The sequence below is a fragment of the Equus przewalskii genome, chromosome 1 (genome assembly GCF_037783145.1).
Source record: "Equus przewalskii isolate Varuska chromosome 1, EquPr2, whole genome shotgun sequence".
NCBI lineage: Eukaryota > Metazoa > Chordata > Mammalia > Perissodactyla > Equidae > Equus > Equus przewalskii.
This window is the reverse complement of record NC_091831.1, coordinates 43,307,216-43,379,304: the sequence shown is the minus strand read 5'-3', so window position 1 is coordinate 43,379,304 and position 72,089 is coordinate 43,307,216. Positions and strand designations below refer to the sequence as shown.

Below are 72,089 nucleotides of genomic sequence, written 5' to 3'. Positions count from 1 at the left end.
TTCCTTGGGAAAAAAAAAAAAAAAGCTGTTGTTGTTATTCTTAGCCATGTCTTAAAAAAACAGAAAAACCTTTTACATTAAATTTCTCAGTAAGCTACAAATGTTGCAATCAATGTGTCCTTAAGGACTGAATATTTTTTCTCTGCCAGTTTTGTTACTGTTTTGCCCTCTGTCTTCACGGTTTCTTTGGAATTGGTTCCAGATACATCTTGTATGGCCTAGGGCACTTTGGCCCCAGGTCAATTGTTTGTTCCTCTGGGCTAGGTGGTTTGGAGAGGAGGCAGAAGGCAGACTGGTTGTGGTTGAGTGTAGAAGAGGCTGCATCAATTATTACAACAGCCAACACTGAGCTAAAAGAGCAACGAAGTATGTAACTACTAAATAATTACTATTGCTTTCATTTCAACACTTTACATTTTAGCTCATTTAATCCTTAAAACAAAAGGAAATATTGTTCTTCGTAGCCTGAAGATGAGATATTAACGACACAAAGAGGATAAAGAACTTGTCCAGGGTCCCACAAAAAGAAGTGGCCATACTAGGACAGTCTGTGGTCCAGAGTAGAGTCTGGGCTCTAATCACACATCACTCACACCTGACTGCCCTACTTCTCCCTTGTCTGTTTGCTCAGCTCAGCCCGAAAGGAAGTAAAAAATAAATAAATGGAAACATCTTTTCAGGATACCATTTAAACTTGAAAGAAAATCAAATGTTATCTCTGAAAAAGTCATTTTAGAAATGTCTGACCCATTCTCGGTGGTGGCATAAATGCCCCTGACAGCTGGTTTCTGAAAGCATAGCTCACTGCCATGATGGGGAAAAAAATCCCCAAACCATTTCTGGGTCACTGCTGACATCAGCAAGCCTGGGACAGTCATGGTGGCTCTAAAAATGTGTATAGACTATTGTCTCCCAGCCTCAATCCTTTTCCTGGTTTCCAGGTATGATCATCGTACAGTAACTGCTGTTCTTTTCTACTGGTTTGGACAATATTTGTAATAATACATCTGGAGGCTGACTGCAAGATTTGTAAACATTTATAGCTTTCCAAGCAATTTAATGCTAAAGTTTAAAAGACAATATGTAGCAACAGCTTAATGCAACCTTTTCTTTGGTTTCAATTTATTTACACTGTACTTTTTACCCATGTGAGTTGGATGATTTCTTCCTGCAGACAGGACACATTCCTGCTATCTAGGGCCCTTGATAGAGCTTTATGATGACTGAGGAGCTCCCAGGGTTTAGGTAAGGGGCTCCCAAACCTGCGTGATCCTCAGCATCAGCTGGCCAGAGTTCCACAAATACAAGTTCCCACGCTCTGCCCTGGAGCTCTGATTCTGGTTCTGATGAGGCTCCAAAATCTCCATTTGAATCTCTCCAAATGATTGTAATGGTTTGCCTGCACAAAGATTTCACCAGTTTGCACATCTTGAGAGGCTGGGAACCTCCAATTGGCTCGACAGAAAAATATCTGTTTTTATAACAATTTCAACATCAGATCATTACAAGACTTCACAGACTATATTTACCACTTACCTAAGACTTAATAAAAGCAAAGGATACCATGCAGGAGGAGCAAAGGAGGGCAGGCAAGTATCAGGGCCCTCAGATCCTCTGGGCACAGATCCAGTAAAGTCTTTCTCACTGGAGAGTGGAGCTTTGATAGAGAGAACAAACTGCATATTTCACATTTCAACATGGTTGCTTTCTCTGCCCTGCTTTCCCTCCCCACAAAGACAGGAGTTGATTTTTCTTGGCTATTTACCAAGAGAACTTGGGAGGGTTCCTTGAGGTAAAACCTCTGAATACTCAGAGGCCCTCCTAAAACTGTAGCTCTCAGGATTTTCTTATTCTCGAACTAACCCCCATGCAGCCTCCAGCAATTCATCAAAATCACCATGTAAGTGTTCCTCCCAGTTTGTGGCTTCAGGGTTTCTACTCCCTGTAAACTGCTGTAAACTGTGTTTCTCTCTATTCATCTGACCCTCTTGATTTTGAAGTGGCAGTTTGCCCTATGGTTTCAATTCTCTAATGAGTTCAAATAAAGTTGTTGATTTTTGGGTGCATTTAGCTTTTTTCTTGTTGTAAGGATGGCGTTAGTGACTTCCAAGCTCTTTTCATGGCAGAGTTGAAACCTGATGTCCAAGGATGTTTTGATAAAGAACTTGTGAGTCTATTTTGGAGCATAAATGACAGGAAATAAACAACAAAATATTACACCAGGAATGACGTGCAATCCCTTGCAGGTAAGATGTACAAAACTGAGTTTACTATTTTCCTGTCTATACAAAGGCAGGTTTAAGAAAAAAATCAATAGTGTTGCCAAGCTTATATGAAAATATTTTCTTAATTTAAAAAGTAACCTAAAATCAAGTCCATTTTAGAACATTTTTATAAAAATAAAAACTTTACATAAGAAGCAAAAACTACTAATTTATTACTACACACAAATCTTCATATTCTGTCATTTTGTAGAGGACAAGAACAAACTGACATGTCATCAAAGGAATGTCTCCAGCCAGAGCGATTGTGTCCTCATCCATTCTTGTGTTCTTTCTAGGAACCTTCTAAGGAGCAGCATCGCGCATCTGTAAAGGCTAAATGAATGGTTCAGAGACAAAATTGATCATGATCTGATTGGCAGAGAGTACCGTTCTACAGTAAAGCAAAGTTCTAAAATCTGCCACCTCTTACTGGTTTCCAAGGTATTCACTTACGTACAGAGTGCAAATAAGGCTCATATTTTCACGAACTTGCCAAGTCCTTAAATGTAAGCCATCTAGGCAGCTTTGACTGTAAGCAAGCACTAGAAAGCACTCATCTTATTCTCTTTTGCCAGTAATTTACATTGGTTATCCCGTTCAGTTCATCTACATCATCTTAATTAATGGCATGAAGCTGTCGTTGAAATCTGACAGCTGCGTCTAATATGTATTCCATAGAAGTTTTTTAAAAATGTTTTTATGAATTGTAACAGAGTTCTCATATTTTCTTTTGAATAAGAGTGATGATACATTCTCTACCCTACTCCTAACTTTTGAAAATAAGTTACTATAATGCATTTGGGAATACATATGTACACACAGACACATACAAATAATATTTATTTAGGGTCACAAAAGATTTTACGCTGCTATTTTCCATATGCCTCACAAAAAGATATTGATATTTCTAAGTTTTCTGGCATGATGATATATCAAACAAGGAATGATTTAATTAGGTATTCAGAAACCATTCAGTTTTATGTATATGTAATTGAGAATATAGATTAATTGCAAAAAAATACATTGTTACCAAAAGGAATATTGATTTTATTGTACGGATGGAAGGTGATTGCTATGGTTATTGAAAACAGCATTTTTGGCCTCTTAGGGTTTATTTTGTACTGTAATTTCAAGTATTTGAAAGTCATATTCTTTCTGCAAGTACAAAATTATTCTTTCTCACATCAAAAAGTGATTCCTTTATGTGCCTTTCCCACTTCAGCACAAATTATTTACTACTGAATGGCTCCATAAGACTACAGGAAATATGCTTACCTGTTTAATATCCTTTTAATCAAAAGGGGAATGAAATTCACAGGGAATATTTAGTTATATCATGAGGTTGGAAATTTGACTAACTTCTTATTTTCTTATCAAAGTGTCGATAAAGACAATTTTCTACATTAGTTTTGATCTTTATTATTTTTATTTGATGTTTCTGTTTTCCTAGAAAGAAAGCAAATACCTGACTAAAGGTGATAAGGCAGATGTAACCTCTATTTGTACTTTCTCTGCACAAAGGTAGAAAAAAGACAAAAAGGAAAGGTTGAATTTTTTTCTGTCATCATACAAACTATATTGTGATCAGCCTGTAGTGTTGTATTGTGTGCAGAGAGATCTCTCCAGAAATTTGATTTGTTGAAATAAGTAAATAATCATCCTCATCTGTTACTAGATGATGTTCCATCCTAATTTTGGTAAGGTACTTTCCAAAACAATGTAAAAAGAATTGTGAAGCATGTGCTATCTTAAATTGCAGATATGTTAATATTTGTTATAAGCCTGAAGTGGGCCTTGGAAATTTCCTTTCTAAATCACCTGCAATTTCACAGGTCTGGTACTGTCTCTGGAGGGATCACAGAAATGATGAAGTAGTGATGGTAAGTCTCTGTTTCCTGCCTTTCAACCCCAGTGATCTTTCCAAGTCCAATATCTATTAGCTCATCTAGCTGGCCTGGAGCACAGGATGCAACCCAGCTAATAGTTGAGGGCTTGATGTATGCAAGAAAGAGAGGAACATTGTCACAAGGAGGGGGCCTCTGCCCAGACAAGCTAAGAAACATAGCACCAAGGATCAAAAACAGCAAAGAACTTCCTTTGCAGAGGTAGAGGGATTCGCTGACTCTCCACAAGGTGCCGGCTTTGAGAACAACAGATTGGCACAATTTGAGCGGTTTCAGTTTTTCTGAGTGGAGTGCTCATATGGTAAGAGATAAGACAATTAGGCCCCTGGAGGCCATTCTGATAGTCTTTGAGAGGGAATAATATAGAGAAAATGAAAAATAAGTTGTCTAGGGATACAAAAACAGTGTTCTAATGATATAGCCAATGAACTGTTAGCTGAATTGTGACTTGTGAATCTTTATCCACAAATCCTTGATCAGTTATTCATTTCTCATTAATTGGGGAGGAATTTGGATCTATTTAGGGGCTACACAAAACTGAACCTTGCTTCAAAGTGGGCACCAGGCTAGAAAAATCTGTGCCCATTGGAGCCCTGCCACTCCCACCAAATGCAAATCAGGATTTCCCAGTCTCTGGGCAGAGACATACTGGGTCACAGATGTCCTGGTATCAATCCCTGTCCCCTTGGGGAAGCTGAATGGAGCCCAAAACAGTCAGAGCCCCAGACCAGCAAACCAGAAATATGCTCTCATGGATGGAGAATAAAATAGGAGGTAAGATGAAGAACTAAAGGGAGAATAAGGCAAACACATATTCAAATTCTGTAGTCACCTCAGGAAGCCACACATGTACTGGAGAGGGACAAACCCTTTGTAAATCCTTTGGCCTTTGTTTCAACTCTCCTTCTACTCTTGAGATGACTCAGCTGAAGGGCAGCAAATGGACTAGAGGGCACTGGTGCTGATTTGCAAATGCTCTAAGTAATGACATCTGAGCTCTGGTCACCGGCTTTTTCAAACATTTCTCATAATCAGAAATCTCCCGTTGTCACATGCTCAGTGAGGGTACTCCTACTCCCTCCCAATCAATATGAAAAGTTGCACAGTGAGAAAGGTGGCTTCCTCTGCTGGAGCACTTCCCAAGGGGCATCCAGTTGCACCCAGCTCCCCTTCCTGTGATAAGAGCCTGGGAACCACATGCATTCTGCTAATTTTTTGCTTTCCCAATAAACCTGGCATTACTCAGGAGAAAAGAAGCCTCCTTATTCTGTGGTTAGACTCTGGCTTAAAAACTAAAATTAATTGCAGAGACACAGAATGGTGGAAAGGTAAACCTCAGTCTTTGGAGTCACAGTCAGCCTTGATTTTGACCGGTGCCTCTGGCACATAATGATTGTGAGGCCACAGGAAATATGTGTAATTTAGGATATGGATGTGGATGATACTAATGTCTACTTGCTAGATTTTTATACTGAATCTGGGCCAAAGCAGGTGCTCAATAAATATTAGCAGGTGTGTAAGCATAGTGTACATCAGAGGATGCAGCAGCACATAGTAGGTACTTTGTAAAAGGTAATCTCATCTACTCCTTTTCTCCCAACTCAGCCTATCAGCCTTTTTCCTTCATTACCAAACTTTGTCCCATTAATTTTGGCTATTTATATAGATTAATTTATCCTTCATAAGATGAAGGTTAATCATGACTGAGTATAAAACAGGAACCACAGTAACAACACCAACGACAAAGCTGCAGTCTGTGAAGACAATTCCCAAGAAGCATCCTCAGAGTGAACGGAGCAATGGCAGCACTTACAGGAATTTATAGGAATGCTCCAAAGGAGACATGAGATGTCACTTTAAAAGTTCTGGTCGGCCTGAATAAAATCTGTTCATTTTTTGTGGTAGCCAATCACTTCCTTTATTCTACCTCATTTTAGCAGACATTTTTTTTTTCTTCAAGACACCTGCTTTCTTCAAGAGATTGTGCTAAGCATTGCTAGAAGGAAAAATTCAATAAAACACAGTCATTATACTACCTAAATCATGAGATTGTTTTGAGAATTAAAATAAGAGATTATATATATGATACAGTTTGTAAAGACCTATGTTCCAGGAATCTTGCTGTTATAAATGACTAAATGAACTTGATTAAACAGACACACTTGATAAGCAGAGAGTGGGGCTTAGTGGATCTGGTAATCAAAGTCCAGGACTACCCAGATTCAGGCATGGCTAGATTCAGGCTCAGGTAAGCAACAAATAATCTGTTCCTGTCTCTCCAACAGCTCTGCTCCAACTCTGCTTCCCGTGTGTTGAATTCATTTTCAGATTTTGCATTGCCAAGGTGCCTACCAGTAGCCCTAGGCTCACATTCACACAGTTTAACAACCCAACTAGAAAGAGAAGTTCTCCTTCCCATGCATCCAGCAAAAGTCCTGCATTGTGTCTCATTAGGTGACTCTGTTCAGGTGACCCTCTGCGAATCAATCAAGGAAGTAGATGGAATGCTTGAATTGGCATGGTCTGGTTCAGTTATTTGTTCCTACTTCTGTGGGTTAGACTGAAAATAGGAGAGTAAAATTAAGTGTTTCGTGCTGAAAGTAAAATGCATATTGTACAAACAACAACAAAAAAACACATCCCTTAAAATAGACTACAAGGTTATTAGAATTATATTAAGAACAAATTACAGAACTCAACATAAGTTTGTTTCTCTTTCACATTCAAGCTGCTAAAGGTAGTCAGTTTACAATACATTCTATGCTGTAAGGCAGAGGTCAGCAAACTACAGCCTGGAGGCCAAATCTGGCCAGCCACCTGCAATGTGGGTAAAGTTTTATCGAAACACAACAATGTTCATTCACTGATGTGTTTGCTAAAACAGAAAAGCTGAGTTAGTTGGAAGAGAAACCATCTTGCCCACAAAGCCTAAAACATGTACTATTTGGTCCTTACAGAAAAATAAAAATGCCAAACCTTACTCTAGGCCATAAAGCAAGCCCCGATATATTCTGAATGATGGAAGTCACATAAACATGTTCTATGGCTGCAATTGTATTAAAGTAAAAATCTACATCAAAAATCGAATGAAAAAACTATTAAAAATCTGGAAAATAAAAATAAATTTTTAAATAACTCATGGATCAAAGGCGATATCACAATCAAAATGATAATGAAAACCTAAAATATAATTTGGGGGATATAGCTAAGGAAGTGGTTAGCAGAAAATTTCTATTTTCAAATACACATATAAGAAAAGTTAAAAGATTAAAATTAAGTATATAAGCTTCCTTCTTTGCAATCTAAAAAAAAGAGAAAATTAACCCAAAATATATAGAAGGAAGGAAATAATACAGTTAAGATTGAAAATTAATAAAAGAGAAAATGGATGAAGAATAGTGAATATCAATCAAAAAAGGTGAAACTTGGTCTTTTAAAAATATTAATATAATTAATAACACTCTATCAGAACAAGGCCGAACAAAACAGAGAAAGACATCAGAGAGAGAGAGAAAGGGAGAGAGAACATGAAAAAATGAAAGGGGAACATCATAACAAATACTGTAGCTAGTCAAAGGGGAAGAGATGCTATGAGCAATTTTAGGACAGTAAATTTGATAACTTAGATGAAATGGACAAATTGCTTCTCAATTCTTTTGAAAAGCATAGCTTACCAATTTGGACACATGAGGAACTAGAAAATCTATATAGTTCAATATCTGTTAAAGAAATTGAATCTGTCATTAAAGGCCATGATATAAAGGGATCTTCTGGCACACATGACTTTCCTGGTGAAATGCAGCATTTAGGGAAGAAATCATACCAACCTTACATAGCCTCTTTTAGTGAGTAAAATATAGTGGGGGAGGGATATTTCCCAACTTGCTTTATGAGGTATGCATATCATTGATACCAACACCTTAGTGGAAATACAGACTAATTCTCCTGAGGAGTCTATGTGCAAAACACCCCTTAAAATACTGGCAAATAGAATCCAGTAGTTCTTTCAAACTTATCAATATTTGCTTAGGATAAGAAACACACCAAAGAGAAAATCTCTGCTCTGGGTATCTTGAGAACATTATTGCTTCCGGGCCTCAGTGAAGTAAAGAACGGTCCGTTCTCATTTCTTCAACGTTGAGCGTAAACGAGTCCCGGTCTCTGCACACGTCCCTGGGAATGAGAAATACGGTCTGTGACTTCCAGGGGTTTAAGACTCCGTTGCTAGGTACGCGGTTTCCTGGAGGCTCTGGCTCCTCTTCCCTGCCCTTGCAGGATTCTCTCCTGGCAAAGGGTCACCGGGGCGCCCGGGCAGGGGTCCTCTCCCTCCTGCCCCACCTGATCTCCAGCCGGGGCTACACTGTGGGCCGGGGTGCCACTTTAGGCGCAGCTAGGACGCATGGCCGAGATGGCGCTGGGTAGAAGTACAGGTGAGAGAGGAAATGAAATAGCGTATTTTTTTTTCCTAGGAGCGAAGTACTTTTCCCCGGGAGGGAATAAACTTTGGTGTTGAAACGGCGCACGTAAGCCTGCGCCGAAACAGAGCAGATTTAGTGGACACAGCGGGTCCTGGAGAGGGCACTGTCCCCAGCAGTGAGAAACAACTACCCAGCCACCCCTCCCGCTAAAATCTGGGAGAAGAGTCTCCCGCTCCTCCAGCAAGCCTGGAGCTCACCTCGCAGTCTCTGGCCTCCGAATCCGGAAAAGCACAGCGCTTGGGGCAACCTGTGGGCTCACGCACGAAATACGAGCACCAAAGTGGCCTTCCGCTGGAGAGGTTGATGAGCACTTGGAGCAAGGGGCACAGACACGAACGCAGCGCCAGGAAGAGCGAGCGAAGCCCAATCTGCTGCCTGCGAGCGTAGACCCTTCCCTCTTTGGGCAAAGGGACTGCTATAAAGTCGGTTCCCTCAGGCGCAAGGACAGACTCAGGTCAGCAACTTTGGTGCCTGCAGAGTGGGCGCCAGGGCGCCCTGCCCAGTGGATTTGCAGTGCGCACTGAGTTAGGGTGATGAACCCCGGAGATAAAAACAGCCCTGGCGGTGCTGTGGAGAGTCAACCTCCAGAATCCATCATCGGCTCAGCTGTGATGGTCACTTTTCTACCGTGGGTATTCTCCGCGTAGACCAGAGCCAGAGCTGGGTGGAGAGGGGTCTGACCCCGCTGCAGTAAAATGCCACTTAGAGTACACAGCACTGTCATAAACATTACACCATTGTGCTAGAACCCTTCAGCTTCTGATGGGTAACAGATATGCAAAGGAACTGAGAAAAAGAGCAAGGGGCGTTTGAGGACGTGGCATATTGCATTTCTGTGTGAATCCGATTTAGGGAGTAGGCACATGGGGTGAATAATAACATGGCTGGATTTCACATTCTGAGTTCTTTCTTGTAAAAAGTATCTCAGTGGATTTCCATTTACATCGTGAAAATTATTCAGGAGGATGCTAGAACAGAAGCAAATATCAGAACTCTTCCTAAGCCAGCATTGTTTGCTACCCATTGGAAACAAAATAGTACCAAGGTTGAAAGTCAGGCAGAAATTTATAGAGCAACTTGACATTGGTAGGACAGCCAAGTGTGACCAATGGACTCCTCTGATTGAGCAGGGCAAAGATCTGTTCTCGTGTTCTCTTCTGAGAGGCAAGGGTCTTCTAGGCCTGGCTACAGCACCAGTTGTGTACAATAGGACCATGTTAGTGTGGTATTTTTTGTTTGTTTCTATTTATGCTTTTTTTTTGGTGAAGAAGATTGGCCCTAAGCTAATATCTGTTGCTGATCTTCCTCTTCCCCCCCCACCCCCAAAGTTCCAATACATAGCTTTTTATCCTAGCTGTAAGTCCTTCTAGTTCTATGTGGGATGCCACCACAGCATGGTTTGATGAGCAGTGTGTAGGTCTGCACCCAGGATCTGAACTGGCTAACCCCAGCCACTGAAGGGGAGCACAAGAACTTACCCACTGGAGCACAGTCCACCTCAAGTGTGGCATTTTTGAAGGTTGGTTCTATAATCGTAATCTCAAAGTGTATTAAACCAAGAATCCATTCTTTCTTTGAAAGATCATCTTAATGTAATTATAATTTAAGAGGATAAATTGTTGGAACTGATACTGAGGAAGGAGTGAATGTAATTTTGAAAACATCACACAATTTGCTTTGTTTTTTAATAAAAGTTGAAAAAACATTAATATCCAGAGCTGGCTAAAATTGCTTTAAAATCTTCTTCCTTCCCAGTCAACATTTCTCTGAGAGAGAGTTTTATTATGAGTGTTGAGACAAATCATATAAACAGATTGCATATGTCCTGTGAATAGTGTTGTCATCCTCCAACTGAGATCAAAAAAGTCAATAAACAAGAGGCAATCTTTTGACACATTAAAACTTTAAGTATTAACATTAATATTAGTATTTCTTCTGGATATTTTAATACGGGAATTTGCCATTTCACTCATGAGTTTTAAAATTATAATTGCAGAATGACAAAAAGTGAAGAATTTACTAGAAATTCTCTATATTAATTGCATACAGACTTATTTCAATGAATAATGCGTTCAGCTTGAGTCATTCTTTCCTTTCTGTTATGCTATTTTGACTATATCTATTCAAATGCAATTTTAGGCTGTTGAATAAATAATGTAATTGGGGCTTGCCTTTTTATTTCTTCTATTTTTTTATTTGTCAAATAATGCATTTTTTATTGTATTTTACAAAAGCAGCCGTCTGGAAATGAAAAAAATAAAAGGCTCTTCCCCACCGAGGGTATGAGGACCCCTGACCTAGATCTTGTTTTTCCTTCATCCTTTGCTCTGAACTCTTGAGATTCTGACCAAACTTTATGGAGAAGGAATTGAAGTAAAGCCATTGAAAACTTTGCAACCATGTGGTAACAGCATAAGTTCCATTTAATTTTCTTCAAGTAAGTATTTTCCTGGGAAGCTTCATAATGAATCAAGTCAGAGTTACTGGTCTTTTTGTTTGTTTGTTGTCTGGGTTTGTCTTTGTTTTCTGCCTTCAGACGACTCGCCATCCATCTGCTTGGCTCCTGATGTCCTGGGGGAAGGGTTCTGTCCGCTGGGAGGATGGACCCTTGCTGCTTGCTCCGAGCCTCGGGGTGGGAGGGCTCAAGAGGAGTTGATGCTGAAGTAGGATCATTTGCTCATCAGGGAGGAAGGGTGCTCCCAAACTGTGGGGACCAGATCCACGCAGCGTCCTCTCCGATGTGAGTGGAGAAGGGTTCTCTGAAGAGTTGAGCCCACCCCTTTCTGACCTGACACAGCTAGGTGTCAGGAATTAAGCCGCTAATGGTTGATGGGAGATTTTCCAGCCCAAAATGCTGTCCCCCAAGGTAGCTCTGACTAAGAACAACGCGGACAAGGCCTCGTCCTCTGAGGTCGCAGCCTCTGGTGGGCAGGAGACCGTGCGAACTCCCCCAGCCCCTGCATCCCTGTGCCTGCTGCATCCCTGGTCCCCCACTTGGAGGCAGAGACGCGCGCGGCCTGCGGGGGCGGAGACTGTCGCCTTTGAGACCCGAAATAAGAGTCCCTCTCGGTCAGGGGCAGCTCCCAAGGATGGACCTAGCAAGCCAGCGCGGGGAAACCCCAGAACTGTCCCGAGAGGGAGAGGGCGAGCCTGCTGGGGCAGGTCGGGTGCTGAAGCCACACGCCAGAGAAGGGCGGCTGGAGCGCTACAGCCCTTCCACGGGCACATCCGCAAACCTCCCAGCAAATATCTCCCTGAAACCGACTCAAGAAACAAGCCCAGAGAAGCCTTGAGGATAAGATAATGTTTTAGGCAAATAGGAGGTGATTTGCTATGCAGCAATAGCGACAAGGACTTACGTGCTTGTGCATTAAGTCAAAAGAGCTTCCTAAAATCTTCAAACACTATTGGAGAAGATGCATATTTAGCAATTTAAAGTAAATTTTTGTACACATATGTAGATCCTTGCACGTTTTACTAAAACATCATCTATGATAACTTTCACTTTTTTGAAATGTACTGTCATTAGTGACACATTTCATAATATGTGAATGTTGCTGAAGAGAGTGGAGCTTTTGCTGACCTACTTTAATTAGTTAAAGAAAGTAGTTCTGGTAAATTTACTGCACAGTTCAAAACAGTTTTATTGTTTATTACCAACTTACTAATGGTAATAATTGCATACGGTTTACTTTTTAAAAATGTAATATGTTTTATTCATTAGGTAAAAGCAATCAGTTTGAGTAAGTGTAGTGGGAAATCTATGGTTTAAAACATTAATTTGAATTACTATAATATATCCTAACTACATGTGAAAATAGTTCTATTTAATTATTTCATCTGCAATGAAAGAACGTCTACTAATGCAGCTTAAAAATGAGTAAAAGTATACTTGCCAATAGAAAGCAAAGATAATTGATGTGCATTGTATTTCAGACCTAAATGCACATTAGAAGTATGTTGCATATATGTATATACATACCAAAATGACATTTTCCCCAGCTTTAGTGAGGTATAATTGACAAATAAAATTGTAATATATTTAAAATGTACAATGTAATAATTTATATACATTGTGAAAAGTTTCCCCCATCAAGTTAATTAATATGTCCATCACCTCACATATTTACCTCTCTTTTTTCGGCCAGGAAGATTGGCCCTGAGCTAACATCTGTTGCCAATCTTCCTCTTTTTGCTTGAGGAAGATTGTCACTGAGCTAACATCTGTGTCAATCTTCCTTTATTTTATGTGGGATGCCACCACAGCGTGGCTTAATGAGCAGTGCTAGGTCTGCGCTTGGAAACTGGGCCTCCAAACCCCTGGCCATAGAAGCAGAGCGTGCGAACTTTACCACTACGTCACTGGTTGGACCCTACCTTTTAAAAACTTGTTTTCAGATTAGATTCTCAGACTTTATTCATCTTATAACTGAACATTTGTACCCTTTTACCAAATTTTTTCCTATTTCCCTCCCTCAGAGCCCAGTTCCAGGGCAACCACTTTTCTACTCTCTGCTTCTGAATTTGACTTATTTTTTTTTTTTTTAGATTCCAAATATACGTGATACTATGCAGTCTTTGTCTTTCTCTGTCTGGCTTATTTCGCTTAGCAGAAAACCCTCCAGGCTCATCCTAGTTGTCGCAAATGACAGGATTTCCTTCTTTTTTAAGACTGAATAATACTCCATTGTATATATATACCACATTTTCTTTCTTTTTTTTTTCCCAAATCCCCCTGGTACATAGTTGTATGTCTTAGTTGCAGGTCCTTCTAGCTGTGGCATGTGGGATGCCACCTCAATGTGGCCTGACGAGCAGTGCCATGTCCACGCCCAGGATCCAAACTGGCAAAACCCTGGGCCGCCACAGCAGAGCATGCAAACTTAACCACTCGGCCACAGGCCCAGACCCTATACCACATTTTCTTGATCCATTTCATCTGCTGATGGATGCTTAGGTTTTTTTCATAACTTGGCTACTGTGAATAATGCTGCAATGAACAAGAGAGTGCAGATAACTCTTTGAGATAATGATTCTGTTTCCTTTGAATATTATATCCAGAAGTGGGATTGCTAGATGATATGGTAGCTCTATTTTTTATTTTCTGAGGAATTTCCATACTATTTTCCATGGTGGCTATGCCAGTTTACATTCCTACAGACTGTGTACAAGAGTTCCCTTTTCTCCACATCCTTGACAGCGCTTATCTCTTTTTGATAATAGCCATTCTAACAGGTGTGAGGTGATATCTCATTGTGATTTTGATTTGCATTTCTCTGATAAATAGTGATGTTGAGCATCCTTAGATGTACTTCTTGACCATCTCTATGTCTTCTTTGGAAAAATGTCTATTCAGATACTTTGCCCATTTTTTAAATGGGCTATTTGTGTTTTTTTCCTATTCAGTTGCATGAGTTCTTTGTATATTCTGGCTCTACAACCCCTTATTGGATTTTCATTTGCAAATATTCTTTTACCATTCCATAGCTTGCCATTTTGTTTTGTTGATAGTTTCCTTTGCTTAGTGGAAAGTTTTTGGTTTGATGCAGGCCCACTTGTTTAGTTTTGTTTTTATTGCCCCTAAATAACATTTTAAACCTTTAATATCTAAGTGGAATAGAAAGGTTTTTGATCTGGCAACTTTGCCTTCTATCCAAAGTAATGATTTTAATCTTTGATTATTTTTCCTTTAAAAATTGGTAGATGGTGGGGCTGGCCCAGTGGCGTAGTGGTTAAGTTCACATGCTCTGCTTTGGTGGCCTGGGGTTTGCAGGTTTGGATCCCGGGTGCAGACCTACTACAGATCATGAAGCCATGCTGTCGTGGCATCCCACATAAAATAGAGGAAGATTGGCACAGATGTTAGCTCAGCCACAATCCTCCTCAAGTAAAAAGAGGGAGATTGGCAACAGGTGTTAGCTCAGGGCTAATCTGCCACACACACACACACACAAATTGGTAGATAAACACTCCAGGGTAAATGAATGCGGGTAAAGTTATACCATCATATTAGTTAAACTATGTCACATAATTAAATACATTTTATAATACTGATAACTATATATAAGTATATGTGTATATGAGAAGATATTTCATCTTAACACAAACATACACATATATATGTGTATCTATATGAAAGATTTATTAATTATACCACTTCACAATAAATACCAAACAGTTTATTTGGGTTACTATTTCCATTTAAGAGATCCAGGAAAATTCTGTTTTTGATATTAATCTATATTTTTTATGTTTAAAATTATCAAGTGGGAATTATATATATTAATGTCAAGAAGACATTGCATTCATTCATTTAAACATAAAAATAATTTTGCAGATATCCTCAGCTTTTCAACTAAAACCCACTCTTACAGTGAAATCTTTAGATTATGACCAATCTAATCTGAATTCTTTAAGTGAGTAGTTGAACAAGAATATCTCTGAGTGACTATTGCGTGGGTAAAGTATTTTGTAAATGTCACTTAGGAAAACCATGTTGTCTGTTTTTCTGTCCAATGGGATACATTTTTCTACTGTGAACACCGATAAGAAAGTTGTATTTCTCAACAAAACTCAAATTGGTGCATACAAGTGGGAGAGAAGCTAGTGTTGTCATAGGTAAATGAGCTTTAGCCACTTAAATTATCCAGAAGCTGAGGAAGTTTGGTTATTTTGGGGGCTGCATGGTGTCTTTCTTTCAATGTTCAGACGTGATTACATGGTGGTCTTGTTTACACCCTGTTTGACCACAGTCACTGGTGGCCTCTGATTATTGATAATATTCTGTGAAAAGTGCTTATGTCCCGTGGGAAGCAGTATAATATGCTGTCAGCAACCAGGACATTTTCTTCAACTTTCTAGAGGGCCATAATTCCAAGAACGTAGGACTTCGCTGGTATTCAAGTGTTACACATTCTTTCCCCACCCCACTGTCGGTGTCGCAATCCAATGTACACATCAGGATAGATGCAGAGAGGGCTGATGGCCACTCTGAGTTTATTATAACCAGCGTTTCAATATATACATAGCTTACATCTGTTAAACATACACAGCTGTTCTGGATGAAGTAATTAGCGAATGCCAAGAATTCTTAGTGATTTCTCAAGGAGCCCTCCCTCGGCCTCTGTTTTGATATTATCATGTTTTTGCTGTGCTCGTATATTTTTATCTCGGAGCAGGCAAGGCCTCCTAAGCAACGGCTCCTCCTGCTCCGATATCGATATTGTGTCTCCATCTGTGCCCCCGGGCGACCAATGCCTGGCTTAGGTTGCCTCCCCCTGGAGGTCTTACCCATCATTGGCTAACTGGCCTTCTCGCCTCCGGCTCACAGTTTGTTGGCAAGCCTTTTCCAGTGATTATTAACCCTTCCTGCGTCAGGGGCAGCTACACCCACCTCCAGCCCACTGGTTCTTATTAAGGATTATTAGTCAGAGAGTTTCATCAAAATTAATCTTCTGTAATTTCCCATGTCAATCTCCGAAATAAAAGCAATTATAGCTGGAAAGTTGAAAGCACAGAAGCAGTCAAGATTTATTCGCAAGCTTCATTTACAGTAGAATGTGATGAACCAGATGAGATTTCTTTGTAAGACACTGAACCACGCATCACTTCTTTATCAGCAAATTTACCTGACTAGTTGTAACAACTTCTGCAAATCTAAAGAGGTAAATAAATAGTTCAGCTAGTATTCTGATATACACTAAGCAATTATCAAGTGAAATCTGACGACCTAAAAGCTAGAAAGTTGAGTTAGTTCTTAGATAATGAGATAATGAGAAATACTAATTTATAAGCCATTTAAAAATATACCTACGTATTTTTCTCAGAATTTGATGCCCTTAATTTATGCTGGTTGCATATATTTTGTGACATTAGCTTTTTACCTTTTAAGATACTTTCACATGCACATTTTTCACTTAATTTGCTTCTCTAATATAATCATAAGGTCCTATAGTTGTTGAGTACTTATAATTTGTTAATAATTATGCAAATTTTATTTAATTTAATCTTCACCAATAGTATGCAGAGGGTACATTTACTATAGTCATTTTGCTGATGAGGAAACCAAGGGATAGAAAAAAATTGGTCAAGGTGGTGCAAACAGCAGGAAGTGGAGACCAGAAACTTGTGAATTTGCCACGTGTTTTATGACCATGTTGCACTCTCCACCAGAAGGCAGGAATTTGTATGAGATTATATATGTAAAAGGGGTTGGTAAACTGGGACACACATATAATTTTAAAGCATTATTAAGTTAAGATGAGTGCAGAGAGATCTCAAGGTCCCACAGATCATTTCTGGTTGTTACTCAGATTTTGTGATATAAGCACAGTGTGATTTCCAAGTACCTATCTCTATATATTTTTGTATTTTGGTGAGGAAGATTGGCCTGAGCTAACATCCATTGCCAATCTTCCTCTTTTTACTTGAGGAGGATTCACCCTGAGCTAACCTGTGTCAATCTTTCTCTATTTTCCATATGTGGGATGCCACCACAGCGTGGCTTGATGAGAGGTGTATAAGTCTGTTCCCAGGATCTGAACCCCCAAACCTAACCACTACAACCCTGGGCTGACCCCAGGTATTTATATATTATCTTGGTCATGTCTCAAAGAATTAAACGGGATTCAGAGGTGTAGTAAAAGCTTTTTAAAATGACTTCCATTTGACTGACTACCTGATTAAGCAGTACTTTCCATTCTTCCATAAAACATACTGACTGATGCTCTTAGCATGCTCAATACTTCGAGCTAGAAAAATCCTCTCATGCACGTCTGCAAACTCTGCTCTGCTACACAACCATCTTCCAGTCCATGTTTTGTCTGAGACTAGGGTTTCTACTTATTGTTAAATAAGTAGACAAATCTACGCAGATTCAGACTCAGTTAAACATAATGCATTTTAATTACAATTCTTCTTCCCTTGCTTAAACTTCAAATAATAGAATATGCTGCTTGGTGAAACAATTTGATGAATTGGAAGAAATTCTGTAATGTCTTTTAAGATCTACACTTGAAGATCACTGTCTTGTTGAGAACTCAGACTTTCAATGACAATCATGGTTGATTTTCCACTATAAGTATTTGAAAAGTTTTATAAGATGAATTTCTCTCTGAAATGCAAATTCCATTAGAAAGAATTCTTGTCTTGTCTGTTCACTGTTGGCTCCCTTGTAGGTATCATAAAGCAGGCGTGCAATAAGGATTTGTTGAATGAATAAATTCCAAATATCCCTCACTATCATCATGCGTTTCTTTGGTAGGGATGAGCCTCTAAAAGCAATAAAAACTCCAGAGAAGCTCTATAGCCACAGAAATATTCATCTTCTCATTACATTCATGTTTTTAATTTTGAAAATATGTACAAAAGTATGTACAGTAGCATAGGACAGAAAATGATTCTTATGGTTTAATCCATTAGATTCTTATAGTTTTAAGTAAATCTTCCTGGTTAACTTATCTTATTGTGAAGAACTAAGAAGATAATAGGAATATTGGGTTTTTTTGACTGCTAGTTTGTTTGTTTGTTTCTTGTGCATTTGCTATGATCTCAGGAGAAAATAAGGAATTTTTCTTTTATAACAGTAATAGATTCTATTTCCAGATAAATTTTAGACCCTCTTTGAGAAAAGATGCTATTACTCTATAAGAATATTAAAAAAGAGGATTTCTGGAAGCAGAAAACTGATTTAATTTCCATTTAGATATCTTAGTATCTTTAGACAAATCTCCCATTAGGGTTATCATAGTTTTTCAGTCCCTATTCTGCACCTTTCTGTTATGTAGGATCTAAACAGATTTTGACCTTTCATTTTTATTTAGAATATTAAAAACAGCAAAACCACAACTTTGACCAGAAAGATTTTAATTGTTAAAGTAATGCTAGCTCCTGGAATAAACCCCAAAATGGTTTTATTTGGGGGAAATTATACATATAAGTTTATTTTTCACAAATAAACTTGCAAACTGACAGTTTTCCTGCTCTCAAACTTATTCTCCTCTAAGAAGGGATTCAGGGAGCTCAGCTCCTTTTGTCAAGTGACTTTCAAAATGGTTATCTGTTCCTAGTTTGTCAAGTATTTTTATCATGAAAACGTGTTGGATTTTGTCAAATGCATTTTCTTCATGTGGTTTTGTCCTTTATTATATTAATCCTTTGCATTGTATTGATAGACTTTCATATGTTGAACCAGCCTTGCATTCCTGGGATAAATCCCACTTCATCATGATGTATAATCCTTTTTGTATGTTGCTGGATTTATGTTGAGATTTTTGCATCTCTATTTATAAGAGATATTGGCCTAAACTTTTCTTGTGATGACTTTGTCTGATTTTAGTATCAGGATAATACTGGTCTCATAGAATCTATTGGGAAGCACTCTCTCCTCCTCTATGTTTTGGAGGAGTTTGTGAAGAATTAATAATTCTTCTTTAAGTGTTTGATAGAATTCACCACTGAAGACTTCAGGGTCCAGACTTTTCCTTGTGGAAAGTTTTATTATAAGTAAATCAATTCCTTTACTTATTAGAGGTTAATTCAGATTTTCTATTTCTTCTTGAGTCAGTTTGAGTAGTTGGTGTCTTTCTAGGATTTTTTTTCTACTTAATCTAAATTTCCTAATTTGTTGACAAATACTTCTGTCATGTATTACCCCTTAAAATTCATTTTTTTTATTTCTGTAAGTTCAGTTCTAATGTCCTGTCTTTTATTTCTGATTTTAGTAATTTGAGACTTCTTTCCTTTTTGTTCAGTCTAGCTAAAGGTTTATCAATTTTGTTGATCTTTTCAGAGAACCAACTTTGGCTTTGATGATTTTCTCTATTTTTTCTGCTTGCTTGGATTTTGTTTTTTCTTCTTTCTCTAGTTTCTTAAGGTAAATAGTTAAATTATTAGTTTGAGAGCTTTCTCTTTTTTAAAAACATGTGGTCATGTTAAGCTGTAAATATCCCTATAAGCACTACTTTAGCTGCAATCCATAAGGTTTGACATGTTGTGTTTTCATCATTTTCATTTATATCAAAGTATTTTTCAAAATTTTTCTTGAGATGTTACTTCACGTCCACTAAGATGGCTGTGATAAAAAATATATACATTAACAATTGTTGCTGTGGATGTGGAGAAACTAGAACACTCGTACGCTGCCAGTGGAAACGTAAAATGGTGACATCACTTTGGAAAACAGTTTGGCAATTCCTCCAAAAGTTAAACATAAAATTACCATGTGACCCAGCAACTCAACTCATAGGTATATACCAAAGGGTACTAGAAACGTAAGTTTACACAAATTCTTGTACACAAATGTTCATCACAGCATTAATCATCATAGCCCAGTACAGAAAGAACCCAAAAATCTATCAACCTGTGAGTGGAAAAATAAAATGTGATATATCTATACAACAGAATATTATTCAGCCATTAGAAGGAATGACGTGTTGATTCATTTTACAACTTGGATGGATCTTGAAAACGTTATGCTATGTGAAAGAAGGCAGCCATCGAAGGCCATATATTCTATGATTCTTTTCATATGAAATGTCAAAAATAGGCAAATCTGTAGAGATGGAAAATAGATTAGCAGTTTCTCAGAGGATGGTTAGAAGGGAGAATGAAAGTGACTGTTAATGACTACAAGATTTCATTTCAAAGTGATAAAAACATTCTGGAATTAGGTAGTGGTCATAACTGCATCATTTTTTCAATGCACTAAAAATAAGTGAATTAGATTTAAAAAACACATCTTCATTTTCACTGTGAAGAGAAAATGAACATGGAGAATCATATGCAACTGGTTTTTAATGGATCAAGTCTGTAAGTGATGCAAGACTTCAGCTACTTTCCATTGGCTAACATAAAGTCACATGGCCACATCTAGCATCAAAGAGTGCTAGATAATGTAGTTTGGTACACAAACAGGAGAAAAAGAATGAGATTTGAAAAACATATAGCTAGTCTCTGTCATAAAAATCAATCATAGCAATTAAAAATACATTTTGAATTTTCTCACTTTTTTTTCCCTAGGATTTCACTCTTTCTGTATTACATTTCCCCTCCTTGTTTCTTTACTGCCTCATTATTTCCCTTTCTTCCTTCTTTCTTTCTTGTCTTCCTTCATGTATTCCTTCATTCACTTAGATATTTCAGCAAAAACCTGTTTAAACACATTCTTAGTGACACTTTCACACTTTCTATGTAGGAGGGGTTCCATGGTGGCTGTCTGGTTGGAAGAGAGAGCTGTAAGACAATTTTTTGAAGTCTTAGGTATCTTAAATTTATTTTATTTAATAGAAAATAATTTTACATGGTAAAGAAGAGAGGACTGAGGGAACCACTGAAGTCAGTTGAATATCTCCAATCTTATGTTTTCCCTAATTTTTATTCATTTTCGCTGAGGTATCCATGGTGATGAACGGTTATCTCATGACCATTCAGGGTCTCTATGGCTATGGCAAGACTTTCTATTCTTTTGAATATTTAAGCCATATTGCTTTGCACTGCTGTTTGGATGGTGCATATGTTTATATTTAGAATTTTAAGTTTGAAATAAAATTGTTATTACTGTTTATGTGTACTTATCACACATGAGCAAAAAAAGTTAATTTTATTCCACTGAACATGCTAAATATTTACGATGATTGTACTTAAAGTAAATTTTATTTTTTAATGGCCAGTATAACATGATCACACTTTGACTTCATTTTAAATATGCTCAAATCAAGATAAATCCAGCTAGCAATAGTTTTCAGTGCCCTTCAGAAAGGCAAATCATGGGAAATTTAATTTATAACAAGGATGATTCACATCAATTGGAAAAAATATTTAATAATGGCCTATTTATCTCACATCCTCCAAATCAAAAATATTATTTTTAGTAGGTAAGCAGTATTGAATTTGTGGATCACAGGTAGAAATAAATATATAACATTAAGTAAAGAAGAAGAATAACATCCTTAAGTTATAAATCAAATAAAAGTACGCCTTTTGGGGAGATGTAAATAGAAATTAGTCTCTAATGAATGAAAACCAGATATTATATCCAAGTACCGTTTTAGACATAGATGATTATGAAATAATATGAGACATCATTTCTTTTCTCATTTAGCTTGCATAGAGTTGGAAATATGAGCAAATATATGTGAATAACTAGTTAAATATATGAAGTACGTTAGGTATCCAATGGGTTACTGAAAGGATGCAGTGGGTTGGGAGTGGCAGGGAAATCTTCATTCAAAACGAGAGTGCTAATCAAGTCTTGAAGGATCACTGGTGTTTCACCTGGAGAGTGAAAGGATGAACATATCTTAGGCAAGGGGATGGTGTGAGTAAAGAGGGACCACTATGATTATCCATGGCAAGTATGGAGAATGTAGAGTCATCAAGTTGCAAGTGACAGACACCTAATCTAAATTGACATAAGCAAAAAGGGGATGTATCGTCCACCCAACTAAATTTTCTGAAACATTTCCTAATATTCCTCCAATCAAACCAGACTGTAAGTTCCGAAGTGTCACAGGCAAATGTGGTTTTTATTCTCAGGGGATCAAGATGTATAGACATATGGTCAGGACTCTATCTCAGAGCTCTTGTTCTTTCCACATATTGACATCATTCTCAATTGGGCTTTTCTTTTGGTTTTTTTAAAGGTATGCTTTTTGGCGAGGAAGATTGGCCCTGAGCTAACATCTGTTGCCAATCTTCCTCTTTTTTTCTTTCTCCCCAAAGTTTAGTCCATAGTTGTATAACCTACCTGTACGTCATTCTAGTTCTTCTACGTGCGATACCACCTCAGCATGGCTTAATGAACAGTGTGTAGGTCTGCACCCAGGATCCGAACTGACAAACCCTGGGCCGCTGAAGCAGAACGTGTGAACTCAACCACTCGGCCACCAGCCAGGCCCCTCAAATAGGCTTTTTCTAAGCTGCAGAAAAGATGGCTGCTGTCGGTCCCACACTTTTCCTCCCTTAGAGACTCTTTCCCTGGGTCCATATAGGAAATCTTAGGAAAGTACAGAGAGAAGATATGCATTCAGCACATAACCATGTAATAAATGTAAAATTACACGTGAAGCAGTTGTTTCGAAGAAGGTGCTCGTGGAGGGTGTATGATAGTCAGATAGCGCATCACAGGGAGGTCAAGAGAATTGTCCTGAGATGCAACCATTAAGATGAAAAGTGACACATCCAGCACTGAAACAATTGTGGTGATGTAAGGGCTACAATACATGAGCTGGACCTGGATATATGACCATTTCTCATGTGGTAAATGGGGGACAGCTCAGCTTAACCATACGGAAAGTGTTCACCAGACAAGAGGGCTTCGCTTACTAGAATCATAAGGGAAGTGCTCCCAGAGAAATAGAAATATCCAATGCTCAGTACACGGAAATCCAAATGGACTGTCCTGCTGAGATGAATATTGTTTAGCTTTTTTTCAGGATCATAAGCAACAAGGGAGGAAAGTTAATTCAGACTGGATTGTGGAAGGTCTTGAAAATAAGTGTGTTTTCATTTTACACTGCTTTTTAAAATAGTGATGCTGTGAAAGCCATGTATTAGAGACATTCATCCAGCAGTAGAATCAGCATAGACAGCAATAAGGAGTGACGGAAGCCAAGCGGACCTGTTACAGGCTACTTCAGAAGTCTAGGGTTGACCTGGCAATGCCTGGAAGAGTTTATGCTCGTGGAAATAAAGCTGGGAAAACATACACGAGATGTTGCAAAAGAAAACACTGACATGACTTTTTGAAGTTTGGATGAAACAGAGAGGGAGGTAAGAAAAAATATTGGTAGAGAGACTTCAAGGAAAATACTAGGTTGAACTGTGAATTATAGTGTAGGGATATTTTTTAACTTTTTTTCCTTTTTATTTAATTCCTAAATCTGAACACAATCCTACAAAACTAAAGATCATTGTGGATGCATATGTAATTTTAATTTTTTTATTCTTCCAGTGAATAGCTCCAGGATGTTTGTGCTATATCCAACAATTCCCCATATACACAGCTTTCCAAATTCCTGGCTTTTTTTTTTTTTTAAAGATTGGCACCTGAGCTAACAACTGTTGCCAATCTTTTTTTTTTTCCTGCTTTATCTCCCCAAACCCCCCAGTACACAGTTGTATGTCCTAGTTGCAGGTCCTTCTAGTTGTGGAACGTGGGACGCCGCCTCAACATGGCCTGACGAGCAGTGCCATGTCAGCGCCCAGGATCCGAACCCTGGGCCGCCGCAGTGGAGTGCGCGAACTTAACCACTCAGCCACGGAGCCAGCCCTTCCTGGCTTTTTTATCTGTGAACTTTTGTAACTTTCTAAATTCAAAGCACTGGGCCAGACTGAGATATAAGAAATCTGGGAAGTCAGGCAATGTTAATTATATCAGAAAGTAACTTAAAACTTTGAGGGGCAAATGTCAAAAGCCCTTGCTTATTTTGGAATGTGGATTTCTAAATTTACAAAGAAAGGAAGAGTCTTGAGAAGACTAATTTTACATGTATATATTATATTGTTGATATATACTTGATATAATATATGTCATCTATGTTATATAATTATATTTGAGACAATCATATTATATATTTATATACACATAAATTAATTCAGAAATATTTTTGAATGAGTGTTACATGCTAGGCATCATACTAATAGGAATAAAATAGTAAGCAAACAATATGCAGTTTTTTTGAGCTTTGATTCTAGAGCAAACAGCAAGAAGATATGCATTCAGCACATATCCACAAAATAAATGTAAAATTACACCTGAAGTGCATGCTTTGAAGAAGGTGCTCATGGAGGGTGTATGACAGTCAGATTGCACATCAGAGGGAAGTCAAGAGAGTTGTCTTGAGATGCAACTAAGACTAAAATCTGAAAAAATCAATATTTACCGGGCTAAGAAGAGACAGGCAGAACAATCTAGGAAAAGGGACTAACAAGTGCAAATTTCCTGTGGCTGGAAGGAGTATGGCACAGCAGAGCAGCTAAAGGAAGGCCAGAGCGGGAGGAATGAAAAACAACGTGAGAGCATGCTCAGAAATTAGGATGGAGATGGAGATAGTGCACCAAATACAGCACGTAAGTCATGTTAAGGATTTGGATATTTGGCTAAAGTAAAGGAAAATTGTTATGGATGAATTGTATCCCTCCAAAATGTGAAACCCTAACCCTCAATGTGACTGTATTTGGAGATGGCACCTTCAAGGAGGTAATTAAGGTTAAATGGAGTCATAAGGATGGGGCCCCAATCCTATAGGACTGTCGTCCTTATAAGAGGAAGAGACATCAGTGCTCATTCACTTTCTCCCATGCCCTCTGTCTCTCTCTTTCTCTCTCTCCCTCTCTTTCTCTGTGCACATAAAGAGAAAAAGCCATGTGCAGATACCAGTAGCAGGCAACTGTCTACAAGCCAGGAAGAGAGACCTCACTGGAAACCAACTCTGATGGCATCTTGATCTTGGACTTCCAGTTTCTAGAACCATGAGAAAATAATGTCTGTTGCTTAAGCGACCCAGTCTGTAGTATTTTGTTTCGCAGTCCAACCAGACTCTTACAGAATATTTGATATATTTTAAGTAGAATGATAATCTGAACATAACACACTGGCTGCAGTGAAAAGAATAGAGTAGACGAATTGCTAGAAAGAGATTCAATTTTCAGAAAGCATTAGTCTAAGCTAACTAGAAAGCCTGTCTCCGTAAATACTAAATAATGCTGTATCATATATAAACATAACAACATCAAAACAAAATGTATTTTAAAAAAACCCTGCATTGGGGTAAAATAAAGGGAAATATCCAGGTACCTGAAATGAAGTGGACTCTGAAGTCGAGTTCTGGACATGGGATAACATTGGGAGTTATTCATTAATCTTAGTAACAGATAAGTGCTTGTGCAATAAAAGACACGAGGGACAGGCAAGAAATGAGACCTTGGGTCCTCAGAAAACGGTGTGTAAGAATGGACTGCCCTTTTAAAAATACCACATATGTTTCAAATTCTGTGCAGATTACATGGTGTTCAACACCCAAAAACTAATTATAGTCCATCCCCTCACGAGTGAGCCTAATCCCCCCTTTTGCCCGCCCCCCTCCTTCCCCCATGGTAACCACCTAATCTACACAGAATTTGAAATTATTATGATGTACATCCAAAAGCTATATAATGTTATAATCCAATGTTACTCCAATAAAAAAATCATAATAATAAATAATTTTTATATTGATTACATGTTTAAATAATATTTTGGATAAAGTAGATTAAATAAAATGTATTCCTAAGTTTAAAAAAAATACCATATAGTATCCAGAAACAAGCAAACACAAAGTCTCTCTAGAGATGATTTCACAGTCTAAAGCAGAAGGACACAGAGAAGGGCACAATCCACCTGAGCAAGATTAGCCATTGACACCAGCCTATTTGAGACGGAGGCTGAAAGGGTGGAAGTCCCAGTGACCGGGCTGGCACTCCCTTAGCGAATGCTCCCAATATCTTACACTTTCAGTGTCCGAAGAGGACTTTTCATAAAATAGCCCTTTAAATGTAGTTCTCTTAACTTAGGACTTGGGCATGTTTCCGTATGTCCTGGAATAAAGGGAAATCGGTGAGATAAATGTGTGCTACACTTGTAAATCCCACTCTCCAATCCCAGCCATTTGTATTTGAATCAAACATATGAACTGTTTCTTCCATTACAATGTTCTTTTTCCTTTGGATCTCTCATATGATTAGACTTCTAGTGGGCCTGCCACACCTCTATCCCAGACTTATTCAGATATACTCAAATTTGGGGACATATGGGTTAGGACCTGACTGGAACCATTGCTACAAGAAATTTGCTGTTAAGAAATCAAATGGATGAAATATATGCAGCCTAGAGGTTGTGCATGCAAGGTAGTCCAGGCCGGAGCAAGCCCTCAGATGGTTTTTCTGTATAGACGTCTTGGTGGCTATACTTTCAGCCTTATCTTTATGTTGTAGTATTAAAAATAATTGACAAATGTAATGAAAAAAGAGTTCAATGATAGATTCTTAAGTCATCCTTGATAGGAGGATCGTCATGAAGAATGACAGCATACAGTTGCCACTCAAATCAGTCTGTCCATTACTGCCCAAATCACTACAATACGATAAAAGGAATCAATGAATAGATATAGATAGTGTTTATTTTCTGATTCCACAGGTTATACATACAAGCGATTGGTTATTCTGGCATCACTGCCGCCCAAGTAGATATCAGCCAAATACCTGCACCCTTATTCCAGCTCTTTGAATAAACAGCTAAAGCACGATGCAATTTTTTGAATATTTTGGTCAGGCATAAAAAGGAGAGCTTGTTTATAAATTATTGAGTGTAAGGGACTGGAGTTTGAGATCTGGAATTGTCTTGGTATCTCAGACACTAGCTCATGAAATGAAAGAGACCTCTGCCTTAACTAGTATCTAACCTACTATGTGTATGCATTGCAAAGAAATGAAAATAATATACATGCATAGTTCTATTTAGCTTTCAAAATGCTTTCACATATTTTATCTATTTGATTTCTTAATAACTGTTACTTAAGTTTCCTTTCAATTTCTGACATTTTTAGACACATTAATATTCAATCCATTCTCACATTTTTTAAAAGTCTTTTAAGTGTTAAATGGTATCTATTTTCTTTCTTGAGTAGCTTTAGCTCTGTTCTGCAGATTATTATAGTTATTGTTTCCATTATTAGCATTTTCTAAATTTTCTGCTATGTTGTCTTTTGTGGCTCTTTGGACCCAAAGATGATGTAGGAGAGCGTGGAATTTTCCAACAAATTGTTATTTTTACTTTAAATTTTGTTACCTGTTCCTAATTGAAATGAGATTACAGAAAATGAGTCTTGGTTTGAAAGTATTTTATCTTTCAAAAGTGTTTGAGGATCTCTTTGTAGTTTAAATGGGGAATTACGATGATTGTGTCATGGACTCCTGACATTAAACATTTGTTCAACCTTTTCAATTACATTACTTTGCTAATCTATACCCATAGCATTTTAAAACTGTCCTCGTGGACTGCCTGCTGGGTCCGCAGAGCATCAGGTGTGGCTCTTCAGGGAAGATTAAGGATGGTTTTGTCCCTTCTTCATTCATTCAAACACTGCTTCATCAATTCCTTCCACAAACAAGCGTGGGACTCTGAGCCCCTGATCCAAGCCAGTTCCTGTCCTTGGAGGGGCTCTCTCCTTCAAGTCAAGGTTGTAAGTGGTGAGCCAATCACAGCATCCCGACAGGACAGGAGTTCCTTCCATGTGGATGCTATTCAGATTCTCATGTTACAGATGAGGAAACTGAGGCTCAGAAAAATGAGCCCCAGTGACCCTCACTTCTGAGGGTCACTCATCTCAGCAGGAGCAATGCTGTCCTGGGTCAGATGAGGTCACTTCTGAGTCACCAGCTCAGGAGGGAGCAAACGTTGACCTTCACATACCAAGATTATTACCATGTCTGGCATTTCTATGCTCTTCCTTTGGCCTGAAATGTGCTTCCTTAGATTTCTATACTTAAGGATTCTTTCTCCTCCCCAGAGAGGCCTTCCTTGACTGCTCAATCTTGGGATGCTCCCTCCATTATCATCTCTTTCAGTCCTTTGCTGGTTGTCTTTATGGCAGAAATTGTCTTAATATGAATTTGTGTCTGCTCTCCCCACTAGACTGTGCGTTCACGTGGGCTGCTATGTTCTCCTTCATCTCCCAGGTCCTATCCTACTGCCTGACACATAGCAGCTTCTAGAAAGTAATTTGTGGGATGAGTGAACAGGGACGGGGATGTGTGATGTCTCAGTGTAGCCCTTGGCTCACTGCAATTCTGAGTCTGGTCACTAGATGGCAGGGCTGACCTATAATTTCTCTTTGAAACCTTGCTAGGGGATGATGCTCTCAGGACACAGGGTGCCTCTATCCTTTACCATGGCTCCTTGGAAGCCATGCAGAGCAGCGTGATAGGACAGGATGCTCCACCCCACCATTCCACCTCCCTTTAAAAAGGGCAGTCAACAGGGGCCAGGTGTTCCTGGATCAGTCCGGCCTGGTTACTCTGGGTCTCCTGTTGTCTGTTCCTCTACCTGTCACAGGAAGCTCTCATTCTTGGTCCTTTGCCTCTGTCAGGGGAATTCTTTTCTCAAGGATTAGGGGTTCTGTATACATACAACATTCCAGTCAGCCCTCCAAAATATTTCTGGTATCTAGGAGCTTCCCTAAAGCCATTTAACAGCAGGAGGGCTGAGGCTCATAAGGTGAGAGTCTTTGCCTAAGTCACAAAGCTCAGGTCAGGACAGAACGGAATCAGATATGTGGATGTCCTTTGTCCTTGACCTCTCACCTGCCTTGGGGGGCTAGTAGCTGGGCGCCCAAGAGAATGAGGAGGAAGGAAAGGCGGCATCTACCTCAGCCGGTTGTGGCTGGAACCAGCCTCTCCTTGGCCCTTCTGGCAGACAACACCTTCCTTACTCCCTCCCCTCCCATGCCACTGCCCAGCCACTCTCCTCCGGGGTCTATACCTTCATGTCCAGGACAGTCTCCTCCGTATGCGCAGCTTCCTATTCCAGAGAAGAGGTTTGGGATTGGCTGGGTTCCCCCTGACCTAAGTGGCTGTATTAGTCAGTGCTGGCTGCCATGATAAGATACTCCAGAATGGGCGGCCTGAACACACATTTATTTTCTCACAGTTCTCCATGCTGGTGGTCTTAGATTGAGGTGCCCCCGGGCTGGCTTCTGATGAGGGAAGCCTCTCGATCTGGCTATAGACAGCCCGTCGCCTTCTCCCCGTGTCTTCACGTGGCTTTTCCTCTGTGTGAGTGCACGAAGAAAGAGGTCTCTGTTTTCTCTTTCTCTTCTTCTAAGGACACCAGTTCTATCAGATTAGGGCCCCATCCTTATGAGCTCATTTATTCTTAATTACCTCTTTAAAGGCCTCATCTCTGAATATAACCATATCAAGGGTTAAGTCTTCAATATATGAATTTGTGGGGAAGGGGAGAAAATTCAGTGCATAAGAGTGGATGTCTTAAAGCAGGAATGGGCTGAGGGACAGGTCTTTCGTGCCTGGGCAGAAGGAAGCCCAGAGGCAGCCTCAGAGCCCAGAAGCAGCCAGGCCCACCCTTCTGCCTTCCTTGGCTCTTGGCCTCGCTCATGAGGCTTGACTGAAGGAATCTCTGAGACACGACATATGCCAACAGAGAGCACACACAGGGCATTTGTGAACTCACTGTGTACATAGACACATGGACCCACTTATTGTGCTAGTTCTCAAAGGACTCTAGGCTATAAATTTACTCTTCAATATAAGTTCTGTGATAAACCATGGAATTCCTTTAAGCATTTCTCTCTCTCTTTTTTTTTTTCTGAGGGAGATTCACCCTGAACTAACATCTGAGCCAATCTTCCCCTGTTTTGCGTGTGGGTCACTGTCACAGCATGGTGGCCAAGCGGTATAGGTCTGAGCCTGGAACTGAACGGGACTACACAGCGGAGTGTGCTGAACTTCACCACTAGACCACGGTCTAGCCCCAAGCTTTTCTCTTGCTTTTTTCCTTTTTAAAGATTGGCCCTGGCTAACATCTGTTGCCAATCTTTTTCTTCTTCTTCTCTATCTCTTGCTTCTCCTTCTCCTCCTTCTCCTTCTTTTCCTTCTTCTCCCCAATGCCCCCCAATACATAGATGTATATTCTAGTTGTAGGTCCTTCTACTTCTGCTATATGGGACACGGCTTCAGCATGGCTTGATGAGCAGTACCATGTTGGCACCCAGGATCTGAACCAGAGAAACCCCAGGCGGCTGAAACAGTGTTTGAACTTAACCACTCCGTCACCGGCCTGGCCCCCAAGCTTTTCTCCTTGAAAGTGAGCATCATACGCTTTCACAATAGAGGACGCTAGAGAGAAGCTGCAAGAAAAAGGGTTTCCTGCAGTTTCTGGGTGCAGCTCGGTGGGTCCACTTTGTGGGCAGGAGAGCATCCTGGGGAGCTCTACTCCTGCCACAGCCCAAAGGCTCAGTCCCTCAGACAGTCAGCGTGCCTGCAGCCTCCACGTGGCCTGGCCACAACTTTCCTATAGCACTGTGGGGAAACCCAGACCAAAGGCTTCCTGCCTGCACCTCTGCCTGGATTCCCACAGCTCGCCCCCTCCCCCAGGTGTGTCTCTTGGGACAGGACAGCACACTCCAAGTCTGTGGCTCCTGGGCCCCACTGCCCAGCCAGTGTGGCCCCAGCTCCGGCTTGCCTCTTGGCCGCTGCCCCTGAGGGCTGATTCCTGTTCATCTCATGACTAAAGGGCAGCTCAGGCCATGCCAACCAGCATGTTCTCTGCCATCCAGTGGGTTCAATTACACCTGCTCCAATGAGGTCTGAACCACAGAGAGTGTTCTTATATCATATAGTTACCTTTTATCACAGATGAATAATTTCTATTTTTTTTTAGACTCCACATATAAGTGAGACCATATAATATTTGTCTTTCTCCGACTTACTTCACTTAGCACAATGTGCTCAAGGTCCAACCACCTTGTCAGAAATGATAGGATCACCTCGATTCTCATAGCTGAATAATTCTTTATACTAGACTTGCCCTGTTTAGATCTCTGTGTGGTGTCTATCTCACGATTGCTCCAGAGTGCTAAACTTACCTTCAAAGTCACAAGTGTGCTCATATGATCACAGCAGGGACACAGAATTTGTGTGTGCACGTTTTATTCAACTTTATATGACAGGAAACTTCAATCCTTTTACTTTTCTAGCCAATACAAAAAGGGACCACTCTCTAACTCATTAAAAAAAGTGGCATATTCTGGCCAAACTGTGCTCACTTTTCTGCAATTTCTGTTTTCCTTTTACCTTTTTCTTTTTTAAAAATTTTCCAAGCCACACATTTTCTTGGAAGCCATATTAAAAGATTTTATATTTAAAAAAAACAACAACAACAGCTTAACTATGATACTAAAACAAAAAAGGGGCAAAGGAACAACAGCAAGAAAAAAACGACTTGCTAATTTGACCCATGAACTAAGATGCAAAATTCCTTAACAAAATAGTACAAAACTAAATCCAGCAATGCGCAAAAAGAATAGTACACCATCAACAGGTATAGGTTATCACTGGAAAGCAAGGATGGTTTAACATAAGAAAATCAATAAGTGTAACTTGTGAGTAATAGATTAAAGAAAAAACTATATGATCATTTAAATAGAGGCAGAAAAAAGGTTTGATAACAATAAATATATATTCAGAAAAAATATTCTTTTGTTTCTTTTTTTATTTTATTGAGGTCATGTTGGCTTTTCATATTATGTAAATTTTGAGTGTACATTATTATATTTCAGTTTCTGTATGGATTGCATCAAGTTCACCACTAATAGCCTAGTTTTTGTCCTTCACCGAGGGACACATAATTTAAGGAAAAGCATAGGGGCATATTTAGAGATCCCCCATACAGAAGTATGTGTGTGCAAGTTTGCATGCACACACACACAAGTTCAAGAGTACAGTGTGGGATTTCAGGTAACTAAATTAGTGACATAATTGATCCGTTATTGTGGATAGCTGAGCTCGCTTTGTCTCTGGTCTTGGAGGGTATCAGGAGAGCTGCCTCACGATGTTGGAAGATGTTTTGAGACATTGGTGATTTTTCTCCTCCGCAGGGGTCATCCTTGTGCCCAGTCAAACCATGCATGGCTGTTACATGCAGTTGGTCCCAAGAATCAAAAGTGGACAATGTTGGAAGCAAGAGTGCTTCTGCCCAACTCCACACATTTCTGAACCTCTCCTAAATCCCTTAATTTTTGACTATCAAAAGGGAAATGGATTTGGTGATCTGTTTGATTAGAGCTCAAGCATTAATTGAGCCATGGTTTTGGATAAGCCCCGAAAGGTTAGCACTTCTCTGTGTCAACCCAGTGTCAGGCATGGTGAGCTGCAATCTCTGTTTCTTCCACTCCTCCTCGTTGGTATCTCTGTGATCAAGGTGGTTTGGGGGCATAGAAAGCAGGAGGACAATCTATCCAACTCAGTTTTATGTGCCAGAGAGTCTGCTCTTGTGTCAATACCATAAAATTCCCTCTTCTAACCCCCAACTTCCACTTCTCCAAGTGCCCAAACCTGGGAGGCTCTCACTCTCCTCTCTCAGTTCTCAGATGTGTTCTTTAGTCCACCCTGGCAGTCACACTTTCTATTTTGTTCATCCAGTATGTGTTTTTTCCATACCACCAAGCAATTCTCCTTCAACACTAGTTGGATGTCCTACAATTCAACTCAATTCTGATACTATTTATCTGGAGAGAGCATCACATCCCACAGGTTAAGATCTCAGTCTTACAGGACTGCCCTCCCCACTTCAGGTGCCAATCACAAGTCCAGGTTGTCACCTCTTCCTCTGACCAGCTAGAGATGGGAGGTTCCCATGATCCCATCTTCATGTTCAATAACTTGCTAGAATGGCTCATAAGTCTCAGAGAAACATTACTTAATGTTTACCTCTCTAGTATAAAAGGATATAACTCAAGAACAGCTGGATAGAAGAGACCCATAGGGCAAGGTATGTGGGAAGGGATGTAGAGCTTTCATGCCTTCTCCAAGAGGGCCACTCTCCCCAAATCTCCATGTGTTCACCATCCCTGAAGCTATTCAAACCCTGTCTTTTGAAGTTTTTATTGAGATTTCATTTAGAAGGTGTGATAGATTAAATCATTGGCCATCAGCAATTGAATTCAATCTCCAGCCCATCTCTCCTCCCTAAGAGAAGGGGGTAGGACTAAAAGTTCCAACCCTCTAATTACATGGTTGGTTGCCCTGGCGACCAGCCCATTCTTAGGTCACCTAGGGTCTTTCCAAAAGTCACCTCATTAACATAACAAAAGGCACCTATATTGATTTCATCACTTAAGAAATTCCAAGGGTTTTGTGGGCGCTGAGCCAGGAATGAGACATAGCCCAACTAATATGTTTCTTATTATGTCACAATATCATCGTTTGTTATTTCAATGATTGCGCTCTTCATTTTCATTTTTCTGCTTCATCACTTCTACACTATCTCTTGCTTATGTCATATGGCCAACATTTTCCATCTTCACTTATTTCTTTATGGATATTGATTATACTTATTTTAAATTGCTGGCCATTCTTTTCTAATGATTCCTCATCAGTTGGTGTATGTTTCTGGTCCTTGCGTTTCTGTGGTGGTGGACGTGCCCTCTCAGGCCTCCCCTTATCTCAGCCGTGAGCTCCTTCTCCTTGGGGGTGTTGGGTTCTCTGGCTGGTTACCTCTGCCAGGCCACCTCTGCCAGGTTCTGCTTTGTGTCCTCCTGGTGAGGTAAAGCAGGGACAGAGAATGAACCCTGACAAGAAGCATTCGTGGCCCCAGAGCCCCATGTATAAGGATGATTGTCACCATGCACTGTCACTGATCAGGAAACTGGGTGTTAGAGAGAAGCCGTCCCAAATGGAGGATGCTCTGTTGGTGGGAATACAACAACCCTGGGAGTTGGGGGGGGGGCAGGGAAGGATGGAGCCGCAAATGTCTGAGAGGGCTCTGAGATCCACACACGTTCTGATTTCTGTGGCACAGGAGCAGGTATTTGCTGTCCTAAGATCCAACCTTCCTCTACTGCACCTACCCCACGCTCAGGGCCATGCTGCAAGCAAGGGTGGACTCCATCATGTGGGCAGATGTGACATGCTCTTACCTCCCAGCCCATGGCTGTGGTACCTATGGTGTACCTTGCAAGACGCTGTGGTATGTATATTTGTCTTTGTTGAAAAGAAGGCCCATGATATTTTTAGAGTCTCAAAGAGTTTGTGAGCAAAAATGAGCAAGGAAACAATAGTGTGATTGGAAACAAAGGACAGAAAGTTTGGGAAGGTATGCATTGGTTACAGAGGACACTGCTGACAAAGAGAGAGCAGCCTGAAGGCTGTCAGCTGTCTCTCACAGCTAAACCGTAGTATTCTCTGCTGAGGGCAAACAATTTCGCAGAACACCAATACAAAACAAGATCATTCTGTTATGAGAGAAAAGATCACTCCAAACTCCTATCTGAACACAGACAAAAAAGTTTGCTTTGCGAACCACGAAAATGAAAACATGACCCTTTCCTTGCTAACATGAGCATCTGCTGCTCCTTTACAAGATAGAGCTTTGCCTTGTTCCTTTCCTCTCTCATCCTAGATAAAATTTATTAAAATAACTCAATCATAGAATTGCCTCAGCTTCTTGACAGCGTCTTATCCAGCGTAAACACCCATTCCTTAATCCTTCCCCCAAAATCACTTAACACAAGGCCAAATCCCATAAAAATCCCTCCTGGCAACCTATTACTGAGAAGTCATATGGCTTACCATCGTATGCAATATCCTGTTTATAACGAGTACAAAATAAAAAAACTAAAAGGAAAAAAGTCAACTCTATTTGATTATAGGCGTGTTCCTGGTGGTCTTTGCCTGGAGGGCACTGACACGTCCCCTTCACTGTCGTTGTCCTACTCACAGCATCTCTGTGGGAAGGAGAATCAGTCTCAAAATCCTCTTTTACAGATGCCAAAACTGAGGCTCAGCCAGAACATGTAATTTGTCTAAACTCACAGTCATGAGCCCAAACCAAGCCTTCTGATTCCAAATCTCAAGTCATGCCTCCCAAATGGGGCCACCTGAGAACACTGCTTCTCAAGGTAAGAAGCCTATTGTGCAATGAAGGCTTATTTTAAGCAGGCTGGCATGGTGAGCTGCATGCCATGCACTCTTGAGTGTGGACTAGATGGAGGCAATCACGGCACAGACATGGCAGTGGTGTCCTGGTTCACAGATGAGGAAGGAGGATCTGAAGGAGCCGGAACTTGGTCAAGGTCATACAGCCAGGAAGCGGCAGAGCTGGGATTCCATCCCAGGCTAGAATAAAGGGGGCAGGTAGTTGTCCTACAGGTCAGAGAGGCACCATCTCTACAGCCCTCTGTGAGGTGGATGTCTGGTGGAGGTGCCAGAGTGGAGGTAATCTGGGAAAGGCCTAAGGTCCAGAACAAATGTGCACAGTGGCCTTATCTCTGAGACAGAGTGCAGAGTGGGTAATCAGGGGCTAATGCATGTAGAAAGGGTACTTCATGATGGGAAAGCACAAAAGAGACCAGAGAGCAGGAAGGGGTTCATAGCTGGGCAGCACCCAGAGCAACTGCTCAACTGTTGCCCTGACTTACCACCCAGATGCCCAAACCTTCCCAGCCCAGTTCCAGGAAATGTCAGGGCCTGGAGGGCAGCTTGCTGACCTCTGGCCTAAGTGTTCAATAAAAACAAGCACTATGATTAAAGCCGGCACCTCCAGCAGGACCTGGAGTCAGCTATCTTAGTCCATCTCCTGCCACTTTGGAGCAGGAGCAAGGGGAATTTCTGGCTGCTGAAGGGTAAGGAAGAGGGATGAACAAGTGGCCTCTAGCCTTTTTTGGGCCTTGGATCTCTTGGTCTCCGTCATTTGCTTTAGACATGTGGCTCTGTGCCACCCTGGGTGCTTTCTAGGCACAGGGATGATTCAGCAGGAAGCAAGGAAACTAGACCCTCCACAAGCCAAGGATGGTCCAGTTGGAACAGACCTGGAAGGGAATCTCATTCCCATTCCTTCTGGTCTTTGGAGGCCTCTCCAACACCCTACCACATGGCTCTGCAACCTCTGTATGAAGCTCCCATGAGGGGCTTCCTCACCTCCCCAGGCTAACATGATATTTTATGACAGATCTATTAGAAATGTTGTTCAGAACTGAATCCATTGTGCTTCTTAAAGTTATTGTTCCATCCCTTCTAGATTGACCCCCTTGACCACAATCACAGGGTTCAAGTGACTTACCCACAAGATACCCGTTATCTCCCCCAACATTGTTGTTCTTTGGCCTTTGTTTCCTATCTCAGTTGAATGGCACTGAGATATGCAAGTCAGAAACTTGTATGTCCACAAAAATGCCTCCTTCTGGCTCACCATTTCACACCCAACCAATTCCCAGGTTCCATCAAGTATACCTTGTAGATGTTTCTCAAATGTGTCCACTTTCTTGATCCAGCTCTCATTACCCTAAATCTGGCACTATTATCTGCTTCTTAGGTGATAGTAAGCTCTTCCTTGCAGGTCTGCTTTTTTCCATACCTGCTTCCCTCTCATCTTTCTCCACTCTGTAGTCAGAATAAATTTTGAAAAATTCAAATCTGATCATCTCTCCTCTATTGGAATTCCTCTAGTGACCCTTGGGAGGAGGTCCAAACTCTTCAACACAGTTTATAAATCCTATTGTCAACCTGCCTCATGTCTCACCACTTGGATCTCACACTGTAAGGCCAAAGTGAATAGTATTATCATTGGGAATCTGGCCTACTTTTTCTCACTTTCAAGCCATTGCACAGACTATTCACATTGTGAAACTTGGACAAAGCATTGAAGGGAGCAGAGATAGTCTTTGGAACACCCACAACTTCCTTGAGTCTCCCTTTGGAAACTTTTTCTTTTGAAATAATTTTGGGCTCACAAGTAAGTTGAAAAAATAGCAAAGAAAGGTCTCACGTGCCCTTTATCTATCATTTGCCAATGATAGAATCTAACATACCACTGTACAAATATCAAAACCAGGAAATTGACATTGGAACAATTTAACAATAAGATATGGATCTTATCTGGATTTAATCATTATTTACTTGCATTCTTTTTTTTCTTGGTGTATAGCTCTATGAAATTTTATCACAATCATAGATCTGTGCAACCACCACAATTAAGATGCAGAACTGTTCCATCACCCCCAATGAAACTTCTCCATGCTGCACTTTTACAGTGTAATCCTCCCTTCAGCCCGAATCCCTGCCAACTGCGGACCTGTTCTCTATGATTGTAATTTTGTCGTTTCCAGAATGTTCTATAAAAAGAATTATGCAGTTTGTAAATTTTTTAGATTATATTTCTTTTATTCAACATAATGCCCTTGAGATTCATCCAAGTTACTGTATGAGTCAATAGTCTCTTTTGTGTGTGTATTTGAGTTTTCCACAGTTTATTTATCCATTCACTTGTCAAAGGATAATTGGGTTACTTCCAGGTTTTTTGGCTATTAAAAATGAAGCTTCCAAAATGTGGTTTTACATATAATGGAATATTACTCAGGTTTAAAAAGAAGGAAATTTTGATATATACTGCAACGTGGATGAACCTTGAAGACATTATGCTAAGTGAAATAAGGCAGTCACGAAGACAAATGCTGCATGATTCCACTTATATGAAGTACCCAGAATAGTCAAAGTCAGGGAGACAAAAAGTAGAAGAGTGGTTACCAGGGGTTGGGGATTGGAAATGGGGAGTTACTATTTAATGATACAGAGTTTCAGTTAGGGATGATGAAAACGTTCTGGAGATGGATGGCGGTGATGATTGCACAACAATGTGAATCTACTTAATGCTGCTGAATTGTACACCTAATAATAGTCAAAATGGTAAATTTTATGTGATGTATATTTTACCAAAATAAAAAAAAATAGAAAATAAATTAAATGGCTAGAACATAATATTATGTAGTATAAGTAATATGAAGGAAAATAAAGCAAACCAAGAGGAAAGAGAGTGGCTCCATGGGACTACTTTGGAGGAAATGGTCAAGACAGGTTTCTCTGAGACAGGAGTATTTGAATAGGAGACAAAGAGCCAGCCAGCGACACAATGGAGGGGATGTCCAGGCTGGGAGAACATCAAATATAGAGCCTGAGGCAGGAGTGGTCTTGGGGTGTTAAAGGCAGCAAGGGGTCTGCCGTGCCTTCGTGGATGAGTATGTGTGCACGTGTGCATGTCTGTGTGTATAGTTGGTGTGCACAAGCGTGTGGGGGCATTCTTGGGTATCTTTATGTTTCTCTGTTGGAAAAAAGGATCTTCACAAAACTAAACAGTGTGCCCTACTTATGGTGGCTCAGCAACGAGAATTGCCAAAATGGATGGCAATTTGAAGGAGGAACTGTGCAATACTAAGGCGAACAGCTGCTGAGCACTGTGCCAGAAACCCCTGGGAAATGTTCCTAAAAAGAGTTTAGTGCAGTCCCAAGAAGAGTTGTTTATTAATCTGGAGTTGAAGGCTGCGCCCACACTGCCCAGTTCACAAGGTTGATTGGGCTGCAGCCTCTTCCCACACCCTGAGGTATCTGCCAGAACCTCCAGCTGGAGGGTCAGCTTCCTTGTCTCTGCTTCCCTGCTCCGCAGAAGCCCCAGTAAGTCCTTTCTGTTGAATGGATCTGGGGTCCTGAATCAAGTGTCTAGGCCTTTGACCTTGGAGGCCTAGAGGAGGCTTTCTAGGGGCTGGGGGTGGGGAGATGGCAGGCAGAAGTCATGCTGAGGATGTCTCTTTCTCTGTTTATGATGGGGCACTTGCGACTTTCCTGGATTCACCTGACCATTTGTAAATGAGACTGTGCCTTTGTATTTGAAAACAGCCATGAAGTATTAGACCCATGAGGCTGCTGAAATTTCCTGGGGAGGGATAGCTTTGAAAGAGAGCTTTGAAAGACAGAGGAAATGTTAAAGTTGAAAAATGGGAGGGAGAGTCAAGAAAGGTGGTCTAATTGCCAGTGGTTTTGACTTACAGAGCACAGAGAATTCCTGCCAAGAAGTTGAGGGGATCTGGCACCCTGCCAGGGCCAACGTAGTAAGAAATTTCCAGAGAAAATGCTCCCCCTGGTAAGTCTCTCTTGCAGTGGGAAATAAAACATCAAGAAGAAGCAAACTCAAGTGAATTCTGGGCTGGGTTAGTGACTAGTAGCGACTCTTCCTCTCTGGATCACTAGCCTGCAGCTTAGTGCCTGCCGGTGAGTAAATGTTGGTTAACCAGCCCTGGAGGGAAATGGACTGCCGAGATATAAGGATGGGATGCAGGTGGTAGATGGGTCTAAAGGGGAGAGGTGGGGACGAGAGGGCGTTCCTACAGATTCCTGGGTTTCCACTTGTTCCCCTTCCTTAAGCCAACAAGCATGAGTGAGCTGGCAGTGTGCAGGCCCACTTGCTCTCATGAACACAGGCAGCATGCTCACAGCCTTCCAAAGGTAACACCAGAGGCCTGGGCACTTCCTCCCAAGGGCCCCCACTGCGTTTTGTTGTGTCTACCTTTGTTGAAGTACTAATCACACAATGTCACAAGAAGAGTTACTTTTCCAAATCCCCACTCTGGAGGCTGGGAATGGGTACAGTACAGCACAGGTTATAGGACAGGGGGCATGTTTGGTAAATACATGTCGATTAACTGAACAAGATGAAATACGCTTCCTTGACTTCCCACTCACCAAGGTGAGGACCATGATCCTGTTTCCATCGCTCCCTCTGCTTCTCCTGAGCATGGTGACAGCATCTTGCTCAGAAACAGGATGCTGTGAGAACGACCAAAAGACCTGCCCTGTGATTGCCTGTGGTTCTCCAGGCCTCAACGGCTTACCAGGCAGAGATGGGAGTGTTGGCGCCAAGGGAGAAAAGGGAGAACCAGGTACACCTTGGGCTGTTCTGTCTCCGTGACTCTTTGCCTTCCAGACAAAAATGCCTGGAGATGTGAGAAGGGTAACATCCTATTTCGGTAGGCTATTTTTCTCTCAACTCTATGTTATACTTCAAAACAGAGATACAGCTCTGATTTTCTGTCATCCCAGACTTCCACACAGGAGTTGGTGACACGTGGCTATCCTGCCTGCTCATGGAGTTGGCCCTCAAGGCAGGCATCCCATGGGGCATAGGAGGATTTTCTACTCTGGGTCATTGGAAATAATGGCTTAGACAAGTTGGTCCTTGTGGATCAATGTCTCCTTTCTCAAGGGTAGGGATTGGGCATCTAACTCTTGGAGAAATAGAGCAACATGGATACTGATTCGTGTTTCCTTTGTCCTCCAACAGGCCAAGGGCTCAGAGGCTTGCAGGGCCCTCCTGGAAAACTGGGGCCTCCAGGAAGCCCAGGACCCCGTGGGTTACCAGGAGTACAGGGCCAAAAAGGAGACAATGGAGAATGTCCAGGTAAGGAGGCTACCTAAACATGGTCTGAGGCTGAGGCCACCCAGGGTCCTGGGACTTTGAGTACCAGTTGGGAAGCGTCTCTTCTCCTGGTGATTCATGGGAAGATGCTCAGCTCTGCTTCCTGACCCCGCACCCTCAGTCCTTTCTAAGTTACTTAGAACCTCAAAGGATTCCTGTCAATGCCTGAGTACAGACTTATAAACCCTTCAAGGCCACTCCCTCACCAGGTTTCCCCTGGAGGGGATTTTCCTTCAGCTGAAACAATCCACTGTGAGGCTCTGGTCCAAAAGGGAGAAAGTAGACCATTTAAGTGTCGGAGTTACTATGCCTGTTTTCACAACAACAGCGTCTACATGATATGTCAGTTATCTTTTACTTCATAAGAAACAAAGGAAAAAACACGACCATTTATTTAAATCATAATTCTGTGGATCAGCCAAATGATTTCTCTGCTGGTCTCAGCTGGACTTATTCATGTCTGTGGTCAACTGATAGCCAGAGGTCTCACTTACATGTCAGGCTATTGTTTGGGTGTCAGCTGGAGTGATGAGGATAATTGAACCACAGGTCTCTCATCATCCAATAGGTTTGCCCAGGCTTGTTCACATAGAGGTCATTACAGGATTCCCAAGATTAGAACCAGTAGAAGGTTTAAGGCCTCCTGAAGTCTTAGAACACATACATTATTGCTTCTGTCACATTTGGTTGGTCAAAACAAATCACAAGGCTAGTCAGGTTAAAGGAATGGAGAAATAGACTCCATTTCGTAATGAGAGAAGCTGCACTATATTGAAGCCGTTTTTGCCATCTATTACACTTGGTTTGCCTCATGCGCTCTCCGCTTGGATAATGAGCAACCCACAAAAATCTTGGTTTACTGATTAATAAAACAAACTCAAGAAAAATCAAAAACAAAACAAAAAAGCAACAAAACCTCTCCAAAGACAAAATCTATTTTTGTTTTATTTTTTTCTTTTTTCAGGAAGATTAGCCCTGAGTTAACATCTGCTGCCAATCCTCCTCTTTTTGCTGAGGAAGACTGGCCCTGAGCTAACATCCGTGGCCACCTTCCTCCACTTTATATGTGGGATGCTGCCACAACATGGCTTGCCAAGCAGTGCCATGTCCACACCCAGGATCTGAACTCCAGAACCCCGCGCCATCAAAGCGGAATGTGCGAACTTAACTGCTGAGCCACCGGGCCAGCACCCCTGTAGTCTTTTTTAGTCAATATTCACTGGCTCATAATAATTCCCCAGGAGATTTCTTTTGATCTGTGATAGAGCTATTTATTTGGAAAAAAAACAATTAGTGAAGAGATTGGTGTATGGAGTGTTATCACGCTAGGTCATCAGGAAGTGTATGTATGTGTACATGCATGTGGGTGTGTATGCATGCATAAAGTGTCTTTAGATACCTTCAACAGATGAAGAGTGATGTTTTGGGCTGGCTGGAAATAGGGATACTTTTCTTTCTTTTTTCTTCTCAGTATTTATCATTTTCCTTGAAAGAGCAAATATCAATGTAAAAGAAACTTTTTTTTTAGTTTTAAAAAGATAGCCCACTGCCTTGTGGTTCTGAGATCTCTTCTCAACAACTCTCTTTCACTTTGTTTTAATTTTCTAGATCATGATCAGAACCTAGCTGCTTCAGAAAGAGCAGCTCTGCGAGCAGATTTGGACCGTATCAAAAAGTGTAAGCCTTCTCCCTTACTCTTCAGGCAGCTGGAACTTTGGGAAGATGGAAAGCAACAAATATTTATTAAATGCATATAATTGTCTAGTAGCTGAATAGGGGTTTCTCAAATTCTGATTTCTTGAAATCCTCACAATAGCCTTTTGAGGAGGAGCAGAAATGGAGGCAAAGGGAAGTTACCCTGCTCAAATGCACGGAGCTAGTCAGTGGCAGAGGTAGTTTACAGGCTGGAGTCCATCTGACTCCCTGATCCTGTTCACTCTGTCTGGTCACTGAAAATGGGACCTATGCCCCTTCATTATGCTGGTGTTGAGTCCTGGCAATGGGGCCTAACCTGTTCCTTCTGTGCCTTCCTGGCCCAGGGCAAATATTCTCAGACATTTTTGCTTATTCAAGTTACTATTGAGGTAGAATTCAGAATTCAAAATTATATGTGCTCTAGAACTCTCATCCAAAGGGACAAAGACCTTTGATTCAGTCTCTCTCTTCAGATTACAGTTGCCAGATTTAACAAATAAAAAGACAGGATACCCAGTTAAATGTGAATTTCAGATAAACAACAACAAATTTTGTGTGGTATAAGTATGCTCTCAAAACTGCACGGGAGATATTTATGGTAAAAAATTTGCTGTTTACCTGAAGTTCAAATTTAAGTGGACATACTGTATTTTATGTGACAACTCTACTCTAGAAGCATTTATCCAGAAAAATATCTTGGGCTGGGCTCAAAGACAAGCCAGTGTCACCTACATTCTTCCATTTTAGGGTTGATCTTCTCTCTGGGCAAAAATGTTGGGCAGAAGTTCTTCTTTACCAATGGTGAAAAGATGACCTTCGACAAAGTGAAGGCTCTGTGCACCCACTTCCAAGGCTCTGTGGCCACCCCCAGGAATGCTGAAGAGGACAAGGCCATCCAGGAGGTAGCCAAGGGAGACACCTTCCTGGGCATCACAGATGTGAAGACTGAAGGCCAGTTTGTGGATCTGACAGGAAGGGCGCTGACCTATGAAAATTGGGGCAGCGGTGAGCCCAACGATGCTAACTCTGCGGAAGACTGTGTGATGCTCCAGACGGATGCCAAGTGGAATGACATCTCCTGCTCCGTCTCCCTTTTGGCAGTCTGCGAGTTCCCTGTTAGTTAATATATATAATTACATTAATCAATATATTAATAATTATCTAATATATATTAATAATTATCTAATTATGTTAATTATTGACATAACAATAGTGATATAATTTATATGATATTAATTAGGCTGTATACTTTTATGTGAATAGTGTTAACTTGCTAAGGTATAAAAATAAAATGGTTTCATTTTTTCCATTTACTATAAACACCTGTGCTCCGGTGAGCTGTCATTTCTCTTTGGGTAGAGGTCTCCCCTAGTGACACCTGCCTAACCTAATTCCATAGCTTTTCAGTGAGTCTCAGTTACCAAATGGACCTATTTTGTAGCTTTCTTTCTGAACTGTATTTTATTTTCTTTTTAATGAGCAACATCAGTATGTAAAAACCATGAATCTCAAGTGAACAGGTAGAGTAATGAATTCTCACATATGTACACCTTCTAGATTAAGATATAGGACATTTCAAGCACATAGAAATCCCTTCATAACATCTCCTAGTTGCTATTGCCAAAGGTAAATACTATGTTGACCTCTATTATAATACATTAATTTTGTCTGTTTATGAACTTCATATAGATAAGAATCATACTATGTATACTGTTGTATGGTTTGCTTTTTTCATTCAAAATTAAGTCTGTGAGATTCATTCATGTTGTTGCTGCTCACAGATTTTTCATTTTCATTGCCACGTAGGATTCTAGTATATAAATATACCTCAATTTATACTTAAGCTATTGTGAATAGGCACTAGGACTGTTTCCAGTTTTGCGCCATTAAGGAAAAAACTCATGAACGTTTCTGTATTGTCTTGTGGTAGACGTATGCACTGATTTCCCTTGGCTGTCTACCCAGGGGTGCAATTGGTGGGTCGTGGAGTAAGCATGTGTTTGATTTTGGTACATACTTCCAATTCTCCGAAGTGATCATATGAACTTACACTTTCACCAGTGATGTGTGTCAGTTCTAGTTGCTCTACACACTTGTAAAGAGTTGATTTTTTAGTCTTTTTAATTTTGGCTATTCCTGAGGATGTAAAGCAGATATCTCACCATGACTTTGATCTCTATTTCCCTGACATGCAATCACGTTGATCACTTCTACATATGCTTATTGGCTGCTTGGATAGCTTCTTTTGTGAAGTACCTGTATAAGTCTTTTGTATTTTGTTTAAATTAAATAGCCAGTATCTTTCGTACTGATTTGTAAAAGTTATTTGTATTTCTGGATCTATGTCCTTTTCGTTTGTATATATCACAAATATTTTTCAGTTTGTGACTTGTTCCCAGTGTTGACTTTTGATGAACAGAAGTTCTTCATTTTAACAAGATTTTCCTTCATATTTAGTACTTTTTATGCCCTGTTTAAGAAATCTTTGCCTATTCCAAAATCATAAAGATATTCTTATATGTTTTTTCTGGTAGCTTCATTGGTAAACCTTTTACCTATTTCTAGTAGATATCCACTTGATACAGTATTATTTGTTGGAAAGATCACTTTTCCCTCATTGAAATAGAGTAGTGCCTTATTGTGATTGTATATGTGTGGGTCTGTTTCTGGGCTTTCTGTACTGTTCTACTGTTTTATTTGTTGTTGCTTGTGCCAATAATAAACTATGTTAATTACTATGCATGTATAACAGAAATTGGTATCTGGTAGCATATGCCTTCCAGCTTCGTTCTTCTTTAAGATTGCCTTGGCTTTTCTTGGTTATTTGTGTGTCCATATAAATTTTAGAACCAGCTTTTCAATTTACACACACACACACAAACCTGATAAATTTTCCATTGGGACTACATTGACCCTATCGATCAATTTAGGCAGAATTGACAACTTACTACTGAGTCTCCAGTCAATGATTATAGTGTATCTCTCCATTTAACTAGGATTTCTTTAATTTCTCTTACAATGTTTTGAAGTTTTTAATTTAGAGGTCTTACATATCTTGTTTTGGTGGTTCTTAAAATAACATATTTTTAATTTTTTTTCCTACTGTTTGATATTATTATATTCAATAGCCTCAATATGTTCATTTTTTAAACCTAATAGGTTGTAGATTCTTCTGGATTTTCTTTATATACAACTGAGTAATCTGAAAATATGGCAGTTACCTCTTCCTTTCCCTGTTGCTATATCTTTTATTTTTTTCTTGCTTTATTGTACTGATTAGCAACTTCAATACAGTATTGAATAGAAGTAGCGATTGTGAACATCCTTGCTTGATTCATTTAAATGACTTCATTTTATTTTAGTTATTAAGGCTTAGTCTTTCTCTTTTTCAAAACTTCAAACTCATGTTTAACTCAACTCTCTTCTCCCACCTCCTTCCTGAGAGGAGGGATGATGACTCTTAAAATGACGGTTGTAGTAATTGTCTGTTCTTTCTCTGTTTTTACTGCCACTGTCCTAGCTCATTGTCAGTAGATTCTCTGTGGATGGATGGGGTCTCCATTTGCTGAAGACGAGCTCAATCCCAATTCCCCTTTGCAAGGCTGTTCCTTGTGAAACTGGCCCATACCTGACAGCTGCCGTATATATTCCTCCGTGACATTTAGCCATGTCCAAAAATAATCTCACACTCAAGGGATTAATATTTGTCAACTTTGAAAGAATCCAAACATCTGTGAAAATGGCTCCTGGAAATGTGTTCAATGATTTAAATTCTGGCAGCGTAGGATCTCCTGAGGGGAAGATTTTAAGCACAACAGAAAGTCTTTGGAGGAATTTGGCATGGCGGGCTTCTCAAAAGAAAGTCAAATCACTTCCTAAGTTAGGAGTCAAATCATTGATAGAAACAATAAACACGGTACAGTGTCAGCCACTGTCTTCCCAAGTCTAGTACTGAAGTGTTGCTGAGGAAATATCTGCTATTGTGTTAAGTAAGCTTCCAGAGACCACCAGAATAGGCATAGGCAACAGAAGGACAACGTAATGAAGTGTTTCACAGTATAAGTTCTCCAGCCAAGCCTATCTAAACTGGACTCGCAGCTCTATCATTTCATGGCTGTGACATCGAACTAGGTAGTTAACTTCTCTGTGTCAACCATTCACCTGTAGCTGGGAGAAAATAATGATCCCTATGACATGAGAATTTCTGAGACAATCAAATAATGTCTAGTAGAGTGCTAGGATATTACATTTTAAATCTTAATCCACTCAGTCCTGTCTGTATGTATATTTTTTAATGAGATCATATGGTTATGTAATAAACAACATTTATTGATTTTTGAAAATTAAATCAACCTTGCTTTTGTTGAATAAACTCCACTTGGCCACATTCTATCCTTTGTATATAGTGCGGTAATTGATTTGTTAATAGTTTAAAAATTTGCATCTGTGTTCGTGAGAGATAGCGGATTTTTTTTTTTTCCTGTAATGCCTTGCTAGGTTTTGGTGCCAATGTTATGCTAACTTCACAAAACGAGCTCTCAGATTTCCTATTCTCTGATGTAACTTGCGTAAAATTACACCTTTGTGTTAGAAAAATTCACTAGCGAAGCCATCTTGCAATGGTTTTCTTTTTGGAAAGGTTTTTAATTTCAGATTTAATTTCCTTAAGATATAGATCTATTCATATTTTCTATGTTTTTTTTTGTGCAGTTTTGGCAAGTTCTGCTTTTTCAGTGTATTTGTCCTTTTTATCTGAATTGTTAAATGTATTGGCATAAAGTTGTTCCCCATATCTTCTTATTTGTTTTTAACGTAAGTAGAGTCAGCAAGATAGCAATGTCTCCGTTACATCTTTCATGATTTTTCTCTCCTTTTTTCTTAATAAGTCCTTCTGGAGGTCTGCCAATTTTATTAATCTTTGTCAAAAGTTGCTTTTTTAATGTAACTTTTCTCTATTGGCCTGGATGACCAGTTTCCTTCGTAGCTGCTCCTATCTTTCTCATTTCCTTGAGCTATTCTTCTTTGGATTTACTTTACTATTCTTTTTCTAACTTCTTTTAATTGACATTTAGACAATAGATTTTCTATCTTTCTTCTTTTCTAAAATATTCATTTAAAATTATAGATTCCCATCTAAGGGCTTTTTCAGCTGCATTCCACGGGTTGTGATATGCAGCTTTGGTCATTATCATTCAATTTAAAATATTCTATAATTTTCATTCTGATTTCTTCTTTGGTCATGGTTTATTTATAGGTTTATTTATAAGTGTGTTAATTCTCAAATATTTGGTGATAACTTTAAAAAGTTATCTTCCTATAAGATGTACAGTTTAATTATACTCTGGCTAGAGATATACTTCATATAAATTCAATTCTTTGAAATTTGTTAAGACTTGCTTTTATGGCCCACTTTATGGTTAAGAATGGTAAATGCATGAAATAATGTGTTTTCTTCATTTGATAAGTGTATCATTAGGTCAGGATATTAATCTTCTTGTTCATATCTTCTGTATTCTCACTAATACTGAAAGATGCACATTAAAATATCAAATTTTGATTGTATATTTCTCATTTTCCTCTGTCAATTTTTGTTCTCTCTATGTTGAAGCTATATTACCATGCACCTAAAAATTTAGGATTACTGATGTTAATTCACCTCATCAGCTTTATTTTGTTTAGTATTTGAATGCTATGTATTTTCTCATCGTTTTGCATTTACCCGTTTCTGTTCTTCTGTTCAGAGTGTTTCTTTTACTAGTGTATAGTTGGCTCTTCCTGAAAATCCTATCTGACAGTCTAAACTAGATTTATACCTCTTTCATTTAATGGTTACGTGATCTTGAGCTAGATTTTTATTGAAGAATTTAGTCCATATAGATTTAATTTTATTACTAATAGAATTGGGTTGAAATATAGCATTTTTAAAAATTTTTATCAGTTCCATCTGTTGTTTGTCTCCTTATTCCTTCTTTCCTGCCTTTTTTAGATTAATCCCTTTTATTTCCATTTTGTCTCCTCTACTTGACATTTAGCCAGATAATTTTACATTATTGTTTATTGCTTACCGTGTAGATTACAGTATGTCATTGTCTCATTATAGTGTACTTAAATTAATACTTGAATATACTTCCCAAGCAATGCACAAACCTCTCCACACTTTCACTGCTTTTGTTCTCCTCCTGCTTTCTATGCTGTTGTTGTTACAGATGCATAAACTCCACAATAGTTCTTATTATCATTGCTGTCTAAACAGTTAATGTTTTAGCTTGTGCACATTCCAACTTCTTCATCCCTTCCTGCTGTTTAGTGCTGCCACTCAGGATTATTTTCTTTCAGTGTGAAGAACTTCCTCTCAAGTTTTCCATTTGTCACATGTTCTCTATGTGACTGCAAAGTTTTGCCATTTTCTCTTGCCCCCAGTATATTCCCTTTGCTCGTTTGAGGCTAATCTCAGCCCTTGCTCAGACTTGGAATGCTTCCAAAGAAACAAATAGCTAACGATAAGCAGCTCAATTTGGAAGCACCATTCATAATCTAGAATTCCATTTACCTAGTTTTCAGTGCTTTACAGTACTATGATATGATTAAAATATGATTTTGAGTAATTTTTCTGGCTTTTTCTAATTATTACCGTGGGAGTACTGGCCTCCTGAAACTACCGTATTCTATCCAGAAGCAGAAGTCCCATCAGCCACTTAATTCTCTAAATCAGTCTTTTAAAAATTTTTATTAAGAATAAGTTCAGAGGACCCCTAATAGCTATCTTCTCTCTGCCTGCTGCCCGACTCTTTACCATGTTTACAGAAAAGACAGCATTTGGATTATATAAAAAATGATACATTCAGACTTCTGGTTTCCACTCCGACATCTAAAGGGCTTGGAGCTCATGCTCCCATCCTCATAACAAAAAAAAACCCCAAACAAGCTGAAATTAATGCTTTTTCTTAGATCCGTTAGAGAATTGAGTTCACACGGCAAACTGTCTAAATGAAATCTCTGTCCCTCTGTAGTAATTCAAGACTGAAGAATTTAATTTAATTCTCCCTGATGGTCCCACCTCTCATATCCTGGTTCTGCTCAGGCTGAGCCAGAGGAGTTTCACATCTTGTGAAGCCTGCATCCTTCTTTGGCAGCCCAGCCTAGGCCCCCTACCCTTGGGGTGGACATGGCTCCTCCAGCCCTCCAAGTCAGGACCATTAGGTCCCAAACCTCCCCTTGTTCCATTCTTTCATGGTTTGAGACATTGACATGACACTTGAGATGGTCACAGGCCACATCCACGAATACAAGAAAACTCCACTGCAACCACAGCACATCCCAGCAAAAGTGGTGGTCCCTGTTACCATCCTGTTATGTGCCAACAACCTTGGTAGCAACACGGAAGCAACAACTGGAGGCTGCAACATGGACAGGAAAAAGAGGAAAGAGAAAACCTCTCAAACCCATCTTCATCATGACGACACCCCGTCAGGGCCAATGCTCAGGTCACACTCTGCCAGTTTAGACATATTTGGGGGAAATTTCCCATTTTGTGGTTATTTTTATCAGAGTTCCTATAATCTCAGGGAAAAATCACCTTCAAATCCTGCCTCGCCTTTGAGATGCTCCAATATTTGTGAAAAGGTAACAAGTTATCTCCTGAGATCCCAAGCTTTACCTTGACCTCATCTTCCCTGTGTGATCCACCATCATTATTAACATTTAAAATCTTCTGATCTCGACTTTCTCCTTCCAGTGAAGGGGTCTTCTCATGAGCAGACTCCACTCCCTCTAAGGGCGGGACATCCCACATGTAACATGGGATGACCCTCCTGGTAGAGTTCACAGCCTTATCTTCAGATGCAATGTCCTACCTTCTCTCAGTACTTCCCCCTTGGCAGAGTCCCACAGCTGCCACAGCCTGGTGCCTCAGAGCCACTGCTGCTTCTTCCCCTTTCATAAACCTCTAAGCTTATGGGGCTTCCCCCTTGGGGAGGCTCCCTTGACCTCACGTTTGTGTCTGCTGGAAAACTACCCTCAGGAACCTGAACTATCAATACCGCTGGGGAGGATTCTGAAGCAAGCCTGCGCTTCCAGAGCCTCTGAGGAAGACCAGCAAATTTTCTTCTGTGGGGTCTCCCCTAAATCTGCCCTTCTGAAGCTTTGAATTATGAAGACCTGGAACAATTTGCTCTCTTTGGCATCAGAAACATTGTTTTCTGTAACGTTGGTTTTTGTTTGCTTTTTTTCTCTCTCTCTTTCTCTTCACTGTCTCCTCTCCTTTTTGTTTTATTTCATAAGACCTAGAAAGTATCCTCATTTATAAAGGACAGATATTCTTAGTGACTTGGGGTTAGGCAAAAGGTTCTTAGAGAGATCAGAGAAATCAATAGTCATTAAATGAAAAAATCAACAAAAATTTGATTTACTCAAAATTGAAGATTCATTTTATTTCTTAAAAATTAAGAAGACATATAGGCACACCATGGCCTAAAGAAAATGTTTGCAAAACATCTATCTGTTATAGGATATCCAGGATACAGCAACAACTCCCACAGCTTAATAACAAAAAGACAAAAATGGGCAGGGGTACTCAGGGATCCAAGGTGAGAAAGGAAGCCCAGGGCAGGGTGTTCTCCATGTCTTCTGTCAGGAATTCCCATTCTTTGGTGTCGTGAATAGAATAGGGTACCCTGAAAAGATCCGTTCAACTGTTAACCCCCAGGATTTGTGAACGTGACCTTATTCGGAAATAGGGTCTTTGTGGATATAATAGAGTTAAGATGAGGCCCTTATCCACTGACTGATGACTTATATGAGGATGGAAATTTGGACATAGAGAAACAGAGACACACAGGGAGAATGTCATGTGACAACAAAGGCAGAGAATGGAGTGATGCTTTAACAAGCCAAAGAATGCCAAAGATTGCCGACAGCCACTGGAAGCCCAGGAGAGAGGCATGGGAGAGATTCCGCCTCAGAGCCTAACAGGAGGAACCAATCCTACTGACACTCTGATTTTGGACTTCTAGTCTCTAGAACTGTGAGAGAATAAATTTCTATGGTTTTAAGCTACCCAGTTTGTGGTCATTTTTTCCAGCACCCCTGGGAAACTAATACACTTGGCAGTTGAGACTCCTACTCCTTCTAATGGCCACATGACAGTAGACTAGATTGTTACCTGGGGAACAGCCTCCTGAACTTCAAATCTTATGATGTGAAAGAGGGAGAGAGAGAGGGAGGGAGGATGGGGAGAGGAGAGAGAATGGAGGAAGGTAAAAAAAGAGAGGACTGAGATCTTCAGTGAGTTATTTCTCTTTGTCATCCAACAGGAGAATCTCTCAGGTGCTTTTTGAGAGCTCCAGAAAGAGTCACTCCTGGGTCTGGGCTCATATTCAGCCCTGGATCTGACCACAGTGAGGGACATCCTCACCTGGGGAACCCACGAGAAGGGAGTGAGCTACTGGGGAGCATGTGATTCAAGGCCTAGGGCCTGCCAGCACTAATTAGGATAGTGGCGACCTTGACTTTGACCCCACATGGGGATGTTTCCACAGGACTGAGGGTCAATCTGGACAAGGAGCTGCAGGCCACCCTCAGGCAGATGTTAGGCTTTGAATGAGAAGCAGGGGTGAGCCTTGGGGCCCAGGGAGTCCACGCAGCACTCAGCAGGACTTGGTTACTGCAACCAAAGTGAGTAGTGGGGAGTCTTCTGGGAGAGGACCAGGAGAAAACCAGAGGTGTTCACAGCTTGGGTGCCTCATACTTTAAGTTTTTGTAGAGGAGAGAATCAGGAAGGGACAAAAGGTGAGAAAAATCCTATCTCAGCAGAAGTAGGAGAGGTTTCTGAGAACCCAGGGTCATAAATAGGTTCAGGTAACTGCTCTTATTCTTTTCTCTAAGTTCCTGGCCAGTGCTGTGTAACCAGGCCCTTCCTTTCAAACCTGTCTCTGTAGGATTCTCTCCTGCATGTCCCACTCAACTCGTGTGCCACTCAGATGTCAAAAGATGAGTCAGAGGAATTGCTGATGAAGACAGGTGGCCAAACTCACACTGAAAGACAGCAAGACACACACAAAAGAAGATTAGGCAGAACCCTACACAGAAACACAAATATATACCCAAGAAACACTCGAAGAGACACACATTAAAAAAACAAATACATTTACAGCAAACATACATACATAAACAGACATAAATGCATAGAAGCACACACAGACTCTGATCAAAATCCAAACTTTGGCTCTCTGTTCTTCAGCTCTGACCTCGCAGGGATCCATGATCATGGTGGGAAACAGGCTCTTTTCTAGCAATGGGCAACTGGTTGGCAGCCATGGGAGAACTGTGCATCCACGTGGGGACCACTATTGCCACCCTCATGAACCTATAGGAGAGCACAGCCATCATCAGTTTCACAAAGAAGGGTAACGCTCATGCTTACCCGGGCCTGAGAGAGGCCCCACACCCAGGAAGTTCCTCTACATGGATGAGTCTCCTGTGCACTGCACCAGTTGGTACCCAGAGGTGCCTGATGGAAAGGCCAGAGGAAAATGAGTGGAGATGGGTCCCGGAAGGACATAAACAGGATGAAGTCCCATTTTACAAACTGTGAGTTCCACGTGCATCAAGAGGTCAAGATGATTAATGTTTGTTCCTGAGTGGATTCTCTCAGGCCACCCCTCAGTGCAGATACTGCTGTCTGAATAGTAATTTCCAGGTTAGGCTCCCCTCATCTGTACAATTTTATGTAACAATTATTGAAGTGGGCTGAATGATGGCCCGCAAAGGTATGTCCATGGCCTAGTCCCCAGAACCTAAGAATATTATCTTATATGGCAAGAGAGAATGTTACCTTGTATGTGATGTGATCAAGTTAAAGTTCTTGAGATGAGGGGTTTATCTTGTGTTTTCTAAGTAGGCTCTAAACGTCATCACATGTATCCTTATAAAAGAGAAATAGAGGGAGTTTGGAGATAGACACACAGAGGAGAAGACACACAGAAGAGGAGGAAGTAACGTGTCCACGGAGGCAGAGATGGGAGCCAATGAAAGCCTGCAGCCACCAGCAGTTGGAAGAGGCAAGAAATAAATCCTCCTAGAGCCTCTGAAGGGAGTGCATCCCCGTCAACACCTTGATTTCAGACTTCTGAACTCTGAGTGTGAGCAAATACATTTCTGCTGTTTTAGGTGATCTGGGGCTTTGATTAGGCAAAGGCTGAAGGAGGTCCTTGTCATGCATGGAGAGGTAGGGTTTTCCTTGCACTTGTACTGTTGTTCAACATGACACCACATGTGTTGCTTGTATCATTAGCCTGCCAGCCCTCCACCCCTGGGGGTGATTTTACTATGGTAAGGTGGCTAGGGTCACCTTCTGTGGACTCCTGGGTGCTAGGGCGCATGGGTAAACCCGTGAGAGTCCCGAAGCAGTGGAATGTGGATCTTGGTGGACTCTATCTGGTTGTCCTAGCTTGCTGATTGGTTAGGGGACTTATCTTGTTAGGCCAGGGCCTTGCAGACGACCCTATCTTGTTAGGCTGCTTCCTGTTTCAAAATCATCAAATATTCTAGAAGCAGCAGAGCCAGGGCACAATTTTCAGTACACCCCAGAGCTGACACTCAGGTACTGACAACGTGGGCGTTAGAGTAGCCTGCCTTCTAGGTGGTGAGCACCCTGACATTGTCAGTATGCAAGCAGGGACAGGAGCATTTTATATGTGACCAAAATAGAGCAGTGGGTGTTTGAATTGTTAAAAAGTAAACTGAGGCACACTAGAATTTATGAGTTTGAGCACACATTGATTTGAATAAGGGCAGCCTCCAACCAAAAGCAATCAGCAGTGCTCTGTTGACAGAAGCTAGGGGAAAGGTGTTTACAGAAAAATGTGGAAACAAAGCAAAGCAAAAAATTTATTTGGCTGGCCAGGGCTTAAGCAGTTGCCTTATTTGGGAAAACCTAGTTGGCTGTTTGTGATTGGTTGTTCGTAAGTTTCGTGTTCTCAGATTCAGGAGCACTGACTCTGGCCTCTGGCTTAGGTTTTGGTTCGCTTACATAAGCCACCAAGGCCTTAGAACCACCCCTGACTAATGGGCTCCTTGTTTAATTACTTTAACAAGGCTTAGCAAAGCTACAAAAATTTTGTTTCAATCAAAATCCTACGTGGAACACCAATACACACAAGAGGTTAAAGAGCAATTTCATCTGAAAATAATGATTTTTCATATTTTAAAAGTTCAAATTTATAACTACACAAAATGAGACAGAATGTTCTGGTAAACTTAAAAATCTTTGCCACCCAAAGTTATGAATAGTGACTGTAGTCTTATGTCGGCTTCCAGCATTCAATTTACTTTTTTTTATATCTGGCTTCAGTTTCACAATATCAAAACACTGAGTGACATGCGTAAATATTTATAAATGATAGCTGATGCAAGGTGCACTGGGGATCTTCTTAGTTCTCGGATACTTTTGGACACACAAAACTACCAAAGGCCACACTTGGCCCTGGCTCCTCTTAGAAGGACAGAAGGACAGGAAAGGAAACACAGCCTGTCATCTGGGCAGCAACAAGCTTTTTTCTGCAGTGGAAGGAGGTCTGAGAGCAGTTCACACAGCAGTCCAAGACTCTGATCTGTCCCCAAGTAACAGTTAGGGTGTTAAGGTGTGACAGAGCTGGATTACAAGTAGTGGCTTAGAAGAGCAATCCTGGCTTAGAAGTCCCACAGCCCTAATAGGAACCAACATATCTTTTTTCTTTTAAGGAAGTCATTGTGATTTATTTCTTATGTCTTGAGATCCATTTTCTTGATAGTAGCCTCTTTTTGTGTATATTACATATTTTTAAAAATTGTGATAAAATACACATAAAACTTTCCATCTTAGCCGTAGAGTCCAGTAGTGTGAAAAGACACTCAACGTCACTAGTCATCAAGGGACTGCAAATCAATGAGTTATCACCCCACATCTGTTAGAATTACGAAAAAACTTTATCAAAAAGTTGATAGATAAGTGTTGGAGAGAATGTGGAGAAAAGTGCACACTTGTATGCACTCCCATGTTCACTGCAGCATTATTCACAATAACCAAGATGTGAAAACAACCTAAGTGTCTGTTGACTGACAAATGGATAAAGAAAACGTGATACATACACACACACACACTTACACACACTGGAATATCATTCAGCCTTAAAAAAGAAGAAAACTTTGCCATTTAAGAACCAATATATCGTTTAACAACAGCTCCATAGGCAAAGTTTCTGGGTCTCCACAAGGGACATATGAGTTACAAGAGTCATCACGCTTTCGGAAGTCCAAAGGTATGTCTCCCAAACTGATATTTTTAGTCCATCTGTCCTCCCCGGTCAGAGGCAATTCATAATCAGAGGTCATTTTTACCGTATGCAATATTGCTCAGTGATACAGCTGACATTCTCTCTTTATCAAGTTTTTGGGCAAACGGAGCTAGAAAAGTAACCCAAAGTCAAATTCCATAGAACAGGAGAAAGGGTTTTGTCAACCCTTTCCTCAACACAGCGTCCTTTCAAACACTAGTGTTCTCAGACTGTTCCACGAGAAAGAGGAATTCGAACTTAAACACAAAATGACACATGACGTGATATAAACATGCCTCTGGATATCATTGTTTCAGCTGGGTATTAGGGTCATGGTAAGGACCAGGCACAGGCAGGCACCAAGTAGACTTGCCACTGCCTCGTCTAGCATTTAAGTGAGCTCAGCATCAGAGCTTCATCGCACTGAGCTCACCTGAACAGCAGACTGAGAGCGGAACTCATGGGGCTGAATTTCTGAAGTGATCAACATAGTGATGGACTAGGCAGTGGCACATTTCTGAGAGGTTCAAATGCATAGAGAAATCGTGGGAATGATTCTCTTCCCAGTTCCACACTAAGACACATTCCCCTGGCAGCCCAAGCAATTGTATTGATGGTCTCCAAATGTGCAAAAGTTGGTTTGCGCCACCTGTGTATCAGCATTATTTTTACTTAGTTTTACAGCTTTGAATATATTTTTTTGAAAATAGATTCTAATCCCACCTTTGCCGAAGGCCAGTAGTGCTTCTCTGCATCTCTAACGCACCATGGGACAACATGAGCATGATTGCTATTGGAGGGAAATAGAGTAAAGGCAAGGCCTGCCCAGGGTTGTCTCATGCTAGGGTTTGGTGACAGGCCCTGGGCAAGGTGTCTAGCCTGCTCACCGTCGAGCAGGCTTCCTCCCTAGAAGGAAATCTCTGTTAGCCCCGCCTGACCCCTCTGGGGAGTTCTTCAGGGCCTAAGACCTCAGGAAAGGAGTCTGGGAAGTGGGAGGTCAGGAGACCATACCCCAGCTGGCATTCCTGTCTTTTTGTCAGTGGTAAACCTTTATGGCAGGAAGGCTTATAGAGCATCTTTGAAGATTTCATACTGCATTAAAATATCCGTTGTAGTCCTGGATTATTTCAATATTCATATAGACAATTCTTTCAAGAGTGGGATTCTTAATTCCTTGAGATTTTATGTTCCTTGGATTTTGTTCTCCTCCCAAATTCAGCACACTCCAGATCATACCTAGAATTGCTCATACCACAACTACATCTCTCAACAATTGGAGGTTTAAGCATCCCACTCTCTGACCACTACGTGCATCTTTCCAGCTCACTCCCTCCTGGAACCAGGTTCCTACAGTTTAGGACTTCCTGGCATTATGTAATCTTTGATCTGACCCTCTTTTCACTGCCCTTCACTGGCCTCATAGCTTCATTTTCCTCCTACACACTTAGATAGCAAGGTTAATCATTATAATCACTCTTTTGAAACTTCTACTTTCTTTTATTGATTCCCCACCTCTCCTCTTCTAAATGACCTGGGAAAAAATCTCAATCATGTTTAAATTCTACTCTCCATCTGCTCCTTACCTGCACCTGGAGAGCTGACAATAGCCATAGAGAAATATATACCCATGATGGCCCACTCACTGTAAATTCACGACCTCAGACATTGAGTGAGTCCTAAGTGTCACCCAATAATCTTGCTGCATTCATCTCCATTCACTCTCTCACGATCCCACCTCATAGCTTTAAACCATATTCTCTTTTCTTAAGTTTCCCACACTTTCTTCCCTCACTTTGGTCTCATCTAAGGATCTTGCTTTTTATTTCACTGCCAAATTGAAAATGATCAGAAAATAATTTCCTAGGTTTCCCACAATCAAACCTCCCAACCAGTTTGCATCAATGACCACAAACTCTGACCTCCTCCTCTCACCATGGGTGCACTGGTCTATGGCCAAACCAGTTACTTATTTACTGGATCTCATCCCCTCTCAGTGACTCAGGGATATCTCTCCTTGACCCAAATTGCTTTGTCAGTTTCTTTCTTTCTTTCTCTACCTTATGATTCTCATCAGGATGCAACATGGTACAAGACATCTCATCTGAAAAAAAAATTACCCTCTCTCCAGCATTTCTCTGATTACTGCCTCCCAAAGAGCAAAATTCCCTGAATGATACTTCTATACCCACCATGGCAAAAATGATACTTTTTTCCAGCACCAATTTCTCTTCTTGAGATCACAAGCAGCAACGTTTCCCAGCCTCCCAGTAGTTTGCTTGGAGATAAATGATCTAGTTCTAGAAATGCAAAGTGTGAGTAAAAGAGATGTAACACATCCAATCTGTGGGGTTTAGGTGTCCTCAGGGACTCATCTATCCGCTTTCATGCCCCCATCAGGAATGAGTGTGTGAACCACATTTGTGAAATGGAACCATTAGACAGATTTTCCCTGCGAGGAGCAATGGGAGTGAAGGGGTTGTGGAGAAATGGTTCCAGCAGTCATAGACCTGAAGAGGTTCTCTCTAACGGACCTGCAGCCTAGGTTGGAGCAGGGAGGTTGTGAAGGGCTAAAAACCACAGCCTAGCATGGTCACTCAGATAAGTTTTGTGTACAAGAGTGCTGAGTGTCACCCTTGTAGCCTTACTTCTACTTTCCTCTATTAAAAACTTAATAAAGTTAATTTTGAGAGAGAGAATTGGCAGACAATGCCCCCAGGTATCTATAAAAGGATTGTTACAAAGACTGAGAGACATACAGAGCTGTCTTCTGGGATATACCTGTTTCTGTTTGTGGGATAAATGAATGAACAAATCAATGAGTGAATGAATGACTTAGACAATGTTGTTGGACAATTCTATGTATACACAATGAATTCTGAGGACGCTGCAGATGTTTCCTGAAAGGAGAGCTTAAAATTCAGTAGAAAAGTCAGGTTTTGGGGCACATAGGAAAACACACATCCCAAGGAGGATTACTCTGGTCATGCAGAGCTGAGGGTTCAGTGTACTGATACGGAAAATGAAGTTCAGAGAGAGGAGTTGCCACTGCTCCATTGACCACTTCCCTTGCCCTCCCGTGGTTCTCAGGACAGTCAGGACAGGATGACTCCACTATCCTGGGAGAGAGGCATTCGAATTTCTTTCTAGTTGTCACCTCCAGCCCTTGGTCCCCACAGGTCAAACAAGATGTTATGGTCCTCTTCCTCTTTCGCAAGCGGTGGTACCTGCTTACTTTCTCCCCAGCAGAGTATGGCCATTCTGGTTTCTTCATGTCTGTTGTTTCAGTCATTCTAATTTTAGCCTTTTTTCTGGTGGTGGGAGTAGTATCTCATCGTTTTTTCACGACAATTTCCCTGATGAGAAACGAAGCTAATTATCTTTTGCTCACCGAGTTTTTGTATTTCTTCCTTCGCACATTTTCTCTTCGAGTCTTATGACCAATTTTTAAAAATTTCTCTGCATTTTTATTGATGAGTTGCAAGAATCTTTATATATTCTAGGACAAGCACTTTCTCAGATGAATTTTATGAATATTTTCTAACAATATGTAGCTCATCTCTTCGTTTTCTCATGGGGGTCTTATGATGAGCTGAGTTTTCATTTGTGGTGTTGGGTAGTCTATCTATCGTTTTCTTCTTTGTTTAGGATTTTAAAATATTGGGAAAAACATTTTTGCCTACTTCGATTTCATGAAGATATTCTCCTGTTTTCTTATAAAAGCTGTTATAATGAGTCATATCAATCTTGAATTAGTTTTACAAGACAAGGTGTGGCAGAGGTCAAGATTGACTACATCTCTTTGTAGATATCCAGTGGTTTCAGCAATGTTTGTTGAAACGTCTTTCCATTCTTCACTAAAAGTCTTTTATAGCAACATGGAAAATCAAAGGTGCATTTATACATACAGGTTTGTGTTTATATTCTCCATTCTGTTTTGCTAATTTATTTGTGTATCCCCATGCGAATTTGACACTATCTCAATCACCATATTTTTATAGTAAGTCTTGAAATCATGTAGTATAATTTCTCCCCTAATGCATTCCATATCAATTGTGGAATAAGTTGGTAATTTCTCTAAGATTATGACTGAGATTGAGTTAAATGTAGAGAGTACTGTGTTAAAAACCGACATTGAATAATATCGATTCTTGTATGTTTGGATTTATTGTTGCTAACATATAGAAGTATAAATTGATTGTTGTGCATTGCTTTTGTATGCTAAGACCTTGCCAAACACATTTATTAGATTTAGTAGTTTTTAAAACTAGATTCTTCCATATCAATTCATGTCTTTGGTAAATAGAAATTCTTGTCTGTTCACATTCTTGCCTGCTTTCTTGTTCCTTTGCCATACTGCCTTCACCGGATCCTGTACCTAACATTGAATAGAAACGATGAAAGCTGGTATCTTTGTCTTTTTTTTTTTTTAAAGATTGGCACCTGAGCTAACATCTGCTACCAATCTTCTTCTTTTTTCTTCTTCTTCTTCTCCCCGGAGCCCCCCGGTACATAGTTGTATATTCTAGTTGTGAGTGCCTCTGGCTCTGCTATGTGGGACGCTGCCTCAGCATGGCTTGATGAGCAGTGCCATGTCCCTGCCCGGGATCTGAACCGGCAAAACCCTGGGCCACTGAAGCAGAGAGCGCGAACTTAACCACTTGGCCACGGGGCCAGCCTTGTTATCTTTGTCTTGTTCTCAATTGCAGGCACAAATTTTTTCCATGTGTCACCAATAATGCTAGCTCAAAGTTCTTCATATATGTACTTTGTCACATGGAGGAAATCTCCCCCATTCCAAATCTACTGAGATTTAAAGAAAATAATGAATGGGTCATGAATTTTGTCAATTGATTTTACAGAATCTGTTGAAATGACTTTTTGCTATGTCTCCGTGATTTAGTGAATATGCTAGATTTCAAAGTTTGACATTTAAGTTTTAACTTGCATTGCTGCTATTAAATGCTGCTTTGTCATGATATCCTATATTTGTCATATGTTGCTGAATCTATATGCTTAGATTTTGTTATGAATTTTTGAGAGTTGTGTCCCACAATTTATCGTCACGTGTTGCTTTTTCCTCTGTGTTCTGAAAGAGATGGTGTGGATTACTTTTTCCTTCAAGTTGATACAATTTACCAGGAAAGTCATCTGAGTTTGAGGTTGGCTTTTTGGGGATTATTTAGAGCTTAAGTTCATTTTCATAGACAAATACAAGACTTTCAGATTTTCTGTTTGATCTTGTGTCATTTTGGTGAAGATTAGTATTTAATGAGTGTTAGGAAGTATCCTCAGCTGAAGATCTGCATACTCAGAGACCTTGCTCCTAGCAATTCCTATTTCGCAGGTATCTCCTCCAGGATCTGCCTGATTTGAGTGGCTCTCCAGTGCTGTCTGTGAAGTGCTTTCTTAGGAGGAATTTGTCCAGACTTAATCATTGTTATTCTTGGGAAGGTGAGACTGACTAAACTCTTCCACCAGGACCAGCAGGTGTACCTCCCCCAGAGCATCATGGAACAGAAAGGAAGGGGCCTCTCCTCCTTTCCAGCCCCACTCTCCTGCCCCAGAGTGAGGAGCACTGGGCAGGGCTGGTTCATGATGGTTTCATTCCTGCACCACTTCCCTGACCTCGGTTGGCAAAACTTGCAGACAGTGAAGGGTGATGAACCTAGTGGGACCACACTGGGAGGTGAAGTGCCTCACAAAGTCCTCTCCTTCTCAGTACCTGCCCTTGGTAACCTGGGCCGTCCTCAGATTTGTTCTGTAGAAATAGGGGCCCAGATATGGTTATTGGAGAAAAAAGGGCCCTCCCCTTCATGGATTTGTAAGATCAGCCTACAGACAGACAGATATGATAAAGTGGACTGTGAGAGATGAAAGAAAGAGGGCCTGACTCATCATGACCCTCAACATCATGTACATGGCCTGGCACAAACAGGCCAAGAGCCCATATTTATTGAATATACTAAAATATGTGAAGAAAGAAAAACTGAGAAAGAGTTGTTAAGGAAAACAGGGGACAGTGGTAAAAATATAAGGAAAGTAAGCCAGGGACAGCGAGCTGCCCAATGTTCTAATCATCCTTGCAAGGCAGAGGGCAATTCTATGGGAGATATATCAATGGCAAGACGCTTTAGGGCACCTGGTGTATATTGCCCTCTGCTGGTCATTTTCAGAGCAAACTTGCATTGATTTCCCACACAGGGGAGTCTTCGCAAAGCAAGGGAACTGGATGTCAGGGAAGCAAGGCATGTCTGGGCAGTGAATGAGACAGAGATAGAGCCTTGGCCCATGTCCTTCCCACCCCTTAATTTCTCCAGCATAGCTCCTGCTCCGCCCCCCCGCCCTTGAAGCTAAAGGGCCATGAGATGAGATATAATTTGATACCTGTTAGCCACATCCCTTATGGATTGGCTTCCTGACAGGACATGTGGATGCTGGTCACCCCAGTGCCAGCCCCTACCTGCCCACAGTGCATGCAGCACGGCATGGCTTCTTAGTAACCCCCACAGTTCTTGTGACCACATCCCAGGCCCTAGGGCCACTCTGGCTAAGCCTTTATCCGTCTCTCACTAGTCGCCTTTACAAGGAGGTAAACACAGAAGGCCCTAGACCTGCCTAGGGATGATTTGGTGCCAGAGATGGGCCTCTCTTCTTCCAAGGCAGAAACAACCAAATCAGAGCAGATGATGGAGATGAAGAAGGTGGGAACTAGAATAAAACATGAATATCTCAGGCACAGGATTAGGAAGGAACCACAACAGTCCCCATTCAGTAGTTGCTTTTGACCAGAATCTGCACTGAAGCAGGGCTCTCTAACGGTGGACTGTCAGGCAGAGATGCAGTCTATGGAGTGTGTTGCTACAAGATCCAGTTTAATGCTGGGTCCTCAAGTTTGGGTCCCCCTGAATCCCCACCCCCACCAAAATCCTTTGTTTCCCTCACAACATGGTCTCATAGGTAAAGAATGTTTTAGCCCTCACGATGCTCCTTGTTTTCTGGGAATGCCTTGGTGCTTGTCCCACACCATTTTGCTTGAGGCCTAGCTCAGAGTTGCATCCTTGGGGAAGTCCCAGTATAGACTACTGTCCATTTCTGGGTATGTGCTGGGTACCAGGCACTAGGGAGACCCTTGACTCCTACAGGGATCTTCTCAGGACCACTGGTAGGCAGTTCTAAATGTTAGACCCATGTAGAGGTGGAGAACCTGAGACTCAGTGGCAGTCAGATGACCTGCACGTTCCAGATCCTCATGACTTTTCTTGATCACACTGACATCAAGGATCTGAGGCATGATTTCCCTGAAGACTGACAGATGCTTTACTCAGAATGGTTGTGGTTCAGGACCAGAATCCAGATGAGCAGAGCCCAGCCTATTGTTCTGTATGGTAGACTTGCTTTGTCTCAGCCAAAAGACTCTTAGCCTAAATACTCAAGGCTTCACCCTTTCACCCTTCATTGACATCCCCACTTGCCAAACCTGGGAACATGTTTGACTTTGTATCAAACTAGTTGCTGGCCAGATCTATCCCATAGGCCATACTCCAAAACACAAGATACCACCAAGAGGACCAACATGTAAGCCTAAAGATGTCATTGTCAAGAGGGATAGGCCCATCATCTAGATCAATATTTTGAGGACCACAGTGGCCCGGGTCTCCGAGCGATTTGGGGCAAAGGTGAGGAGTTGAGATTGATCCATCTCCCTCTTCACTGAGTGTCTACATTAGTCCAGCCCCTTCCAGAGACTCAGACAGCCAAAGGGCAATACCTATGGATGGGTCCAGTGCTATGGTACTCCCCACCTAACAGGCTGCCCTCTCCACTCATCCACGCGTTAGCCAATCTTTAATTCTAGTATAATTTATTGAGATCATGATGTAGTTTTCACCTTTCTCTTATAATGCTACTGGATAGAAACGTTAACAGAGAAGTGTTTTTCTACTTCAAATATCTTTGTAGACTAAAATGTTCGTAGATAATATCGTGTTGTTTAAAGAATAGTAGGCTGACTCATCAAATAAAAACTTACTACTTATATTTTCTAGAGGGTGTAATGTAATGGGATAACTTATATAATCTCAATTTTCTAAATCTATCCTGAAATTTTTATTATTATCAAGATGCAAGATGAGAGAAAGTAAAACCACTTACATAAAAAGAGATTTCTACCCTAAAAATAAATATAAAGGAAATTCAAAGATATTTTGAGGCTAAAATAAGAAACCTGGTGACTGAAGTTAATTGTGGTATTTCAGGATTTTAACCGCTAATGTTGCACGGAGGCTGAATGAAACCAAGAGGTAACACACGTCCATTTTCTGGATAGCAGTGTCCAGGGGAAAGAACCAAAAACAGGGCATGGCAATGAAAACGAGGACAACTATGCTTTGAGAACATGGCTCATGTGGGTCCACTCAGCCTTCCTGGACGACCTGGAACAAGAGGACATCTTCTTGCCAGGAACTCCCCAGTGAGACTCACAGTAAACACCTTATTGGGGAAAAGAGGAGGAAAAGAACAAAGTGAAGATCATGTAAAGAGGAGGAAGAGGAGTGAGAGGAGGGTAGTCAAGGGGAGGGTCTGAGTAGACAGCCCAGAGACACTCCCATCTCAGAGGAAGCACAATCTCATGCCAGAGATCAGGGAAGCAATTTTCCCAGCTCCACTAGGGTCATTAAATACATGAGAATCCACTTCCGGAAGATGGAGTTGAATTGCTCTCTCCCTTTTGCTTTGTCTCAGGTCTGCAACCTCCTGGCTGGTGATAACGAGGTTTTGTTCAGCCTCCTGAGCTCTCAACCAGTCATCAAAAGCTTTTCTTTCCAGGGTCAGAATCTGCCACTGATAAGAAGAAGTGATTCTTTCCAACTGTCAATTCAAGATCCTAGAATCTCTTTCGGTAGGTGTCTAGCTCTGCAGTTATAAGACTCATCAATCCATTGGCTTCAGAACATCCCACATTTTGCTGTAAGTTGAGATCTGCCTTGAATTATCCCGAGATACTCCATTTCTTTTTGGTGTTGTGGTTCAGTCACTTCATTTCCTTCCTCCTCAAGATGTTGACCTGCGCTTTCAACGGAGGCTTCTTTGATCTAGGCACCTTTGTAATGGCCTCTCAGGTGCATTTCCTTCTTCCCTTCTTTAGCAATAGTGTTGTAGAATTGTTTTTTCTCTTTATCTGGAATGTTTAAATGTGAACCTGACGTTGCAACATGCTTTAGTTTCCTCCTGAATCCTTTTGCCTGGCCATCATCACGATCTTCATTCTCTGGTTGCCCTCATTCCAAGTTCTCATTCATATCCTTCCCTGCCAGGGAAGCTGCCATTTCTTTGATCTTAAGCCAATTATCCTGCAGAGACAATACCTGACTCTTCATAGGGGACATAAAGATCATTATGGAAAGCTTGAGGGTTTTTTCAGTTACTGGTAGAAGTTTTAAGAATGTTTTACCTTCTTGACCTTGTGTTTCAGTGGCTTTCTATTCTTGGACCAAAGCCTGGATCTTTCTTGCTGTCTCAGACATAGGCTGTTCTTGGTCTGAACATTGAGGTTTTCCTTTTGCCCCATGTCTTACCATAATGCATATGATGTTCCTCCTTGTAGGTTTGGACATATCCAGGTCATCAGCTACTTCTGAATTTTCAACTTCTTCTAACTCAGGATGAAACTTAAGAGTGTCACGTTTCACTGTGGCTCGTGCTGAGCTTCTACTGACAGGCTCGTTGTTTCTCTGTATAGAAGGCCTTTCTGTGAATGACCACACAATTCTGCCTAAAATCAAGAGAACTATGAACACTTGAACTATCACAGCACAATCCACTGTCTCCCACTGATATCCAGGGACAGCGAGACTTGCTCTCATATTGTCAGGGGCTTCTGTCATGAAATGCTCCAGCATCTCCTGGGTTTGACAAAAGTGCATATCCTCAGCAGGAGGAAGTTCTCCCATAGTGGCCCAGTCTGACACAAAGGCACCTAGAGCCACCATGGCCAATTGGACCACACTACACCATGGAGAGAACTGTTCTGGGTTCTACCCAGAACCAAACATTCACTAGGCAACCAGGGGAGACCACACCTGCTGAGGGTTGGGTGGGCAGACCCAAAGTAATAAGGAACTCACACTCCCTCTACCCTGTGCTTGACCTTTTCTTTCCTTACTTAAACTCCTCCTTCTGTGGCCCCAGAAGGCCCACTCAATCAATTATGCACACTCTTCTCTCAGTCCAGAAAGCCCCTCTTTCCATTGCCCATGTGTGGGGCACACCTCCGTCTTACTACTACTCTTCTCTCTCACTCAAGTGGACCCAGTGCCCAAGGCAGGGCCTGGCCACAATAGTCAGTGCTCATGCATGTTTGTGGAAAGAATCAATGAATGAACACTTGAATGAAGGAAGGAAAGACAAAGCCATCCTTCACCTTCCCTGGAAACTCACACCTAACGCTCTGCTGACGAGCAGATAGTGCATTAGGATAATTCCACTTGGATGGAGACTAGCACAGTACTATAATTGAAAATGTTGAACAAATGTTTAACATCAGGCTACCAGGGTACCTTCATCAGAATTCACCACTTTGGACTACAAAGAGATCCCCAATTTGCTTTGAAAGATAAAATACTGCAATGTAGATGCTTTTCTGCAATCCCATTTTTTAAAAAATCAGAGGGGCCATCCCAGTGGCATAACGGTTAGGTTCACAGGCTCCACTTTGGCAGCCTGGGGTTCACCAGTTCACATCCTTATCAAGCCATGCTGCGTCAGGCATCCCACATATAAAGTGGAGGAAGATGGACACAGATCTTAGCTCAGGGCCAACCTTCCTCAGCAAAAAGAGGAGGATTGGCAGCAGATGTTAGCTCAGGGCCAACCTCAGGGAGATTATTTTTCTTTTCTCTAGCATGGTTTTAAACAATGAATGCAGAAGTACAAAATGAAAAATTAGAAAGAGCTAAAAATCCAAAGACACAGAGGAAAATCAGTCTTCAGAGCCTTCTTTCAAAGTCTGTGCAGGAAGGTGGACAGAGAGGAGCTGGCAGCAGCCCTGGTATGGACTCTTATTCAACACTCTCACTGCCACTTGTCACCAGTCACCACTGCCACCCCAGGTGAACAGGAGAGTCACTCAGGGCTTGGCCACTCACATGGCCTTTCTTGGGGAAGTAAATCAAACATTTCCATTGAGACCGGCCAGGCAGGTTGGAGCTGGGGATGGGGCCTAGAGGTTGTGCAGGGTGAGGTAGCCCAGACTGGGGCAGCATCTCCGATGGGTTTTCTCTACAGAGGTTTCAGGGGCAATACTTACAGCCTTACTTATATTATTTGGAATGAAAGATAACTGATAAGTGTAATGATAGAAGGGTAAAATGATAGATTCTGGAACTCAAGTCTCTATAGGGAAATTGTTATGAGGAATGAGGGAAGCATAGAATTTCCTTCTATAACGTACCTGTTCCTGTTTGTGGAATGGATGGACAAATGAATGAATGAGAGAATGAGTGACCCAGGAGTGAAGCCCTCATTGGCTAAACTAGTGGACGCACAGTGAACTCTAAATTCTGCAGGTTCTTCCCATACGTAGAGCTTAAAACCAGTGGAAAAGCCACACCATTCTGGGAAGTTTCAGGGGACAGGTGAGGCAGCCCTACATGCTTCATACATGAAAGCCAGAGGCCAACGTACAAATGTGGAAACAAGCTCAGAGAGGAGAGCCGCACTGCTGCCTGAACTTGCCCTCTGTGATTCTCAAGACAGCTCAGGACAGGCTGACCCCACTAGCCTGGGAGACAGGCACTCCCCCTCTGCCACCTCCAACCCTTGGTCCCCACAGGTCAAACAAGATGTTATGGTCATCTTCCCCTTTTCCAGAGCAGTGGTACCTGTTTACTGTCTTCCCAGCAGAGTAGAGCAATTCTGGTTTCTTCATGTGTGTGCCAATTCCTGTTGTTTTCAGGTGTTTCAACGTTAGCCTTTTCCCTGGGGAGGTGACTAGTATTTTGCTGTGGTTTTCATTAGCATTTCCCGGATGAATCATGAGGTTGATCATCTTTTCTTGCGTTTATCAAGCTTTGTATTTCTTGCATAGCGCATTTTCTTTTAGAGTCTTTAGCCACTTTTTAAATTTCTCTGCCTTTATATTGGAGAGTTGTAAGAATTTTTATATATCCTAGAGACAAGTCCTTTCTCAAATGAATTTTATAAATATTTCTAACAATGTGTAGCTAGTTTCCTTATTTTCTTACCGGTGCCTTTTGATGAGTAGTTTTCACTCCTGATAAAGAGTAGTCTATCCATTTTTTTCTTTTTTCATTTAGGGTTTTATTATCCTACCCAAGACATTTTTGTCTACTTCGATTTCATCAAGATATTCTCCTGTTTTCTTGCAAAAGCTTTACTGGTTTAACTTTGACACTTTGCTCTTATATCAATCTTGAAATAATTTTTCTTGAGGATGTGTGATAGAGCTCAGTATTGATCAGCTCTCTTCATGGACATCCAGTGGTTTCAGTAATGTTAGTTCAGAAGTCTTTCTGTCTCCCATTAAAGACCTTTTACATTTACATGGAAATTCAAACAACGATTTTATATTTACTTTGTATGTATATAAATATATACCCATTGCATTTCTGGATTTTCTATTCTATTCCACTGATTTATTTATGTGTCTCCACACCAATTTGACACTGTCTTGATATTTATTTTTGTAGTATGTCTTGAAATCATGTAGTATAATTCCTCCCCTAATGCATTCCGTATCAATTGCAGAGTAAGCTGGTTAATTTCTCTAGGATTATGACTGAGAATGAGTTAAATCTAGAGACTATTGTATTGAGAATAGACATTGAACATTATTGACTCTTCTATGTTCTAATTTATTGTTGCTAAAATATAGAAGTATAGATTGATTGTTGTACTTTGCCTGTGTACTTTAAGATCTAGCTAAACACGTTTATTAGATCTAAGAGTTTTTTAAAAAAAAATAGATTCCTTATGATATCTCTGTATTAATCCATGCCTTTGGTGAACAGAAAAGTTTTCAGCATTCTTGCCTGCTTTCTCTCTCTCTTTTTTTTTTTTTTTTTTGCCATATTGCATTTACTAGATCTGCTACTTAATGCTGAATTGAATGAGAACTTATATGTTTGCCTTGTTCTCAATCACACGGGGAAATTTTTTCTATATTTTACCATTTAAGATAATGATATCTCAAGGTTCTTCATAGAGGTACTTTATCACATGGAAGAAAACTCCTATCCAAATCTGCTGAAGTTTTTTTTTTTTAATAATGAATGAGTAAAGAATTTTGTGAATTGATTTTTCAGAATCTATTGAACTGACTCTTAGATCTCCTTGATTTAGTAAATAAAATTTACTTTTAGATAAACTTAATTTAGTAAATATTGTTGATTTCAAAGTTTTATATTTAAATGTTAACTTGCATTCCTGCTTATTATTACATGACCAAATGCCACTTGATCATGACATTCTTTAATTGTCATATGTTGCTTGATCAATATGCTCATATTTTGTTACGAAATTTTGTGATCACAATCATGAGATATATTGGTCTGTAATACTACCTTCATACAATATCTTTGCCAGGTTTGGTATCAGGCAAACTTGGTGCTGGCACCCTAAATTTGTTGTGAAGAGCTCCTTTTTCTTATATTTTCTGAAAGAATTGGTATAATGTTGCTATTGTTTTTTTTTTCTTTCAAGTTGATAGAATTCACCAGGAAAGTCACCTGAGCTTGAGGTTGACATTATGGGGATGATTTAGAGTACAAATTTAATTTCTTAAACAAATATAAGACTTCTCCTATTTTCTATTTGATCCCGTGTCATTTTGAAGTTTAATATTTATTGAGTATTGGGACGTGTCCTCAGCCGAAGATCTGCATACTCAGAGACCTCGCTCCTAGCGGTTCCCTCATCACAGGTACCTCCTCCAGGATCTGCCTGATTTGAGTGGATCTCCAGTCCTTTCTGTGAAGTGCTTTCTTAGGAGTAATTTGTCCAGACTTAATCATTATTGTCTGTGGGAAGGCGGGACAGATCACGCTCCTCCACCAGGACCAGCAGGTGTGCCTCCCCCAGCGCATCGTGGAAGGGCCCCCTACCTCCTCTCTAGCCCCATTTTCCTTCCCCAGAGTGGGGAGCCCCGGACAGGGCAAGGCAATCCATTCCCATATGTGATTAGCTGTCAAACTACTTCTCTGATTGCTTTATCCTGTCCTCTGAGAGTCACATGCAGTGCTTTTGAGCACCATCCACATCCACATCCTGAGTGTAGTTCAAATCCACGTTTTGAGAAGTTTTCTGCGTTGCTAAGTTTTTGGTTACTTCTAGTTGCCTGTTTTATTTCTGGTGCATTCTGAGCATCTCACACATTTCTAGAATCCCTGGGCCCACAGGGACCCGAACACAGAACACAGCCCATTCTCCTTGATTCTCCACATTCCTTTCAGGAGACTGACTCTGGGGTGGGGGAGGTTCTTACTGACATGACCAGGGCAGCGGCCAGGCATTCTCAGCCCAGGACCAAGTATCAGTCATGTGTGTCCTTGACATATGCCTAGGCCATACCTGTAACTGAGAAATAATCGCCAGGGCAAATACTCTCCTGCTTACGACCATCCTAGTCTGAGCACACGAGGTGGTCTGTGCACACAGTCTGATATCCACAACCTTCTGCTGTCAGCCTGGTCCTCCTTCCTGCCTCGCCCTGGAGCTCGGACTCTGAACGTCTTTGAGTCAGCCACGTGAAGCTCCATAAGGCTCCCCACATAGGCCACCCCTATCTTGACACCATCATCTTGGTATATTCTATTTCCCCATGCTGAATACCCTTCTATACATTCTCCTGTGTTTAACCTCTAATTATAGGAGTAATCAATGAACATGTTCTTCCTGAAATTTTGAAAATATTTCAGGAGAGACAAAGCCTTGTTGATAAAGGTCCATAATCCTGATCCTCAGTGTTCTGTGATGTTGGAACAAAGGCCTCACGGGCCTGGTTTTTCAGATTGATATTGGCCATGATCCTGCTTTCATATTCTGAAAGTTCTGAATGTCCAATGAGAGATGAGTCTCTTGAGCTTTCAGCTTAAAGCGAGTGTGCCGTTTCCCCAGAGTGGGAGAAGGAAGGGGGTTGCAACACAGCCCACCTTGCTCCCTCAGGGCATCCTGAAAGGTAAGGCAAACCACAGTCCCAGGAGTCTGCCCTCCATGAGGATGCCTGCTGCCATCATGGACCGCAAAGCTGGGGAACTGCTCACCCTCACGAGGCCATGACTTGGCCAGTGAGTCTGCCAGCGAGGCCCAGAGACGATGGATTTTAGAGCATCACTGCCCAATAGAAAGATAGCGTTAGCAACACGTGTGATTTTAAATTTCCTAGCAGGCACATTAAAACAGTAAAAATAAACATGTGAAATTAATTTTAATGAAATTTAACCCCAAGTATTCAAAATATTCTCATCTCAACATGTAATTGTATAAATACATTATTTATTTCATATTTTTCAGTTATTTTTTTTCTTATGAAATCTCCAACATCCAGCCTACATTTTACAAGTACAGCACATTTCAGTTTGGACTAAGCATATTCTAAGTGCTCAATAAGCACACGTGGCTAGTGGCTTCCTGTTTGAGTAGCCCGTATCTTTGTCCTGGAGTCAGGGAGTGTGATGACTAGTATTACATGTCAACGTGGTCAGGCTATAGTACTCGGTTATTTAATCAGACCTGAATCTAGATGTTGCTGTGAAGGTATTTTCTAGGTAAGGTTAACATCTGCAATCAGTTTACTTTAAATAAAGGAGATTACAGATTACCTTTGATCACGTGGGTGGGCCTCATCTAATTAACTGAAGGCCTTAAAAGGAATAACCGAGGTTTTCTAGAGAAGAAGAAATTCTACTTCAGGACTGCAGCATCACCTCCTACCTGAGTTTCCAGACTGCCCTGCAGACTATAGACTTGCCAGCCCCCATTATGGCGTGAGCCAATTCCTTAACATATCTTCTATAGTTTTGTTTCTCTATAAAACCCTAACTGATACAGGGGTCAGCCACAATGTTGACTGAGATTGAACTTCATGGCTCAGTGGCTTGTGAGAGCTTGTAAGTCACACACACATTCTGAACCCTGAGGGAAGGGTGTGTCTAGCTATTGAGTAACCAATAGAAACGACTAGAATCAATAGATGTTCATTTATTCCCAGTTCCAATTTATGTATGAGAAGACTATACAAATTGTAGGATTGTGCACCCAGCCCCAAAGAAGCATAAATTGATTGAAGGAGAGTAGTAAAAATACAGATGTGGCCTTCTCTTCACCACAGTGTCACAAAGCAGTCCCTGACTGGGCCTATTTGAGTGCCTTGGGCACGTCTGATTATGTCTCCATGACTCTTGTGTCTGAGA

General features: G+C 40.8%; 1 protein-coding gene and 1 long non-coding RNA gene across 3 annotated transcripts; both read left to right on the top strand.

Annotated features, from left to right (window-relative positions):
- The first annotated feature begins 2,566 nt into the window (after positions 1-2,566).
- Positions 2,567-6,052, top strand: LOC139085229 (uncharacterized). The gene is made up of 3 exons (XR_011543507.1): positions 2,567-2,705; positions 4,097-4,144; positions 5,835-6,052. It is a non-coding gene; the product is annotated as an uncharacterized lncRNA (long non-coding RNA).
- Positions 6,053-38,711: 32,659 nt separating this feature from the next.
- MBL2 (mannose binding lectin 2) lies at positions 38,712-45,090 on the top strand. 2 transcript variants are annotated; one of them, XM_008525036.2, is made up of 6 exons: positions 38,712-38,859; positions 39,234-39,325; positions 39,929-40,121; positions 40,523-40,639; positions 42,266-42,334; positions 43,100-45,090. In XM_008525036.2, exons 2-6 carry the CDS (start codon positions 39,314-39,316, stop codon positions 43,474-43,476), a joined length of 768 nt encoding a protein of 255 aa, XP_008523258.1. In that variant the 5' UTR covers positions 38,712-38,859; positions 39,234-39,313; the 3' UTR covers positions 43,477-45,090. The 2 variants fall into 2 exon arrangements, with proteins under 2 accessions (XP_008523258.1, XP_070467380.1); XM_070611279.1 differs by having other exon boundaries at positions 39,234-39,453.
- The last annotated feature ends 26,999 nt before the right edge of the window (positions 45,091-72,089 follow it).

What these genes read in the sequence shown, in the direction of transcription:
- MBL2 (XM_008525036.2), top strand. An exon ending in GGGAGAAAAGGGAGAACCAG is followed by an intron (nt 40,122 to 40,522) that starts GTACACCTTGGG and finishes GTCCTCCAACAG; the next exon opens with GCCAAGGGCTCAGAGGCTTG. An exon ending in TTTGGACCGTATCAAAAAGT is followed by an intron (nt 42,335 to 43,099) that starts GTAAGCCTTCTC and finishes CTTCCATTTTAG; the next exon opens with GGTTGATCTTCTCTCTGGGC.